This window comes from Vulpes lagopus, chromosome 3 (genome assembly GCF_018345385.1).
Source record: "Vulpes lagopus strain Blue_001 chromosome 3, ASM1834538v1, whole genome shotgun sequence".
Lineage (NCBI taxonomy): Eukaryota > Metazoa > Chordata > Mammalia > Carnivora > Canidae > Vulpes > Vulpes lagopus.
In genome coordinates, this window is record NC_054826.1 from 100,309,618 (window position 1) to 100,381,706 (window position 72,089).

General features: G+C 42.3%; 1 protein-coding gene across 3 annotated transcripts; it reads right to left on the reverse strand.

Moving 5' to 3' along the window:
• Window positions 1-12,819: 12,819 nt before the first annotated feature.
• On the reverse strand, window positions 12,820-57,873 carry LOC121486274 (cytochrome P450 3A12-like). Of its 3 annotated transcripts, XM_041747127.1 has the most exons (13): window positions 57,641-57,873; window positions 53,726-53,819; window positions 45,042-45,094; window positions 43,515-43,614; window positions 36,995-37,108; window positions 36,653-36,741; window positions 34,939-35,087; window positions 33,831-33,958; window positions 32,687-32,753; window positions 25,525-25,685; window positions 17,043-17,269; window positions 14,397-14,559; window positions 12,820-13,213 (listed from the first exon to the last, which is right to left on the reverse strand). In XM_041747127.1, the coding sequence occupies exons 1-13, from the start codon at window positions 57,709-57,711 to the stop codon at window positions 13,109-13,111; spliced, it is 1,521 nt and encodes a 506-aa protein (XP_041603061.1). In that variant the 5' UTR covers window positions 57,712-57,873; the 3' UTR covers window positions 12,820-13,108. The 3 variants fall into 3 exon arrangements, with proteins under 3 accessions (XP_041603061.1, XP_041603062.1, XP_041603063.1); XM_041747128.1 differs by lacking the exons at window positions 43,515-43,614; window positions 45,042-45,094; window positions 53,726-53,819; window positions 57,641-57,873 and adding an exon at window positions 38,048-38,261; XM_041747129.1 differs by lacking the exons at window positions 43,515-43,614; window positions 45,042-45,094; window positions 53,726-53,819; window positions 57,641-57,873 and adding an exon at window positions 37,464-38,013.
• Between the last annotated feature and the right edge of the window lie 14,216 nt (window positions 57,874-72,089).

The window sequence follows — 72,089 nt, forward strand, 5'->3', positions numbered from 1 at the left end:
ATGCCAGATTTCAGGTTGTATTACAAAGCTGTGGTCATCAAGACAGTGTGGTACTGGCACAAAAACAGACACATAGATCAATGGAACAGAATAGAGAACCCAGAAGTGGACCCTGAAATGTACGGCCATCTAATATTCGATAAAGGAGGAAAGACTATCCATTGGAAGAAAGACAGTCTCTTCAATAAATGGTGCTGGGAAAATTGGACATCCACATGCAGAAGAATGAAACTGGACCACTCTCTTTCACCATACACAAAGATAAACTCAAAATGGATGAGAGATCTAAATGTGAGACAAGATTCCATCAAAATCCTAGAGGAGAACACAGGCAACACCCTTTCTGAACTTGGCCACAGTAACTTCTTGCAAGATACATCCACGAAGGCAAAAGAAACAAAAGCAAAAATGAACTATTGGGACTTCATCAAGATAAGAAGCTTTTGCACAGCAAAGGATACAGTCAACAAAACTAAAAGACAACCTACAGAATGGGAGAAGATATTTGCAAATGACATATCAGATAAAGGGCTAGTTTCCAAAATCTATAAAGAACTTATTAAACTCAACACCAAAGAAACAAACAATCCAATCATGAAATGGGCAAAAGACATGAAGAGAAATCTCACAGAGGAAGACATGGACATGGCCAACATGCACATGAGAAAATGCTCTGCATCACTTGCCATCAGGGAAACACAAATCAAAACCACAATGAGATACCACCTCACACCAGTGAGAATGGGGAAAATTAACAAGGCAGGAAACAACAAATGTTGGAGAGGATGCGGAGAAAAGGGAACCCTCTTACACTGTTGGTGGGAATGTGAACTGGTGCAGCCACTCTGGAAAACTGTGTGGAGGTTCCTCAAAGAGTTAAAAATAGACCTGCCCTACGACCCAGCAATTGCACTGTTGGGGATTTACCCCAAAGATTCAGATGCAATGAAACGTCGGGACACCTGCACCCCGATGTTTCTATCAGCAATGGCCACAATAGCCAAACTGTGGAAGGAGCCTCGGTGTCCATCGAAAGATGAATGGATAAAGAAGATGTGGTTTATGTATACAATGGAATATTACTCAGCAATTAGAAACGACAAATACCCACCATTTGCTTCAACGTGGATGGAACTGGAGGGTATTATGCTGAGTGAAATAAGTCAATCGGAGAAGGACAAACAGTGTATGTTCTCATTCATTTGGGGAATATGAATAATAGTGAAAGGGAATATAAAGGAAGGGAAAAGAAATGTTGGGAAATATCAGGAAGGGAGACAGAACATAAAGACTCCTAACTCGGGGAAACGAACTAGGGGTGGTGGAAGGGGAGGAGGGCGGGTGTTGGAGGGGAATGGGTGACGGGCACTGAGGTGGACACTTGACGGGATGAGCACTGGGTGTTTTTCTGTATGTTGGTAAATTAAACACCAATAAAAGTTAATTAAAAAAAATATTTTATTTATTCATTCATGAGAGACACAGAGAGAGACAGAGAGAGGCAGAGACACAAGCAGAGGGAGAAGCAGGCTCCACACAGGGAGCCGGATGTGGGACTCAATCCCAGGTCTCCAGGATCAGGCCCTGGGCCGAAGGCAGCACTAAACCACTGAGCCACCCTGACTGCCCTCTTTTGGATCTTCTATATACAGTACCATGTCATCGGGGAAGAGAGAGAGAGAGTTTGACTCCTTCTTTGCCAATATGAATGCCTTTTATTTCTTTTTGTTGTCTGATTGCTGAGGCTAGGACTTCTAGTACTGTGTTGAATAACAGTGATGAAAGTGGACATCCCTGTTGTGTTCCTGATCTTAGGGGAAAGGCTCTCAGTTTTTCCCCATTGAGAATGATATTCACTGTGGGCTTTTCATATATAGCTTTTATGATATTGAGGAATGTCCCCTGTATCCCTACGCTTTGAAGAGTTTTAATCAGGATGCTGTATTTTGTCAAATGCTTTCTCTGCATCAATTGGAAGGATCATATGGTTCTTGTTTTTTCTCTTGTTGATGTGATCTATCACGTTGATTGTTTTATGAGTGTTGAACCACCCCTGCATCCTGGAGATAAATCCCACTTGGTCATGGTGAATAATCCTCTTAATGTACTGTTGGATTCTAATGGCTAGTATCATGGTGAGTTTTTTTGCATCCCTGTTCATCAGGGATATTGTTCTATAATTCTGCTTTTTTGGTGGAGTCATTGTCTGGTTTTGGGATCAAGGTAATGTTGGCGATATAGAACGAGTTTGGAAGTATTCCCTCCCTTCCTCTCCTTTGAAACAGCTGTAGTAGAATAGGTATTATTTCTTTTTTAAATGTTTGGTAGAATTGCCCTGGGAAGCCATATGCCCCTGGACTTTTGTTTCTTGGGAGATTTTTTTTAAATTGGAGTTCAATTTGCCAACATATAGCATAACACCCAGTGCTCATCCCATCAACTGCCCCCCTCAGTGCCCATCACCCGGTCACCTCCACCCCCCTGCCCACCTCCCTTTCCACCACTCCTTGTTCGTTTCCCAGAGTTAGGAGTCTCTAACAAAGTAAGAAGGCAAAAATAAAAATAATAAAGTGGGGGAGGGGAACCGCGACTAGCAGGGCTAAAGCGGAGCACCAAAAGCCTCCGGGGCAGGAAAGCCCAGCCCTGAAGAAGCAGGAACTTTAAAAATTTGTGCCAGGGTTTTTCCCAATAGAAAAGTGCTCATCAGGGAAATCAGGCAAAATTGCAAGACGGGCAGCTAAGCCTCAAGATTCCTGGAGTCACTATAAGAGGAGGGGTGCCCCGGGGAAAGCTCACTGCAAACCACAGTCTGATATCGGTAAAGGGCTGGAGTGCTGCAGCCTCTGGGGCATTTGGGAGAAGCCAATCGGTTAGGCCGGCCGGCTCCGGAGTTGCCTTTACCCTAGAGGCTGGCAACCGGAGGTGGCTATGTCCCATTCCCTTCAGGAGAGGTGGGCCCTGGGAGTGCAGGTCCAGCAGCACAGGGCCCCAGATCCTGGGCACCCAAGTTGACAAAGCCGGCAATCCTCCGTTCCCCGTGGGACAGGTGGAAGTGGGGAGGGCACAGGAAAGAAAGAATTCTCCTGCTGCTGGGTGCCCCACAAGCTGTGCAGATCAGTGCAGCTGTGCCTGCCCCCAGGAGCATCTAGGCCAGTGCAGACTGGGAGACTGTGGTTAGTTACTCTCCAGGAGCTCAACTCCAGAACTGGAAATCTGGCCACTGCCATTTTGTGTTTCTTCTTTGTTTCACTGTGTGCCTGGGAGAGGTGTGGCCTCAAGGGAACAAAGGCCTCACAGAATAAACAGCTCATACTGAGCCCAGCACCTGGCAAGGGGCAGGGCATCTCCACCCAGCCACAGACACCTGAGAATCATCACAGCAGACCTCCCCCAGAAGAACTCCTGGAAGAACAAGGGAAGAACAAATTTATTGACCAAATAAGCAATACTGGAAAGCGCCAGGACTGAGGAAAAATAGTGTATAGAACTAGAAGGTCCTTTTTTTTCATTCTTTTTCCATTACCACTCGTTTTTATATCAGACTAAAAATTTCCAATATTTTTTCTTTTTCCACCTTAACTACAGTATTTTACTGGCTCTTCATTTTTCAGTTTTTTCCTTTTTGACATATTTCATATTTCTATAATTACATGTCTTAGATATATTTTTCACTTCTGAATTTCCTTCAACGTATTCAATTTAATTTTGCTAGATATACAAGATATGGGTATTTGTTTTTAGTCTTTTATTTTTTTCTGCCTTGTTTTATTTTACAATGGTGGAAATTAGTACCTTATAAAACATGACCAACATACACCCAGAACCAAGTGGAATTCAGTGTTGGTTCATTCTCTGAGATTATATTCTCTCTTCCTTCCCATTCTGCCCTCCTCTTTTATCTTGTTTATGTTTTTGTGGTCAGTGTTGGGGGTTTATATAAGTATTGCTGGTTTATATAAATTTGGGATTGAGCATCTTCTAACATACAGATGGGATTTATTGCTCTGTAGGACATTACTCATTTTTCTATCTGACCTAGAAATCTTATTCTCACATTCTTTTCTTGATGTATTGTCAAAAATGCCTTTACTGATGAACTCTACAAACTTCTGTTTTACAAAAGCCCTTGGAAGCAGTTTTCTCTTATGATCTCCATATTACTTAACAGTTGAATAAAATCTTTGACACATGTTGACTCCACATTTTTGAAAGCCATGTGCTTAACTTTTAAAAACTTATACTCACAGTAAAATGGCAATGATGATAACACCAAACCCCATAGGCTTTTTTTATGGAAAAAAAAAAAGAGTACATGTGTATGTACCTGTAACAGTGTCCTAATAAATGGTATTTGTAGTTAACACTACTTCCTCTTATATAGGTACATTGTATATTATATATGTATATTATATAAGTATATCACACCTAATAGGCACTCAATATATATTTGTTGAATCCACATATTGTTGAATACAAATACAGTTATGTAATTTTTTAAAAGATTTTATTTATTTATTCATGAGAGACACAGAAAAAGAGACAGAGGCAGAGGGAGAAGCAGGCTCCATGCAGGGAGCCCGATGTAGGACTCGATCTCAGTACCATGGGATCATGCCCTGAGCTGAAGGCAGACACTCAACTGCTGAGCCACCCAGGTGTCCCCAAATACAGTTATTTGTTGAATGGATGCCTGGATCACCAACAATGAGATAAGACAAAATAGTGACACATTCATCTTCAGTAAGCACAAGTTTCTAGGTGTTAATTGACACTAAAAATGCTGTTTCCATCTGCCTCCCTAAATCTGAGCTGTGTAGTTTTTAAATTAATTTTCAAATTTTGAGGGGCACCTGGGTGGCTCAATCAGTTAAGTGTCTGCCTTTGGCTCAGGTCATGATCTCAGGGTTCTGGGATCAAGCTCTGCATGGGGCTCCTTGATCAGAGGGGAGCCTGCTTCTCCCTCTCCCCCTGCTCATGCTCTCTCTCTCTCACTATCTGTCTCTCAAATAAATACAGTCTTTAGAAAATAATTTTTAAATTTTGAGATAACTGTAGATTAACATGTAGTTGTGAGAAATAACACAAGGAGATCTTGGGTGCCCTTTAGCTTTCTCCAGTGGTAACACTGAATGAAACTAGAGTACAATATCACAACCAGAATATTAACATTGATATTCATTCATTGCTGAAGCTTTTTATTTCTTTGTTAAAGCTTTCTATTTTTGTTTGTTTTTGTTTGTCTGAAGCATGTTTTAAAAATATTTTAATTATTTATTCATGAGAGACACACAGAGAAAGGCAGAGACACAGTCAGAGGGAGAAGTAGGCTCCCTGCAGGGAGTCCAATGTGGGACTCAATCCCAGGACCTCGGGATCACTGAAGGCAGATGCTCAACCACTGAGCCACCAAGGTGCCCTGATGGAATTTTTCATAAGGAATCTTGATTGAACTTTCAGGCCTCTCTAGGCCAGAAGCCAAGCCAAATAATTGCCATCAGACATGCCTTCAATACCTATAGATTTGGGCAAATTCCTCTTCTTGAGGTCCCAACACATCCTGAGGCTCCTGCACCTGCCAGAAAGTGACATTCTTTTTTTTAAAAAAATATTTTATTTATTTAATCATGAGAGACACACAGAGAGAGGCAGAGACACAGGCAGAGGGAGAAGCAGGTTTCAGGCAGGGAGCCTGATGTGGGACTCGATCCCGGGACTCCAGGATCATGCCCGGGGCCAAAGGTAGGCACTAAACCATTAAGCCACCCAGGGATCCCCCCCAGAAAGTGACATTCTTTACTCACCTGGTAAGGCTGCTGGAAACCCTGGAAGCAAAGTATCAGGCCAACATTTCTAAGGGGCTTTATTGGATCCATAAAGCCAACCTCAGTTCTTTAAAGCTGTCTGTTCATATCTGAGTCTATGTGTGTCTCTCAACTATGACATTCCAGTCAAAGTCTTGCTAAAATAACCAATGTTTCCATTGGTGTCCTGTTACAAGGAGAACAGATGCTTATTGAATTTATGGAAATGATTATGACTGCCATGAAAGAAAGAATACTCTCTGAGACTTTTTGGAGAGAAAAGTTAGATGCTTCCATTTGTTCACATTTCTGTAAGCCATAGATATCTTAGGAGAAAGTTTCCTTAATCTGGAAGAGCAAACATTAGAGAACCAGCTACATTTCAAACAAGAGTCACAGCAGTATAATAATCTTTAGTTCATTTAGTTCCATCTTACTAATTTGAATGGAGCTTTTTAGTCAATTCTGGAAGGCAGCTGGTTAGCTGCAAGAGGTTCTTAGATCAGGGTCCTGGTTTAGGGCTAGGACACTTGAGCAAGGCATGTATAGGACTTGTGACCCCTGGAGGAGTTCCAGCATAGGAGATCAAGCTACAAAACAGAAACTTTTTTTTATTGGTGTTCAATTTGCCAACATATATATATATATATAGAATAACACCCAGTGCTCATCCCATCAAGTGCCTCTCTCTGTGCCTGTCACCTAGTCACCCCCACCCCCCGCCCACCTCCCTTTCCATCACCCCTTGTTCGTTTCCCAGAGTTAGGAGTCTCTCATGTTCTGTCTCCCTTTCTGATATTTCCCACTCATTTTTCCCCTTTCCCCTTTATTCCTTTCACTATTTTTTATTTATTATTTTTTATATTCCCCAAATGAATGAGACTATATAATGTTTGTCCTTCTCCGACTGACTGACTTCTAGAAAACAGATTCTTAAAAGAGAGTTAGTTCTGTGGAAATCCATAGTCTTGATCTGGGAGTTTGTACTGAGGGCAGGAGTCATAAAAAGATGAGATATTTTTCTTCAGTCCCTGGGGGTCAGATTTCTTCCAGCTTAAAAAAAAAAAGTATATACATATGAGAGAGAAGGAGGGAGAGGAGTGGAGGGAGAGAATCTCAAGCAGACTCCCTGCTGAGATTCATTCATTCCCCCCAATGTGGGGCTCAATCTCACACCCTGAGATCAAGACCTGAGCCAAAACCAAGAGTCCAATGCTCAACTGACTGAACCACCCAGGCACCTCAGATTTCTTCCAGCCTTTAAGAACACAGCTCAAAGATTCCCATTGTGGGAGAAACAGGTTGCCGATTCCCACTGGGAACATCACAAAAGGGAATGGAACTCTGGCTTGAGGTCAACATTTCACAGAGTGACCTGCCTGACCTGGAAAAAGACCAGTCCTATACCTGGCAACCGACTTCTGGTGGCATGTCATTGATGAAGGAACAGAAGCCTAGCTGAGGACAAAGCACAAGCTGACACCCCACAAACAACACTCCCCCCCCCCCACCCATTGGAATATGTGTGACATTCCTCAGGCACTCCTGGCTACCCTAAAGCTAAGGGGAAGAAAAAACAAATAGTTAATTTATAGAGATTATAATCCTATACACATGAGTTTCCCTCAGTTTACAAAATGTCTTAGTGATTTATAAGACAAAAAGCATTCTTATCAATAACCTAACTTCCAGAAGGAAACTGCCAACTATCTTAATGCTTTACTAAAGGGAAAGACAATCTTAACTTGACAATGGCAAGGCTTCCAATATTTTTTAGGTCCTCTTTAGCATACAAAAATTCTTTTGAAAACCTTCCTTTTCCTTACCTCCCCCAACTCCCAAGTATATAATCAGCCACCCCTCACAACCGTGGGGCAGCAGCTCCTTCTGCCCACAGGTCCTGTCCCCCTGCTTTAATAAAACCACCATTTTGCATCAAAGACATCTCAAGAATTCTTTCTTGGTTGTGGGCTCCAGATCTCACTCTGCCAAACCTCACCTACACTCCAAAACTACATCATGACCACAGAGAGGGTCACGGGAACCCCACAGCACTCCCTGGGGGACATCCTCTGGCAACAAGGAGAGCCAGACACCAGTGTGGCCAGACCCGCTGGGAAGAGGAGCGCGAAGGCTCACCACTCACACCAGGAACGGCTTTGCCCGCAGATCAGGACTGCAGCTGGACCTCTGGTGGAGGCCAAGGAAACCAGGTGGCTGAGAGTCGCCAGCCTCAGGAAAGGCTCCCAGCTGAGTCTGTAAGGTGCACGGATTTGCCAGGGGCCAGTGGGCAGTTGCTCAGGCCTCTGGGAGTAGAACTGCAGGCAGAGCAGGAAAGCAGAGGGAAGGAGTGCTTCGCCCTGGATGGCGCGCAGTCTCACCTGTTGGCCCTCAGCTCTCAGACCACACCTGAGAGCCATCCGCAGCCAGACACCTTCCCTTGTGTGAGAAGTACTAGAGTTAGACTGAGGAAGGATCCCAAATAGAGAGGAGAGGCAGAAAGGGTCCCTCCGCAGAGCAGGAGGGGAAATCCCTCACCTTTCTGGGCAGCGGCATTGGGGCTCCTTCCCCCTCGGACCCGAGGAGTCACCTCCACAAGAGGTCATCAGCTCCCTGAGGACTAGAGTGTGTCCATGATGAAAAGTGGAGAAATTCCTGAAGAACACGGGGAGAGTCCCAGACTGGCAAAGGCTCCTTGTGTGAGGGTTCCCTCCTCCAAATGGGGGGTGCACAGACTCCCCGTGTGCAGCCCCCAAAGGTGATATATAATCGGGGTATCCGTCCTGGGGGCATGGGGGCCCCCAAATGTGGGTTGAGGATTGTGTGGAAGCCGGGACACAAGCCAGGAAAGAATTCACATGAAGCAGAGCAAAGGACACAAAAGAAGTTTATTGGGTACACCCCCAGGGAGCAGCCGGCAGGACAGCAAACCAGAGGCTGTCTGCAAGGAGGCAGTGGGTGGGGGTTGTTTTAATTAATTAATTAATTATTTTTTATTGGAGTTCAATTTGCCAACATATAGCATATCACCCAGTGCTCATCCTGTCAAGTGCCTGTGGGGGTTGTTTTTAAAGAGGGAAGCTGGGGAAGTATGGGGACTTAGGGCAATTTCCCTTTTTTGGTGACTGTGCCTGCTTGTAAGTAGCCCATGGGTAAGTTAGGGCCTTATGGATATTTGGAGGTACATCCTCTGATGGGTGTGTTGCTATTCAGCCGGGGGTTCACTGTGGGCCCTTCCAACAATCCATTTCCTGAAGCCTGTTTGACAAAAAGTGGACTCCACACTATGTTTCTATCAGGAGAAAAGGGGAAGCTGGGAAGGCTGTTATAAACTGGAGTTCATTGGAGTAACCCCGGAGTTAGAAGTGTGGCAGCTTCTCATTTGCAGAGCTCTTGTGGGGAGGAGTGGGGAGTTGTGGTGAAAAGGAGATCCCTTCTTCCTGCAGTTGGGATAGTAAAATACAGCAAGGACAAGTCCTTGCAAGGTCAAGTCCATCTCTTCCTTTGGGTCTGTGTGGTAGGGGTGAGGGCGCCCCTTGTTGAAACTGCCCCACTCCACCTCAGTGATGCACATTATTCTCTCTTGACAAAGGCTTTTCTAGAATGGGGATGTTTATATTGTTCTTTAGAAATTTCCTGACTATGGGATGCCTGGATAGCTCAATGGTTGAGCGTCTGCCTTTGACTCAGGATGTGATCCCCAAGTCCTGGGATCAAGTCCTGCATCGGGCTCCCAGAAGGGACATGTTTCTCCCTCTGCCTATGTGTCTGCCTTTCTCTCTGTGTCTCTCATGAAAAAATAAATAAAACCTTTTTTTTTTTAAAGAAAATTCCTGAACAACATCAGCTGAGACATAAATAGCTTGTAGTTAAATTAAACCTCTCGAAAGATGTATGCAAATACTTTCCCAAATGGCAGATTTGAAGATGGACTTGACTAGGCTGGAGCCCAAAGATCAAACCAACCTGGCCTCCTGAGGACTGAGGATAATACAGCTATGAAAGTAATAGCTGACACTGATTATGTGCTCACTGCATGCTCTGTGCTGTGTCCTAAATAATTCACTACATCATCTGGTTTCACTGTCATGTCAGATAGGCACTGGCATTATGCCCCTATTTTAGGAATCTGGGGCACTAAATACTGAACAGTAAGGTACTAGGTAATTTGTTCAAGGTCTCGGGTATAAATATCTGTAGTGGAGTGTGGCCCAAGCCCTGTAGGCCCAGCTATGTAAAGCGGGCATCTTTCCTCATTTACCCAAAGCGAGTAGTTTAGGCTCAGTTCTGGACTGAGCTGGGATTTAAGCCCAGGAGCACCAGCCTTAGAGCTCCCCATCTCTCACTGTGTGGTGCTGCCTTGTTTTTATTAAATAATACAAGTCAGACTAAGGCAAGAGCTGAGGAGAGCTGTATTAGGCTCAAAGTGCTTTTGTGACCTACTCCCCAAAACAATCACAACCTTCCAGAAGAATCTATTTTAAGAATTATGTTCCCGACACATCTCAGAGTAAATTATTGACCTGATGTTTCATAATCCCCTGTAATTCCTACAAAGAGATTCTCCATCAGAGTCAGAAAGGGGAGGCTGACACATTACTGCCATGTAACCATCAGAGCCCTCAATTCCCTGCAGATGTCTCCACAATGTCCTTTATAGTAGAAGGACCATGCTCACATGCTGAGGTTACATGTCACCCTCTATAGTCACTTTAGTTCAGTTTGGAACACTTCCTTAGTTTGTCTCTGGCTTTTATTAAAAAACAAAATTCCAGCAAAACAAGTTGAAGATATAATCAGCTTTATTAAGTGATTGGTGAATTGGCACATCCCACCTGGCAAGTAGACAAATTCTCTCAGGAGGTGTACAAAATGCAGGGTTTTCTAGGAAGAAGGGTGGGGCAAGAAGTGCGTAGAAGGAAAAGAAAGGGTTGTTTCAGGCCAGGATCCTTTCTTTCTTTCTTTTTTTTTTTTCCAGGATCCTTTCTTTCTGGGGTTTCTATCCTGAAGATAACTCACTAGTGCCCATTAGGAAACTTAAAAGTTTACCTTCCTGGGATAGGTGGAAACTGTCATTAGTTTGCGATGAGGTAGGGTTGGGGGCCAAGTGTCTCCAATTTGGGCTTGTTTTTTCTCTTTTATCACTTCCATGACCTTGACTTTTTAGACGATTACACACAAGTTACAGATTAGGCATATTTCTTTATTTGGATTTGTCTTATTTTTTTCAGGATTTCTTTCAGGTTTGCATCCCTGGCAAGAATATCTCAGAGGTGATATTGAGATCTTCTTATGCCATCCTATTAGGTGATGCCCCATCAATTCCTCCTGTTCCTGATGACCTTCACTTGTCCGCCAAATCTCTGCTCTGTGAGCTACTCTTTCTTCAGTTACTCATGGGTGTTTGAGTGGTGATACTTTGAAACTGTGTGAGTGTCCTCATCAACTGTAATCTACCTCTGTATTTATCTACATCTGTGTGTATTTTTGTATTCCTATTTTATTAAACAAGTCATATCCTTTCATATTGTCAGTTATCATGAGCCCAAATTGCTTCTGATAGGTGGATGAAGCCCTTCAGGCTGGCTCTGAGTCCTATGGACATGTCCTCGTCACTGTGTAGGCAAAACATGCTCCAGGCTCATCATGTGCTCTGCCAGCCTGGAATCAGCCATTTTTCTGAAAGGTCCTAGTTCTTTTCAGGAAAATGACATTTATAAGGCAAGATCTGGGCAGAAGATGTGCTTATACTCTTACAATGTCACTCTTTCTAAAAACTGTTTGTAGAAGAGGTAGAGAAAATGTGTTTTTTACACAGAGAAAGGTAAATATACACATTTTAATTGCTCTCTATCAGTTTATCATCTATGTATCAAAAAGCCTGACTTTATATTGACGGACTTCCAATCTCTGAATACACAGATTCATTTGGCTCTCTCCTTTTCCAAATAAGTGACACAGTTCTCCAACAGTGAGAAACTCCTGAAACCCTTTAGCTTTAAAGCTTCTAAAAAAAATAAAATAATAAAATCTTTACTTCTCTGATCAATCCCTCTTTATGTAACTAATCCCTACTCCATTCCTTAACACTCATGGATGTCAACTTCATGCTACTTGGGTTCTCTACTCTGTATTTAGACTCTGGGGGCTCTCACCAGGCCACTCTCTGTGTGAGCACCCTTCTCACCTAGCTTGGGCTCCCACACCTATGACAGGCAGCTCCTCCATGTGGACACCATCCCACCCTACTGAGTCTATAACTTGGGAGTCTCTGTGATCTCTTGTCTGCCCCTGGCCCTCAATGTGGGGCTGCCCACCTGCCTGTGCTCCACCTATTGACTTTAGGACTGACTTATCTAGGGAGGGAAAAAAAGGAAGAGGAGAGGAAAAGAGAAAAGAAGAGGCAGGAGTGGAGGGAAAAACAGGAAGACTCCTGTACAGCTTCTGATACCAACTGAAGGGCTAAGAGCTAAAAGCCTTTCAGTTGGTATCATATGGCCAATCACCATCTCTTATTCAATGCTCATTGTGTCAGAACAGTTAGGAGCTGAGGATGGAACACAAAGACAAAGCATGTGCCTGGTATACTAGAACATCAAGGCAGATGAGATGAAAACATGAAATAAAAACTAATGATAGAATAATAAGTACTTCAACCAAGTGCAATAAAAATAACACATGTGCTCCAAAATCTGTAGAATTAAACTGTGAATATACTTGCTGAGCAATGGGCAAAGTCATAGTGGATTAACTCTCATCTACCTTAAGAGATCACGTTGGAGTTCTGAACAAGGCCCAACTACCCAATGACTGTGATGGTCAAATATTCAGCCACTGGCTCTCACTCATCAGTTCTATGGATTCCCCCCTTAATGTGCATGAAGGCATAAGTTAATATTTTGGTAAGAGGATATTGACTGACATCCTCAGTATGATATTTAATATGTAATATAAAATAAGAGATGATATAAATGTCACTATCACAGTGACCATTGTTTCCATTAAATTTTGTTGATAAAACAGTTGAGAAAATTTTATTCTTGATCAGTGCTCAGGGGAGTAGATGGCACAAACTGGGGGTAGTCTGTGTGAACCAGATAGACTGCATCTACATGTCTAGTTTACTCTCCACAATATATAATGCTCCACACAGACACCAGACAAAGCTGAAGGAGTGTACAGAATCTCTAGTCGTCGGTCATGGGCAGTAAACGAAGCCCATCTTCATTTCTGGGTTTTACTCACATAGGAAATTGAGGTCTGTGGTGTTCTGGGATATAGCTTCTCGAAGAACAAAAGGGAAGTCCTTAGGGAAATTCAGGCTCCAGCACACTCCCATCTCTTGGCTCAACGTTGAGAACAATGGGTTCTTCTGGTTGAATTAACCCTTGAGAACTTAATTTCAGGGGAATCTGCAACAGTTAAACCAGCAAATGAGAGCCAGGAATGAAGCCCTGCCAATGACAGATGCAAAGTAAGCAAGATACATGAAGGACACTAATGTGTTATAAATATGTAAGTACTCTCGGTTTAGCATCCTATATCTCTTATTCTTTATCTTACTCTGTAAGCTGTCAAGGCTGGAGCATGGAACATTTATTCATCACTCATTCAACAGAGTATCTATTGAGTACTCACTCTGTACCAGGCTGGAGACAAACTCATGTTGGTTTGTGTTCTTTTTTGATTTAGATTTTAAGTAAAAAAGATGAGCGTTTAAAATTTAGGACAGATTCTTAGCCATTATGGCACACAATTTTGAAAAGTAATACAGAGTTAACTTGTGTATGTTAAAAAAAAAAACTTCTGTATGTTGAAGTTTGGAAGGTCATCCTGAGTGGGTATTATGTATTTTATTCTATGGCCATCCTCCCTGCTAATGATCCTGTCACTTCTCCCAGTGGAAACATCCATTCATGATGGCAGTTTGGGATAGAAAGAGAGAACCTTCTGTCAGTGGGGTTCATGGAAGGTGGGGCCAAGTGGCCAGGATGGCCTAGACCATGGTAGTCTATCACATCTGGCAGAAATGCTTCAAACCAGTGTATCTCAACCTTGCTTACACTTGAGAATCAATGAGGGTACTTTTAAAGCAAGACACTGTGAATTATGTTAGAATTTCTGAGATGACCTGGACACCAGGATTTTTAATGAACCCACTGATTCCAATATAAAACCATAGGTTGAGAACCACGGTCTTGATAGCATCTGTAAGTGTGGTGGGGAAGAGCATCCTTCAAAAGTCATGTCGCAGTAAACACTGCATGTCATGACTGTACACAGCTTGTTCCCTTCCTTTCAGTGGACTTGAAAGAAATTTAAAACATTGCTGAAGTTAAAGGTCTGTGCATAATCATATCTTGTGAACTGCACTGAATAGATAGATGATTCTTATGGTTGGGTGGTCATAAGACACAGACATGCACTCAGGAGCTGAAGGACACTTAAAAGGCCACAAATGACTCCAAATAGATTCTCCAGGAAATAGGACAAATTATTAAGGATAAATGAGCCCCCCCCCACATCCATTCGATATCTGTTAGTTAAAAAAAACAACAATAAAATACTATTTATGCAGAAAGTTCTCTTTCTGACCTGTGTTTCTTTACAAGGTTTGAAGGAGAAGTTCTGCAGGACTTTGATGAGGGCAAGTTTCATGTTCATGATTGCGAATCTCATTCCAAGGCAGTTTCGGGGTCCAGTTCCAAAGGGCAGGTATGTATAAGGATTTATGCTGTCCTTGTTCTTCTTACTGAACCTGGTTCCACAATACAAGTTGGAAAGAAGTTAGTGAAACATAAAAACCACAAGAGGTACATGTTAGGAGTTTTCAACGAGGAGTATATAGGAAACTTTGGACTGGTTACTGAAATCCTGCCGTGTTTATTCTGTAGTGACAATTTTAGCTATAGATAATTGGATACCCCTTCCTTATGGGAGCATTCGGTATTGTTTAGGAGATGAGATGAATGCTGTTGAAAACAAGATTTGTCTTGAACACTGGGATTACATTCAGGGTGGTGAGTTGTTCACACTCTGAAAGGTGAGCAGAAAATATGACTGATTGAAAGAAAGGTAGGATCCTGCCCCCTCTGACTTATGTTAGTCACATATCCATGGACAAAAGAAGCAGGAAAAATGCCTCCCATGATTTGTATTGTTATTTTTTCCTTCACTTCCCCTTCTTCACCAGCAGTACCCCTCTTCCAAATAATAGCATGTTAGATGATATGCATGGGCAAATGTTGCTACTCTATTATGCTCATACTCATGGTTTTGTATAACGAGTGTAATAACTGAAATCTTGCCTATCTGTTCCATGAGGCTATAAATTCCTTGAAGGTTAGACTTATATTTTATTCAAAACTCATTCCTCAATATTTATATTAAGGAAAAATGTGGGTTTGGTGAAGGTAATAATGGCATTCTCAGTAGGTACTTTTTTTAAACTCCATATATTATGAGGAACATACTGGAGTGTGTTTATAGATGATGAGCCTTAATGTAACATGGGAATCAGACAAGGAATTGTGAAGGTTTGTGGATGGGGCAGCTGACATGGTTAGTGGTTGTTGGGCAGGTGATGGGCACATATGATGCATTAAAAGTGTTTCTTATATGTGTGTTTCTAGAATATCCCTTTGTATGTGTCAAAAATTCTCCATAACAGCCATTTTTAATACGTGAATCTTGCACTGCCTGGCATAGTCCCTATTACATATAAGTAAGCACTTCCTCTCATGACTGAATGAATCAGAGAGAAGCACCAGGAGTGGTCTTCTGGTTTCTGTTTGAGAAGTGGCAGGAATGGGGACTGCTGAGTGACCAGGAATGGGAACCACCAGGGTTTCTGATCCAAGGAACAGCTCAACTGGTCAATTCTGACTTCTTTTAGGAAGTATTACATGTAGATGTGATGGTAGCACTAGTGACACCATGCAACAGGACAATGGCTCTGCCATCAGGGAGCTTAGAGTCAGGAGCTAAAAGTCTAGATCCCTAAAAAGTTCACTCCAAATTTTGCTCACCAATTAAATAAACAGGAAAGTACCAACTTTTGCAGAATTTAAGTTGTGCCCAAAGCCAGACTCTGCTCTGAATTCCCAGAAGAGGAAGCTCAAGACCCCTTCAAGAAGGCTCCTCAGACAGCTAGAGAGCATATTTTTTAGATGACTTTGCTTTGGACGAACCACAACAAACAAACATGGGAGCTGCACAGGATTGCAGCCACAGACAGCATAGGACCTGTGTGCCTCTCTGTCCTCATGAGGCTGCTTCTCCTGCTAGGGATGAAAACTCTCAGAGCCACAGACTCTGCTCTCCCATTTAGGCTAGCAGAATGGTGGCCAAGGTTTGCAAACATGGAATGTGGGGACATGGGAGGTGAATTCATAGTAAAGAGGATTAAAAAAATTAAAGGAAAAGAAAAAGACCTATTTCCTTCAATAAGGTTGTAGTTAAGAAAATTACATGCATTTGATCACAAACCAAATATAGATGTTGTTATAGCTTAATGTTACATTAAGTAAGTAATTCAAGAGACACCTGGATGGCTCAGCGGTTGGGCATCTGCCTTTGGCCCGAGGTGTGATCCCGAGATCGAGTTCCCCACCTGGCTCCCTTCATGGAGCCTACTTCTCCGTCTGCCTGTGTCTCTGCCTCTCTCTTTGTGTCTCTCATGAATAAATAAATAAAATCTTTTAAAAAGCAAGTCATTTGGGATCCCTGGGTGGCGCAGCAGTTTGGTGCCTGCCTTTGGACCAGGGCGCGATCCTGGAGACCCAGGATTGAATCCCATGTCGGGCTCCCGGTGCATGGAGCCTGCTTCTCCCTCTGCCTGTGTCTCTGCCTCTTTCTCTCTCTCTCTGTGTGTGACTATCATAAATAAATAAAAATTTTAAAAAATAAAAAAATAAAAAGTAAGTCATTCAAAAATATAATGCCATCCTAATTTTTAATAATCAATATATGCATCTCTATGCATTTCTCTAAATGTCCACAAAGGACATATGTGTCATTATTCATAATCTTGATGTATTGGGACTGACATTGACTTTAATATTCTCTACAGTTTATAAAATTTTGACAACAATCATCATTTCATAACAAGAAAAATATTTATAAGAAAAAAAGATGTACAAATAAATCATTGTACAACCACACAATTGTCATCTATACTAAGAAAATTTCAAAATATACTCCAATATGAGGGTGGGTTCCCCTTTCCAGGATTCCCTGTACCTTTCAGGTTGGAACTTCTCAGGCTCTGGCCAGATATCCGGGTCTTGGTGAAGAGTAAAGGTTGGCACCATCACCACTGTCCCTTTAGGAATGAACACACCACCGATTTCCACATCTTTCTTACAGACCCTTACAAGTCTACCAGTGATTGGGTATAATCTGAGACTTTCATTCAACACCATGTCAAGATACTCCATTTGTACAAGAGTATCATAAGTAGGTGCTGCCTGGAAGGAAAGAAACAGATGTAGATAAATTGATTTGGGGGATCAATTTCAACTCCTTATCAGCACTACTGCTGACCTGTTAGAAAGAAAGCTCTAAGAAACATTTGTTTTGATAAAGGGCATTTATAATCATTTGACTGTCTACCATGTCCTTTGATCTGCTCAGTGGCCCACTGAAACGTGTACAATAGTAACAATTAGGGGAGACATCTGGGACAATCCCATAAACAGGGCCTGAAATCCTTCCCACTACTAGGTAGTGGTGTTTCTTCCTCATGAATAAAGTGACTAATATACCATGACCCTTATTCTAACTGAAATATGCTGAAGTCACCTTCCTTTCAAAAGAGGGGCCTTACTTACATCTGTACCATGGAAGGAGAATGTACAACAGAAAATATACTATATCCACATAAACTCTTTTAGTTGAAATATCCTGCTTCCTAGCCCTTCAATTATCTTTACAATATTTGAATATAAATGTTATCTTATACAAAAATAGAAATATTTCAGGGCGCCACAGTTTCCTTTCAACCCAAACAGGGCATAAAATGGTAGGGTTGGATGCTACCAATTGTGGGAACACAATTTCAGTTCTAATGGAACACTGTTAAGGGGATCAGAATCCTATTCTCAGCCCCACCCTCTGTGGTTGGAAAAGTCTCCTAGTTGTTGCCTTAGGGTTTCACTGTTTGCCAAATAAGCCCCTCCAGCCTCAGAAGCTGGTTCCCTTCATAAGTAGGGAACTCCAGATTGGGCAGGGATCTGAAAACAGTGTATGCAATATGTCTCTATCACTTGGTGTTATATTTAAGAGCCAACATTGCAGAAGTTAGAGGTAGATCAGGATCCAGGCAACCTGTCTCCTACCTTGGCTTCTTCACCATTAGTTATATGATAGTTTAAGAATGTTATGTTGTCTCTCTGTAGCCCAGTTTCCTGACTTGTTATATGAAGATAATTAGAACTGATACTTCAAAAAAAAAAAACCTGATACTTCATAGGGTGTGTGTCAGAACACTCTGTTCACCCATACCCATGTAGACCACCATATTTCCCAGCCCATGTGAACCTAGGGGAAATCACTTGCAAATGAGCTGTGAACTGAGGAGATGTATGTCAGTTCATGCCAAACACTTGAAAAGCAAGTGAGCAACACTCTAGTACTTGTTAGCCAGTCAACATGAAGTCCCCAATTTGCAGATAATGCAGATGTAAGAAAGCAGAACCTTGGGAGAGGAGACAAGATGGTGGAAGAGTGAGAGTCCTTGATTCATCTGGTCCCCCAAACTTACCCCAATAACTTTCAAAAAAACCTGAACACCTATGAATCCAACCTGAGATATAAAGAGAGAACAGCTGAAATGCTACAGAGAGAAAATTGATCACTTCTATCAAGCCACTCTGCACTGGAAAAAATGACTAGAAGGAAGAATTCATCACAAAAGAAGGAACTGGAAGAAATACTCTCTGCCATAGATCTAGTACATATGGATTTAAGTAACATGTCAGAGAGATAATTCAGAAGTCCAATTACAAAATTCCTGGTGGCTTTGGAAAAAATCACTAAGGACTCTAGAGATTCTATTACTGCAGAATTAAGATAGAATCAGGTCAAAATTAAAAATACTTTAACTATCACTTGCCATCAGGGAAATACAAATCAAAACCACAATGAGATACCACCTCACACCAGTGAGAATGGGGAAAATTAACAAGGCAGGAAACAACAAATGTTGGAGAGGATGCGGAGAAAAGGGAACCCTCTTACACTGTTGGTGGGAATGTGAACTGGTGCAGCCACTCTGGAAAACTGTGTGGAGGTTCCTCAAAGAGTTAAAAATAGACCTGCCCTATGACCCAGCAATTGCACTGTTGGGGATTTACCCCAAAGAGTCAGATGCAATGAAACGTCGGGACACCTGCACCCCGATGTTTCTATCAGCAATGGCCACAATAGCCAAACTGTGGAAGGAGCCTCGGTGTCCATCGAAAGATGAATGGATAAAGAAGATGTGGTTTATGTATACAATGGAATATTACTCAGCAATTAGAAACGACAAATACCCACCATTTGCTTCAACGTGGATGGAACTGGAGGGTATTATGCTGAGTGAAATAAGTCAATCGGAGAAGGACAAACAGTGTATGTTCTCATTCATTTGGGGAATATGAATAATAGTGAAAGGGAATATAAAGGAAGGGAAAAGAAATGTTGGGAAATATCAGGAAGGGAGACAGAACATAAAGACTCCTAACTCGGGGAAACGAACTAGGGGTGGTGGAAGGGGAGGAGGGCGGGTGTTGGAGGGGAATGGGTGACGGGCACTGAGGTGGACACTTGACGGGATGAGCACTGGGTGTTTTTCTGTATGTTGGTAAATTAAACACCAATAAAAGTTAATTAAAAAAAAAAAAAAAAAAAAAAAAATAAAAATAAAAATACTTTAACTGACATGCATTCTAAACAGGATGCTCTAATGGCTAGGATGAGTGAAAGTGAGTGACATAGAAGACAAGTAGATGGAAAGGAAGGAAGCTGAGGAAAAGAAAAACACAGTCAAGAACTTATGAGTAAAGGCTTTGGGAAATAAATGATAGCTTGAGAAGGAAGAGTATTCGTCTTATTGGAATTCCAGAAGAGGCTGAGAGAAAGAGGACCACAAAGTATATTTGAACATATCATAGCTGAGAAGTTCCCAAATCTGGGGAAGGAAACAAGCATTTAGATCCAAGAGATAGAGAGGACCCCCTAAGATCCACAAAAACTGATCAACACCCTGACACAAAATAGTGAAAATTGAAAATTTTAAAGATAAAGAGATAAAAGAGATAAAAATCCTAAGTAGCAAGAGACAAGAGATTCTTAACTTATATGGGGAGAAATATCATATTAACAACACATCTATCCACAGAGATATGGCAGGCCAGAAAGGGCTGGCATGAAATATTCAGGGTACTAAATGAGAAAAACATGCAGCCAAGAATACTTTATCCAGCAAGGCTGTCTTTCAGAATTGAAAGAGAGATAAAGAGCTTCCAGAATACTGAAAGAATATGTGACCACCAAACTGGCTCTGCAAGAAATATTAAGGGGCACCCTTTAAGAGAAGGAGGGAGCCCAAAGAAACAATCCACAAAACAGGGACTGTATAGGTATTACTATGACACTAAATTCATATCTTTCAATAGTTACCCTGAATGTGAATGGCTAAAAAATTCCATCAAAAGACACAGGATATCAGACTGGATAAAAAAAGCAAGACCCACCTATATGCTGTCTACAAGAGACTCATTTTAGACCTAAGGACGCCTCCAGCCTGAAAATGAGGGGGCAGAGAACCATTTACCATTCAAATGGTCCTCAAAAGAAAGCTGGGGTAGCAATCCTCATATCAGATAAATTACAGTTTTTACCAGAGACTCTACTAAGAGATAAAGAAGGACACTATATCATACTTAAAGGGTCTATCCAATAAGAAGACCTAACAATTATGAATATTTATGCCTCTAATGTGGGAGCAACGAAGTATATCAATCAATTAATAATGAAAGTGAAGAGATACATAGATAATAATACAAAAATAGTAAGAGATTCAACACAGCACTCTCAGCAAAAGAGATCTTCTAAGAAGAACATCACCAAAGAAACAAGGGTCTTGAATGATACACTTGACCAAATGGATTTCACAGATATATACAGAACATTCCATCCTAATGCAACTGAATACACATTCTTCTCGAGTGCACATGGAACTTTCTCCAAAATAGACCACATACTGGGTAACAAATCAGGTCTTAATCAATACCAAAAGATTGGGATTATTGCCTGCATATTTTCAGGTCAAAATGCTTTGAAACTAGAATTCAATCAGAAGAAGAAATTTGGAAGACACTCAAACACTTGGGGTTAAAGAGCATCCTACTAAAAGATGAATGGGTCAACCAGGAAATTAGAGAAGGATTAAAAAGATACATGGATGAGTAATATTCCATGGTGTGGGTGTATATATATGTATATATATACACACACACATACATATATATGTATATATATACACCACATATATATACCATATATATATATACATCATATATATATATATACCACATCATCTTTATCCATTCATCCATTTATTACTCAGCCATCAGAAGAGACAAATACCCACCATTTGCTTCGACATGGATGGAACTGGAGGGTATTATGCTGAGTGAAATAACTCAATCAGAGAAGGACAATCATCATATGGTTTCACTCCTACATGGAATATAAGAAATAGTGAGAGGGATTATAAGGGAAAGGAAGGGATCTGAGTGGGAAAAATTAGAAAGGGAGACAAACGATGAGAGACTTCTAACTCTGGGAAACAAAAGATAACAGATGGGGAGGTGGGTGAGGGATGGGGTGACTGCGTGATGGGCACTGAGGAGGGCACTTGATGGGATGAGCACTGAGTGTTACACTATATGTTGGCAAACTGAATTTAAATTTTATTTTATTTTAAAGATTTTATTTATTTATTCATCAGAGAGAGAGAGAGAGAGAGAGGTAGAGACACAGGCATAAGGAGAAACAGGCTCCATGCCAGGAGCCCGACGTGGGACTCGATCCCAGGTCTCCAGGATCACACCCTGGGCTGAAGGCAGCGCTAAACCACGAAGCCAGGGCTGTCCTGAATTTAAATTTTAAAAAGTAAAAAAATATATCATTGACTATAAACAAATTCATGTAAACTAATGAAATGAAGATAAAACCGTTCAAAATCTTTGGGATACAGCAAAAGCAGTCCTAAGAGGTAACAAACTTCCCTCAAAAAATTGGAAAAACTCAAATACACAGCTAACCATGCACCTAAGGGAATTGGAGAAAGAATAGTAAATAAAGCCTACACCATGCAGAAGAAGAGAGATTATAAAGGTTAAAGCAGAACTCAATGAAATAGAGATCAGAAGAACTGTAGAACAGATAAACAAAACCAGGAGTTGGTACTTTGAAATAATTAATAAGATAGATAAACCCCTAGCCAGCCTCATTAAAAAGAAAAAAAGACTCAAATAAAATCACGAATGAAAGAGGAGAGATCACAACCAATACCAAGGAAATACAAATGATTTTAAAAATGTATTATGAGCAGCTATATGCCAACAAATTGGGCAATTTAGAAGAAACGGATGCATTTCTGGAAACCTGCAAATTACTAAAACTGGAACAGGAAGAAATAGGAAACCGGAACAGGCTAATAACCAGTGAGGAAATTGAAGTAGTCATCAAAAATCTCCCAAGAAACAAAAGTCCAGGGGCATATGGCTTCCCAGGGCAATTCTACCAAACATTTAAAGAAATAATTCCTATTCTACTACAGCTGTTTCAAAGGAGAGGAAGGGAGGGAATACTTCCAAACTCGTTCTATATCGCCAACATTACCTTGATCCCAAAACCAGACAATGACTCCACCAAAAAAGCAGAATTATAGATCAATATCCCTGATGAACAGGGATGCAAAAAACTCACCAAGATAGTAGCCAATGGGACCCAACAGTACATTAAGAGGATTATTCACCATGACCAAGTGGGATTTATCTCCAGGATGCAGGGGTGGTTCAACACTCGTAAAACAATCAACGTGATAGATCACATCAACAAGAGAAAAAACAAGAACCATATGATCCTCTCAATAGATGCAGAGAAAGCATTTGACAAAATACAGCATCCTGATTAAAACTCTTCAAAGCGTAGGGATACAGGGAACATTCCTCAATATCATAAAAGCTATATATGAAAAGCCCACAGAGAATATCATTCTCAATGGGGAAAAACTGAGAGCCTTTCCCCAAAGATCAGGAACACAACAGGGATGTCCACTTTCATCACTGTTATTCAACACAGTACTAGAAGTCCTAGCCTCAGCAATCAGATAACAAAAAGAAATAAAAGGCATTCATATAGGCAAAGAAGAAGTCAAACTCTCCCTCTTCCCAGATGACATGGTACTGTATATAGAAGACCCAAAAGAGGGCAGTCAGGGTGGCTCAGCGGTTTAGTGCCGCCTTCGGCCCAGGGCCTGATCCCGGAGACCTGGGATCGAGTCCCACCTCGGGCTCCCTGCATGGAGCCTGCTTCTCCCTCTGCCTGTTTCTCTGTCTCTCTCTGTGTCTCTCATGAATGAATACATAAAATGTTTTTTTTTTAAAGAAAGAAAGCCCAAAAGACTCCACCCCAAGATTGCTAGAATTCACACAGCAGTTCAGCAATGTGGCAGGATATAAAATCAATGCACAGAAATCAGTTGCATTTCTATACACTAACAATGAGACCAAAGAAAGAGAAATTAAGGAATCAATTCCATTTACAATTGCACCCAAAAGCATAAGATACCTAGGAATAAACCTAACCAAAGGGGTAAAGGATCTTACCCTAAAAACTACAGAACACCTCTGAAAGAAGTTGAGGAAGATGTAAAGAGATGGAAAAAAATTCCATGCTCATCGATTGGAAAAATAAATACTGTGAAAAAGTCTATGCTACCCAGAGCAATTTACACGTTCAATGCAATCTCTTCAAAATACCATGGAATTTCTTCAGAGAGTTGGAACAAATAATCTTAAGATTTGTATGGAACCAGAAAAGACCTCAAATAGGCATAAGAATGTTGAAAAAGAAAATCAAAGCTGGCAGCATGACAGTGCTTGAGTTTGAGGTGTATTAAAAGCTGTGATCATCAAGACAGTGTGGTACTGGCACAAAAACAGAATCATAGTTAAATGGAACAGAATAGAGAACTCGGAAATGGACTGTCAACTCTATGGTCTACTCATCTTCAACAAAGCAGAAAATAATATCCACTGGAAAAAGGACAGACAGTCTCTTCAATAAATGGTGTTGGGAAAATTGGAAAGCCACATGCAGAAGAATGAAAGTAGACCATTCTCTTACACCATACACAAAGATAAACTCAAAATGGGGGAAAGATCTAAATATGAGACAGGAATCCATCAAAATCCTAGGGGAGAACATGAGCAACACCCTTTTTGACTTGGCCACAGTAACTTCTTGCAAGATACATCTATGAAGGCAAAGGAAACAAAAGCAAAAATGAACTATTGGGACTTCATCAAGATAAAAAGCTTCTGCACAGCAAAAGAAATGGTCAACAAAACTAAAAGACAACCTACAGAATGGGAGAAGATATTTGCAAATGGCATATCAGATAAAGGGCTAGTATCCAAGATCTATAAAGAACTTATTAAACTCAACACCCAAGAAACAAACAATCCAATCATGAAATGGGCAAAAGACATGAACAGAAAATTCACCAAAGAAGACATAGACATGGCCAACAAGCACATGAGAAAATGCTCTGCATCACTTGCCGTCAGGGAAATACAAATCAAAACCACAATGAGATACCACCTCACACCAGTGAGAATGGTAAAAAATAACAAGACAGGAAAGAACAAATGTTGGAGAGGATGTGGGGAAGTGGGAACCCTCTTGCACTGTTGGTGGGAATGCAAAGTGGTACTGCCACTCTGGAAAACAATGTTGAGGGTCCTCGAAGAGTTAAAAATAGAGCTACCCTATGACCCGGCAATTGCACTACTGGGGATTTATCCCAAAGATACAGATGTAGTGAAATGCCGGGACACCTGCACCCCAATGCTCACAGCAGCAATGTCCACAATAGCCAAACTGTGGGAGGAGCCTGGATGTACTTTGACAGATGAATGGATAAAGAAGATGTGGTATATATGTTACGGTGGAATACTATTCAGCCATTAGAAAGGACGAATACCTACCATTTGCTTTGACATGGATGGAACTGGAGGTTATTATGCTGAGTGAAGTAAATCACTCAGAGAAGGAAAATCATCATATGGTTTCACTCATACAGGGAATATATGAAATAGTGAAAGGGACTCTAAGGGCAATGAGGGGAAAAGATTTGGAAGAATTAGAGAGGGAGACAAACATGAGGGAGACAAAACATATATGCAACATGAGAGACTCCTAACTCTGGGAAACAAACAAGGGGTAGTGGAAAGGGAGCCAGGCGGGGGGATGGGGTAACTGGGTGATGTGTTGAAGAGGGCACTTGATGGGATGAACACTGGGTGTTAGGCTATATATTAGCAAATCGAACTTCAAATAAAAAAACAAACCTTTGCTATGAAAACCCACTAGATTTGAGGGCTAATCTGTTACTGAGGCATAATCAAGCCTATTCTGACTCCCTCTTCAGGTATGACCTGCTCACCTTATTGGGGAAAGTCGCATCAATCTCCTTCTGCAGTTTCTGCTGGACATCAGGGTGAGTGGCCAATTCATACAGAAGGAGGCAGAGAGAAGTACTAGTGGTCTCATAGCCACCAAAAATAAAGATAATAGATTGAGCCACAAGCTCCAGATCAGACAGAGCTAAAAGGAGAGAAAAGGCATTTTAGCTAGAGCAGGCGAATGTAAAACATGGCAGCTTCAATGATGACAAATCCATTTGAAACTCCCATATCCCTGGTGAGAAATGTAAAAGCAATTCAGAGTCAAACTGGTAGCAGTTTTACTCTGATGTTTATCTTACAGAGCTGGAAAGAGGCACAAGTTGTCTTGATGTGATTATTCCTATAGTCTCTACTCTTCTTGGACACCTGTTACTGCTTATGCCACACACATACACACCACCAACAAGGGAGGTAATCTCAAGGGATGGTATTTTTAAAAAGACTTTATTTATTTATTTATTTATTTATTTATTTATTTATTTATGAGAGAGAGAGAGAGAGAGAGAGAGAGAGAGAGAGAGGCAGAGACACAGGTGGAGACAGACAGGCTCCATGCAGGGAGCCTGACATGCAACTCAATCCCAGGACTCCAGGATCTCGCCCTGGACCGAAGGTGGCGCTAAACCGCTGAGCCACCCGGGCTGCCCCAAGGGACGGTTTTTCTGTCTAATATATACAGTTATCAGTAAATCCTTAGGAGAATCATAAAAGTACTTCTGCCCTAAGTAACATGGGCTAGCACACTCCCCGAGGAAAAATATAAATTCATCCAACTTAAATATTTTAATAAATTTATATTTATTGGTGTTCAATTTGCCAACATATAGAATAACACCCTTTGCTCATCCCATCAAGTGCCCCCCTCAGTGCCCGTCACCCAGTCACCTCCACCCCCCGCCCACCTCCCCTTCCACCACCCCTAGTTCATTTCCCAGAGTAGGAGTCTCTTATGTTCTGTCTCCCTTTCTGATATTTCCCACATTTTTTCTCCTTTCCCCTTTATTCCCTTTCACTGGAACTGGAAGGTATTATGCTGAGTGAAATAAGTCAATCGGAGAAGGACAAACATTATATGGTCTCATTCATTTGGGGAATATAAAAAATAGTGAAAGAATGAAAGGGAAGGGAGAAATAGTGAATGGGAAATATCAGCTTAAATTTTTTAAAGAGTTTCTAATGCTAAGGCTTAACTGTCAGGAAAATTGAATTATCTTTTACGTAAACATATTCGTGGGAACTTAACTGTACAATGTTGGGCTACAGATAAAGTCTTGCTACTCAAAGTGTAGTCCATGGACCAGCAGCAGCAGCAGCAGCACCTGGGATCTTATTAGAAATGCAGAATCTCGACTGGGGACAAGACGGCGGGGGAGTAGGGTCCCCAAATCACCTGTCCCCACCAAATTACCTCGATAACCTTCAAATCATCCTGAAAATCTACGAATTCCGCCTGAGATTTAAAGAGAGAACAGCTGGAATGCTACAGTGAGAAGAGTTCGTGCTTCTATCAAAGTAGGAAGACGGGGGGGAAAAAGAAATAAAGAAACAAAAGGCCTCCAAGGGGGAGGGGACCCAGGAGAAGCAGGGCTAAGGCCAGGGCGAGTGTCCCCAGGACAGGAGAGCCCCGTCCTGGAGAAGCAGGAGCTTCACCAACCTTTCCAGGCGGAAAGGGGCTCACAGGGAGTTGGAGCAGGACCCAGGAGGGCGGGGATGCCCTCGGGCTCCCTGGGACACTAACAGACACCTGCGCCCCGGGGAGAGTGCGCCGAGCTCCCTAAGGGCTGCAGCGCGCATGGTGGGACCCGGAGCAGCTGGGCGGGCGGGGGCGGGGTGGGGGGGCGGCGGGGCCGGCGGCTCCGCGGAGGGGGCTGGCGAGGGGGAGGCGGCTCCGCAGCACAGGGCGCCAGGACACAGCCCAGGATGCGGCCTCCCCCCGGGACAGGCAGAGACCGGGAGGGCCCAGGACAGCGAGGACGCTCCTGCCCGGAGCTGAGCAGATCAGCGGCCCCGCCCCGGAGCCTCCAGACCCTGCAGACTGAGAGCTCCGGAGTTCCTGCGGGGGCTGAATCCAGGTTGCCAGAGCTGGCCCCTCTGGGGTTGTTCCTCCTGGGGCCTCACGGGGTAAACAACCCCCACTGAGCCCTGCATCAGGCAGGGGGCAGAGCACCTCCCCCAAGTGCTAACACCTGAATATCAGCACAGCAGGCCCCTCCCCCAGACCAGCTAGACGGACAAGTTCCAGGGGAAGTCAAGGTACTTAAAGTATACAGAATCAGAAGATACAAGGCTGGTTCAACACTCGTAAAACAATCAATGTGATTCATCATATCAGCAAGAGAAAAACCAAGAACCATATGATCCTCTCATTAGATGCAGAGAAAGCATTTGACAAAATACAGCATCCATTCCTGATCAAAACACTTCAGAGTGTTGGGATAGAGGGAACTTTCCTCGACATCTTAAAAGCCATCTACCAAAAGCCCACAGCAAATATCATTCTCAATGGGGAAGCACTGGGAGCCTTTCCCCTAAGATCAGGAACAAGACAGGGATGTCCACTCTCACCACTGCTATTCAACATAGTACTGGAAGTCCTCGCCTCAGCAATCAGACAACAAAAAGACATTAAAGGCATTCAAACTGGCAAAGAAGAGGTCAAACTCTCCCTCTTCACCGACGACATGATACTCTACATAGAAAACCCAAAAGCCTCCACCCCAAGATGGCTAGAACTCATACAGCAATTTGGTAACGTGGCAGGATACAAAATCAATGCCCAGAAATCAATGGCATTTCTATACACTAACAATGAGACTGAAGAAAGATAAAGTAAGGAGTCAATCCCATTTACAATTGAACCCAAAAGCATAAGATACCTAGGAATAAACCTAACCAAAGAGGTAAAGGATCTATACCCTAAAAACTATAGAACACTTCTGAAAGAAATTGAGGAAGACACAAAGAGATGGAAAAATATTCCATGCTCATGGATTGGCAGAATTAATATTGTGAAAATGTCAATGTTACCCAGGGCAATGTACACGTTTAATGCAATCCCTATCAAAATACCATGGACTTTCTTCAGAGAGTTAGAACAAATTATTTTAAGATTTGTGTGGAATCAGAAAAGACCCCGAATAGCCAGGGGAATTTTAAAAAAGAAAATCATATCTGGGGCATCACAATGCCAGATTTCAGGTTGTACTACAAAGCTGTGGTCATCAAGACAGTGTGGTACTGGCACAAAAACAGACACATAGATCAATGGAACAGAATAGAGAACCCAGAAGTGGACCCTGAACTTTATGGTCAACTAATATTCGATAAAGGAGGAAAGACTATCCATTGGAAGAAAGACAGTCTCTTCAATAAATGGTGCTGGGAAAATTGGACATCCACATGCAGAAGAATGAAACTAGACCAGTCTCTTTCACCATACACAAAGATGAACTCAAAATGGATGAAAGATCTAAACGTGAGACAAGATTCCATCAAAATCCTAGAGGAGAACACAGGCAACACCCTTTTTGAACTTGGCCACAGTAACTTCTTTCAAGATACATCCACGAAGGCAAAAGAAACACAAGCAAAAATGAACTATTGGGACTTCATCAAGATAAGAAGCTTTTGCACAGCAAAGGATACAGTCAACAAAACTAAAAGACAACCTACAGAATGGGAGAAGATATTTGCAAATGACATATCAGATAAAGGGCTAGTTTCCAAGATCTATAAAGAACTTATTAAACTCGACAGCAAAGAAACAAACAACCCAATCATGAAATGGGCAAAAGACATGAATAGAAATCTCACAGAGGAAGACATAGACATGGCCAACATGCACATGAGAAAATGCTCTGCAGCACTTGCCATCAGGGAAATACAAGTCAAAACCATAATGAGATACCACCTCACACCAGTGAGAATGGGGAAAATTAACAAGGCAGGAAACCACAAATGTTGGAAAGGATGCGGAGAAAAGGGAACCCTCTTGCACTGTTGGTGGGAATGTGAACTGGTGCAGCCACTCTGGAAAACTGTGTGGAGATTCCTCAAAGAGTTAAAAATAGACCTGCCCTACAACCCAGCAATTGCACTGCTGGGGATTTACCCCAAAGATTCAGATGCAATGAAACGCCGGGACACTTGCACCCCGATGTTTCTAGCAGCAATGTCCACAATAGCCGAACGGTGGAAGGAGCCTCGGTATCCATCGAAAGATGAATGGATAAAGAAGATGTGGTTTATGTACACAATGGAATATTACTCAGCCATTACAAACGACAAATACCCACCATTTGCTTCAACGGTCGATGGAACTGGAGGGTATTATGCTGAGTGAAGTAAGTCAATCGGAGGAGGACAAACAGTGTATGTTCTCATTCATTTGGGGAATATAAATAATAGTGAAAGGGAATATAAAGGAAGGGAGAAGAAATGTGTGGGAAATATCAGGAAGGGAGACAGAACATAAAGATTCCTAACTCTGGGAAACGAACTAGGGGTGGTGGAAGGGGAGGAGGGCGGGGGGTGTGGGTGAGTTGGTGGCGGGCACTGACGGGGACACTTGACGAGATGAACACTGGGTGTTATTCTGTATGTTGGTAAATTGAACACCAATAAAAAATTAATTTATTAAAAAAAAAGAAATGCAGAATGTCAAACCTCACCCTAGAACTATGAAATCAAAATCTGAGCTTTCAGGAGATGTGGTGAGTTGCATGCACAACCAAGCTTGAGAAGCATGGATTATACCTTTGTGAGGTTTCGGTTAAGTGAAGACCTGGGGTATATTCTTTACATGGATGATCTCAGATACATATAAAACCGTGACAGAGACAAAATGCTAGAAGAGTGATGAATGACGTTAGTCTAATCAACTGCATTGAAACAGCAAAAGAAACAATGATCAATAAAAAGTCATTGACCAGCATGAATTATACACAAACAGAATCCACTGAGTGGAATTAGCAATGTTTATTTAATCACGGCCTGAATGTCACCTTCCTCAGCAATGGATGCACCCTGAATATATATTGGCCTCCTTTTTGATTTTCTTGTAGTAGAAACTAAACACAGTCATGCTCTAATCTATTTGACTGAAATTAACATGGTACTTGCCACAGACAAAAAATTCAAAACTAAAAATAATGCAAAGTGAGTGTAAGAAAGGTCTACAGAATTCTGATTTCCTGGTCATAATTTCTGTGAATCTGGTGTGGATAAATTCAACTATCAAATTCTTTCCCCCAATTGCTATGAAGCCCATGATAAAATCAAATTTCACAACTCTGCTGTCCAGTATGGTAGTCACTCTCCAGATGTGCCTATTTATATTTAAATGTCACTTAAATTTAAACCAATATAAGATTTAGTTCTTCAGTGACACTAGCCACATGTCAAGTGTTCAATTAACCATATGTGTGTAGTGGTTCTGTATTGAGCCGGACATATAGAGATTATTTTCTTCAACCTAGAAAATAGAAGAGCTAGCTAGCTAGCTAGAAAGAAAGAAAGAAAGAAAGAAAGAAAGAAAGAAAGAAAGAAAGAAAGAAAGAAATGTATATATAGGTATACATATATTTTAGCGGTGTGATGGAGTAAGTCCATCTTTAGTCCCTAGAATAAATTGTTAAATATTCAAGAATTTTGGGAGATGGTTGTGAAACCATAGATAGCCTGAACTTAACCATGATGGGACTGTTTCTGTCATAGGAACAAACTATAAATCAAGGCTCTTTTTCTTCTTTCAGACACAGAGACCATAATTACATCACTGGATGGGTAGACATACAAATGTTTATGTTCATCAGTCTTGTGTAAATGTATTTGAATTACATAACTCGGCCCACGGAGAGGAAATACAAGCAAAGAAGCTTTATAGTAGTGATCTCTCCTTGATCCCAGATTTTGGTTTCTAAATATCATTGCTCACTAAAAGGAAACACAGCATCTGAAGAAATGGCTGATTCCAGGCCTCATCAGGGGAAAAAGAAGAGAAACCCGGAATGTCTCACACTAGAATGCAAGCAAATGCTCAGAAAATAATATGGGAAAAGGTACAGAATACTCTATGTACTGTAATGGTGGATAAACATCATTATACCTTTGTCAACATCCATGGAATGTATAACACCAAGAGTGAACTGTAATGTAAGCTATGGATTTGGAGTGGTAGTGATGTGTCATTGAGGGACAATGTAACAAATACAGCAAATGGTATTTTGATAGTGGGGGATGCTGTGTGGAGGTGGGCATGGGGGGGAATATGGGAAATCTCTGTGTCACTAACCATTGCAGTGAACCTAATACTTACTTATATAAAACATAAAGTCTGTTGAAAACATAAAAATAGAAAAGAAAGAAAAAATAACACAAAACATAACATAGGAACCCACTTGAAATGGCTTCCAGAGGACAAATTGGAGACAACTGAGGATCTAAATAAAGAAGGAGCTAGGAGACTAACTTAGTAATATATGAAATCCTACTGACATAAATAAATTAAATGTTATAGAGAGAGAATGAAAAGCTCCCTAACAGTGGACGATTACTCATCAACATAGAAGAAATGATGGAATTAGAAAGCCAACATTTTGGAGCCATCTTAGTAATAATGGTCTCAGTCAAATAGCATCCATGGATGATAGAAGTAGTAGGTGAAAGTAGTAGGTGAAAGTGGCCAGCATTTACACTGTCACAAAGGCATCTTTCACCAGTCACTTCTTAATTACAAAATGAAAAATAAAACTTTACAGTCCATCAAACCAATGAACACAACTTTAACCAAGTGTTCCAGGTCACCAATACCGGGGACATATGCCTTCTGATATGGTGAAGTGTTGATGTGAACTTCCAGGTATAGGCTCAGAGAACTGACACGGGAAACAAGCTGCCCAGAGGCTACGAAATAGGTGATCCATGAACCACTGACTGCCTTGTCCATGGTTGCCCTTCAAGCTTTGAACCAACTTGTGTCTGTGTGCTTCTGGAACATGCTTCCATTACCATTTGTATCTGAACACTTGTCTCTCTTTGATTTGTATAATTACATCTGCTAACAATCGTCCTCCACACCTCAGAACCACCCCCTGCATCAGAGACTTCCCATCACTGGCCCTCTAAGCTGTCCTTACTTGCCTTTGTGGGTATTCATTTCTTTAGAATTCTGGGAGTTAATCATCAGTTGCAGAAAATCAACTCGGTGCTGCAAGCAGAAAGAGAACTTTCAACAGCAGAACATCACTTGTGAAGTCAGAAATAAATAAGGGATGCAGGATTTAATTTCTTTCCTGAGAATATGGCCCCTTTAAGTCCAGAAGTCTGGCTTGTGTTACCCAGGTCATCAGTGAACAAAAACATCCAGCTCCAAAATCTTGGAGAGCAGTATGCTTCCCTGACAGGAATCCAGCTATTCTATCCCACTGTTTCTTGCTTCTTGCTCCCTTGATCCTGAGCTTCTCTGGATTTTGAACGCAGCTTCCTGGCCAAAGAGTAGCATTCTCTCTCTCTTGTCATGCTTGCTAACTCAGGAGAAAGTTCCTGACTTCAGTCCTTTTTTCCCCCAGACTCATTTCTTAACAAATGGCCACATAGACCAATCGCCTGACTTCTGCAGAGTCCACGGACAGCTTCTGTGTCATCATCTTCTAATGACCCACTGAGATGGAACTCATCTTCAGTGACATTCTGGGGTACCCAGCCCTGCCTCTCCCTCCTACACACATTCTAGCGCTGGTCATCAGGCCTCAGGAAGGCAAATCTGGCTTGGCCAGCTTGCAGCCTCAGTGCCCAGAGAGACTCCTGCCCACTCCAAACTATGGCAGGCTCAAATTTAACACACACTCTACTCTACCAGGGGCCTGATGGGACCTTCCCCTGGAGAAGGTGTGAGATAAGAAGCTTGGAATTGAAGGAATTCTTTGCCACTCTGACATCTGGGGAAATTTTAATATCAAAAAATTATTTTTACACAGGAAGTTGTACCCTTTGACAATTTTTTGAAGAGAAGAGGTAGTTTTTTTCTCTCATCAAATTTTATTGCCTGGCATAGTAGGTACCATGCTTATTATTAAATGTTAAACGTTGACTCTCTGACTCATTGTCTTTCCTCCTTCCCTGATCTCCATCTTCTTCATTCTCCTTAAAATGTTAGAGGTCTCCTGCTCTAAACCCTCCAGTTCTCTACCTACCTAAAAACATACTTAAATGACCACGCTTAGGATGTACACACTTCCATAAAACATCAAAAGTGAACACTCACATGTAACTACCACTGGATTACCTTTTGTTTATCTTTGAGGCGACTTTCCTTCATCCTTTTTACAGACTTTGTGAAAAAATCAGTAATTTTCTTTGGAAATAGCCAGATATTTAACATTTCATAAAGTGGAGTAAGGAATGGAAACAATACTGTAACGAAAAAGAACAATGGAAAGCACAGTGAAAATGCAAATTTTACCTGGAGCAATTATAACTTGGTCTACCAATCAGAGGATTAAAAGACACTGGGATTCTTTGAAACCCGGAGTCAGTCCCTCTAGATCTGTACTTGAATTTCAAGTCAGTGGCTGAGCAATGAGCCCATATTGGGGCTCCATCCCAGGTCTCCAGGATCATGACCTGAAACCAAAGGCAGATGCTTAACCAACTGAACCACCCAGAAACCCCTGGAATTGAATTAAGTGTCCAAAATTATACCCTCTGTTCATGGGTAACTGATCTTTTTTTATATAAATTTATTTTTTATTGTTGTTCAATTTGCCAACATATAGAATAACACCCAGTGCTCATCCTCTCAAGTGCCCCCTTCAGCGTGGGCAACTGATCTTGACAAGGTTTCTAAGACCATTCAAGTAAAAAAATAGTATTTTCCATGAATGTGCTCAACAAGAGATCAGTCCCATGCAAACAAGCCAATAAACAAAACCCAAAACAAACAAACAAAAGGAAGAAAAAGAAGTTTAATTCTTACTTCCTACAACAAATAAAAATAAAATAAATTTAAAATGGATCAAAGGCCCAAATATAAAAGTTAAAACTGTATAATAATCCTTAGGAGAAAACCAAGGGATAAATCTTCATGATCTCATTTTTTTCTGTGAATTTAAGATCTGACACCAAAAGCACAGAAATGAAGGAAAAACATATACATTATACATTATCAACATTAACAATTTTGTTGATGAACACTGGGACCATAAATTGAATTATACATTGTAAAAGGGGGCCTCAATGTATGTGACATTTGATAGTAATAAAAAACCATAAAAAGTTTATAGTGATATAAAATATAACATTGTTGTAGAAAAGTGGGAGGTAAGTAACAAGGGAGAAAGGAAGGAAGGGAAGGAAAAAGGAAGAGAGGAAAAAAAGAAAATACGTGTACATACCTATGGAGAGTAAAAATGGATCGGGGAAATCAAATTTTAAGAGCTTCTTGGCATTTTCCACAAACGGATCTTGTGGGTTGTTGAGGGAATCAATGTTCACTCCAAACGACGTGCTGGTGATCACATCCATGCTGTAGGCTCCAAAGATGCTGGGAGAGAAACAAAGACACGAATACTTAAAATCAGCACCTCTTTACTATCCTTATCCAATGCTTGCAGCAAGAAGTGCCTGTAGATCCCAATGTCCAGGCAAGACAAGAACCACACTTTGAGAACCACCTGATGGAGCATCTAGAGTCTGTATGCCATCACACTCACTGATGAGGTGCTCGTGAGGTGCCAGTGACCCAGCTGGCCTTGTGCTATGGGTGATGGGGATACCAGGGCAAGTTAGAGAGACCTCTGAGCTCAAGGAGCTTAATCTTGGAGGGATAGAGACCCCAAATCAGGCAAATTACACAAGTGTGTTTTGAGTAAGGGCAGTAGAAGGTGGATAATCACTGTGTCTGAGCAGGACAAATGGTGGAATAACTGACGCTTCCTCAGGGAGTCAGGAAAGGTGAAACTGATCTGGATCTTCTCTCACCACAGTCTCTGTGCTCTCGGAGCTGAGTCCTCTTTAGCACATTACAGAACACCAACACCCTGTTCTGTGACGCCAGGAATACCGTCCCTTTTTTTTACACCTTGCCAAGTCTCCTGAAAGACCCACTTTGTCTCACCTCCATTGATCTGAGATTGCCCTGAGGACTCACCCATTTCTGGAAACAGTAAGAACTGAGAATGTTCCTAGTTAAAAAATATATATTAAATCACACCAAAACTGACTTAGGGGATGCCATAGCTAAGTGATCATATGCTACTAGTTTTGCCAGGACAGTCCTAATATGCATCCATTCATCTTGCAATATTAAAATACATCCCGTGGCACCCAGGTGGCTCAGTCAATTGAATGGCGACCTTCCGCCTTCTTCCCAGTCATGATCTCTTGGTCCTGGGATCAAGCCCCACTTTGGGCTTCCTGCTCAGGGTGGCAGTCTGCTACTCCCTCTGCTCCTGCCCCCTGCATGGGCTTGCTCTCTCTCTCTCTCTCTCTCTCTCTCTCTCTTTCTCTCAAATAAATAAGTGAAACTTTTTGTAAAAATAAAATATATCTCAATTTAGGCTAATATCTCAATTTAGGCTACTTTTTCACCCTACCCATCCCATGTGCAAGGCCTTCTCCCTTTTGAGTTTGAAAGATGGACAAGTGGTCATAAAAGTTAATATTTAGTATTTTGCTTATATCCTCAACAAAATCAGGAAGGGATTTAAGTTGTCCCAAGTTCCACATGAAAACTTTCTTGCCCCATCCAGTGCCCAGCAATATGTACCAAGTGGTCCCCACCATCTCCATTCATTACTCTCTACACTCAAAGATTTGGAAGAATTGTGTTTCCTTTTTTTCAAGCACATATTTTTGTCTTCCACAATATCCAAGGTGACAATCAAGCAGATGAATTAATCCTGACCCGTGTACACAAAAGAAGACCCTCTCCCTCCTGGCTTCTCTGCCTTTTTAGGCGAGCTACCTCTCCTTGGCTGGCCCATTGGGGTTGTAACACTACACGTCTACTTCAGCTGTGGTAACTAAACAGTGGGAATTGGGCTCTGTGGCAGCAGTTGGGAAGTGTCGTGACAGAGTTGGAATCCCAGCAGCCCCACTCCTACTTACTCTTTCAAGCTGATGGCTTTGTCTTTCTCTGCCTCCTTCCTCAGGTTCCTCACCAACATATCTCCATACTGGCCAATGATGGGAAACATCTACACACAAAATACAACACCACCTGAAGTTTAAATCCGAGAATGAAGTCCATGGCTTTCACAAACATGGAGCAAGAAAGGACATTTAATAACAAGTTTTATCATGCCTCCTCTAGGACATGAGGATAAAAGACCATGTTTAGGAAGCCCAAATACAGCAGAGTACCACTTACAGGTGGACTACAATCTTAGTTTCTACTTACCCCCAGGTGCATTCATTACTTCCTAATGAAAAGACCTCTTCTTTTCTTACCTCCTTGAGCTTTCCGCTGGTGAAAGTTGGAGACAGCAATGTTCGTATTCTCTTCCATTCTTCATCCTCAGACACAGTGATGGCACTTTTCATAAATCCCACTGGACCAAAGGACTAGAGTCAAAGCAAAACACATTTTGCCATACCTAAGTTTTGGAGGTCTTCACAGTTTGCAAAATTTGTTAAAGAGCATCTGTTACTCACCAAATATTTAGTGTCTCCTTTGGCAGTCCCTATGCTACATACTCAATAGATAGTTATCCCAAATGCTTAGCTTCCTGTGAAGCTGAAAGAGGCAGCACTACAGGTAGTAGCTGTATCCAGCTTTATATTCCAATTTCCTTTTCAATGTAAATGTGGCATGGAAAATTTGGCAGGGAAACTATTCCAGGAGAAGAAACTGGATTCATGCCTAATACATTCCTACATAATACCTACATAATAATACCAACATAGTAATAATACCTACATTCTCCTATGGTGTGCAGAGTAGAATTGCATTGGAAGATAGCCAGATGGCCTGGAAAAATGTATGTTGCTTCAGAGCAGTTCTGCCATCACATATATCCGCAGCATGAGAAACTCAAAAAACAGATGTGTTAATATGGTGGGTTTTTTCAAAAATAGCAGTGTACCCTAAAAAGATAGGAATCTGTTTGCTATTCTCAATAAATGATACAGTTACATGGAAATCTTTTCCCTGTGTTACCCCAAAGGGAACTAAGGAAAAGAGAAAGAGATAATTCTGTTTCTCATATTGGGACTGGCCTATCAAGCCAACAACCTTGAATCTAGGTACCATTTTCCAAAAGTATATTTTGTATTCATGTGGATATCTCCAAAACCATTTCATGATAAAAATACACAGAAGAACTAGAAACAGAGGAACTACTTCAACCTAATACAGATAATCAAAAAACCTTATATCACACAACAACTCAGTGAGGAAGGATTGGTGTGATATCACCAAGATGATGAGACAGGACACATCAGCCTCTGTTAACCCTCAAAGGACAACAGGTAGACAGCTATCCACAAACAAAATAGACCTACGAGCTTAGGAGTCCATTTAAGAAGCTTCAACAACACAGTGGAGCAAAACTCCTGAGAATGAGTGCATTAGAAAAGTAAGGAGAAGAGCTTCGTTTTGTCTGCATCATACCAGGAGCCAGGCCAGCACTACTCAGCACCAAGAGGACACTCGCCAGCCTCAGAGAATTCCTCTTGCTGGGAAAAGGACTAAAGGTCATTAGCCCCAGCCCTTCAGGGCACAGCACAAATGACCTGTTTGGCTTCAAACCTCCAGATACTGGCATAGCTGACACACCTAGACAGAGCAAGGAAAAAAGAAAGGCAGGACTATCAGTATCAGCAAAGTGGCAGGAGTAACCATGGTTCCCTGTGTCCTGCTCTGCTGAGGACCCTAGCAGCCTTAGCAGCTGCTGAATCAACAGCTGACACAGCACAGTGCACCCTGTAAGATTTTGCTGCTGATAGTCCCACAGGCTTTCATATTTGCTGACTCCAGCTGCCTGAGTCCTGCTCTGCTCCATCTGCCCTCTCATGAGTTGCCTCAGCCAGTGCCACCACCTACACCCTGAGCCTCAGAATCTGCTCCCACAACCAGCCATGGCCCCTGTGACTGGACATACATACCACACCAGCCCAGGCCCCAGCAGCTTTCAGGTCCCTGAGGCCAGGCTGGACTCCAGTCACTGGACTGCACTGCCACATGAGACCACAGCTAATCCCTGAAACTTCACATCTACACACTGCCAGCCTGAACTCCAGTCAAAAGCCCCCACTGCCATGCATGCAGTAGTGACTATTCCTGCAGCCACGTGAGTGTACACAGACAGCCCAGACATTCAAAGTACCCATGTGCCCATCACTGAGCCCAGCCCTGTTGGGAGCATGTGCCTGGTTTCAGCCCCCACAGATGAGTGTGTGTGTAGCACCAACTCTGGCCACCATTCTGCTTGCCCTAGTCCCCTGGCACTGGATCTGGTGATGCTACTGAGGACCCCAATAGCCACTGCATCCACAAGAACCCTCCACTGTGCTTCCTGTCAAGGATCATGCAATTGCTGATGTGGCTCTCAAGTACCGGAACCAACGATCCCCTCCTGGATTATTTCAGATTATCCAGTCAGAGTGAGGTAAAGGAAAATAGAAAAAAAAAAAAAAACGTAGGGAAAAAATCCTACAAGATTTATAGGACACCATCAAGTAAAAGAATATGTACATTATAGAATCCCGGGAGAGGAAGAGAGAAGTGGACAAAATGCTTACCTAAAGAAACAATGGCCGAAAACTTCCCAAACTAGGGAAATGCACAGAAATCTTGGGATATGTAGTCCTCAATCCGACTGAATTCAAAAAAAGATTCCACCAAGACACATGATAATAAAATTGTCAAAAATTGAAGACAAAAAAATTAGAGACAAAGAAAAAATCTTGACAGGAGCAAGAAACAAGGGGCACACCACATAAAAGGCAGAAACCTCTTTCACCTCAGCCTTAGCAACTTTTACTAGACACATCACTGGAGGCAAGGGAAACAAAAACAGAAACATACTATTGGGACTTCATCAAGATGAAAAGCTCCTGCATAGTGAAGGAAACAATCAACAAAACTAAAAGACAACCTTTAGAATGGGAGAAGACATTTGCAAATTATATATCTGATAAATGATTGGGATCCAAAACCTATAAAGAATTTATGAAATTCAACACCCAAAAAACAAATAATCTGGTTAAGAAAAGGGAAGAAGGCATGAAAAGACACTATTCGGAAGAAGACATCCAGAAGGCTCACAGACACATGAAAAAATGCTCAACATCACTCATCATCAGAGAAACACAAATCAAATCCACAGTGAGATACCAGCTCACACCTGCCAGAATGGCTACAGTTAACAACTCTGGGAACAACAGATGTTGGTTAGGATGTGGAGAAAGGGAAACCCTCTTGCACTGTTGATGGGAACACACATTTGTGCAGCCACTCTGGAAAAGAGTATGGAATTTCCTCAAAAAGTTGAAAATAGAACTATGCTACAATCCAGCAATTGCACTACAATGCATGCAAAAATAGAGATTCAAAGGCATGCATGCTCCATATTTATGCAGCATTATCAACAATAGGCAAACTATGGAGAGAGCTCAAATGTCCATCAACTTTGGAATGGATAAAGATGTGGTGTATACACACACACAGACACACAATGGAATATCACTCTGCCATCAAATAAATGAAATCTTGCCAATTGCAGCAACGTGGATGGAACAAGAGAGTATTACGCTACGTGAAATAAGTCAGGGAAAGACAAATGTGATATGGTTTCACTCATAAGTCAAATTTAAGAAACTAAACAGATGAACATATGCTAAGGGAGGGGAAAAAGGAGAGAGGGAAACAAATCACAAGAGACATTTAATGATAGAGAACAAACTGAGGGTCGATAGAGGGAGGTGAATGGTGGATGGGCTAGATGAGTGATGAGCATTAAGGAGGGCACCCGTGATGAGCACTGGGTATTGTGTATAAGTGATGAATCACTGAATTCCACTTCTGAAACCAATATTGCATTGTATGTTAACTAACTAGATTTTAAATACAAATACATACATGTATACATACATAAATTTAAATAGAAGGATGAATGGATAAAGAAAATTGAATATTGCTCAACCTTAAAAAAAAGGAAATCCTGCCATTTCCTTTTTTTTTTTTTTTTAAAGATTTACTTATTTATTTATTCAGAGAGAGGCAGAGACACAGGCTGAGGGAGAAGCAGGCTCCATGCAGGGAGCCAGACATGGGACTCGATCCCGGGTCTCCAGGGTCACACCCCGGGCTGCAGGCAGCACTTAACCACTACACCACCAGGGCTGCCCGATCCTGCCATTTCCAACAGCATGGTTGAACGTGGACAACATGACCACATGCTAAGGGAATTAACCATACACTGAAGGACAGGTAACACATGATCTCACTTATTAGTGGAATCTAGAAAAATAAAGTCAAGCTCAATAACAGAGTAGAATGGTAGCTATCAGAGGCTGGGAGGAGGGAGAAGGGCAAATAGTAAACACAGGGTGCAAACTTTCAGTGTTGAGAAAAATAAGTTCTGGAGACCGAATATACTGCAAGGTGATTATAATCAAAATACACTACCATATATTTGATATTTGTTTAAAAAGTAGATCTTACATGGTCTTACCACACACACACACACACACACACACACACACACACACAAAGTAACTCTGGGTGGTGATAGATAGGTTAATACATTTCATTTGTGATGATCACTTTATAAATCAAAACATCACATTTAAATATGTAGTTTTCATTGTAAAAATACATGTATAAATAGTTAAATGGTGAAAAGCTGAATGTTTACCCCTAACATCAGGAACAAGGCAAAAATATTCACTCTCACCACTCTTATCCAAAACCATACTAGAAATCCTAGCTAGTGCAAGAAGACAAGACAACGAAATAAAAGGCATGCAGATTAGAAAGATAAAAGTGGGAGTGTCCCTCACCTGCATCCCAATGATTATCGCAGCAATGTCCACAATAGCGAAACTGTGGAAGGAGCCTCGGTGTCCATCGAAAGATGAATGGATAAAGATGTGGTGTATGTATACAATGGAACATTACTCAGCTATTAGAAAGGACAAATACCCACCATTTGCTTCGACGTGGATGGAATGGGAGGGTTTTATGCTGAGTGAAGTAAGTCAATCGGAGAAGGACAAACATTATATGGTTTCATTCATTTGGGGAATATAAAAAATAGTGAAAGGGAATAAAGGGGAAAGGAGAGAAAATGAGTGGAGAAATATCAGTGAAGGTGACAGAACATGAGAGACTCCTAACTCTGGGAAATGAACAAGGGGTGGTGGAAAGGAAGGAGGGCAGGGGGTTGGGGTGACTGGGTGACGGGCACGGGGGGGGGGCACTTGATGGGATGAGCACTCTGTGTTATGCTATATGTTGCCAAATTGAACTCAAATAAAATAAAATAAAATAAAACAAAATAAAATAAAATAAAGTAAAATAAAATAAAATAAAATAAAGTATTTTTCTAAAATAAAAAAATAGGAGTGTCCCTATATCGGTGAAATAATTGGCGATGTAGGATATCTTGAGGGATATAAAAAAGAACATCTCTGCATCTAATAAATGAGCTAAGCTAGGATGTAGGAAATAAGATCAACACCAAAAATCAACCACATTTCTAGATAATGAATATGTGAAAACACATTAAGAACACAATAACAACTATAATCACACAAAGAAGGTACTTGAGATGTGTATTGAACAAAGCATGCATGGTTTCCCTGTTGAGAATGAAATGCTGGTGAAAAGACTCAAAGAAAGCCTAAATAAACACATATTGTGTTCATGCTTTGAAAGACATGACATAATAAAGATATAGATTTTGCACAAATGATTGGTAGGTCTAAATCATGTCTTACAAAATCCTGGCAAATATTATGCAAACATAGATAAGCTAATTCTAAATTTGTATGGAAAGGCAAAGGAGCTAGAATACCTAAAACAATTCCAACAAAAATAAAATGGGAGGAATCACTGTTCATGATATTGAGACTTACTGTATAGTTACAGTAATCAAGACACGGTGGCACCGGTAGAGGGATAGATACAGAGATCAATGAACAGAACAGAGATTGAAAAATAGATACAAACACATAGGCCCGACTCAGTTTTGATACTGGTACAAAAGCCATTCAATGCAGGAAGTACAGCCTTTCCACAAGTGATGCTGGAGTGCTTACACATCCATTGACCAGAAATACGGATTTTTGACCTAAATGTCACAGCTCACAATTAACACTAAAAATTAACACAAAATGGATCACAGAATTAAATGTGAAACACAAAACTATGCATGATTCATATTACAAATATAAAACATAAAAGTATATACTTAAATGTAAACCATAAAATGAACTACTTTGAGAAAATCCTTGGGACTTAGGGCTAGATAAAGAGTTTTCAAACTTGATGCCAAAGTCACAGCCCATAAAAGGAAAAGAATGTTAAATTGGCCTTATCAATATAAGAAATGCTTGCTCTGCAGAAGACTCTCATACAACAAAAAGACAAGCTACATACCATGCCTACAGAAGAAAGTAAGCAGGAGGCTGATGATGGAACAGCTCTATAAGATGAATGGGGTGGAGGATACACAAGTCTAAATGTAAGATCAGTGTTCAGGAGCAATACACACGTGCACATTTGAGTGTGCCTAAAATCACTGAAATCTGAATAAGTCAATGTTTAGAACCAGTGGCTATTTCTGCTTCCATATTGTACTATTATTATGCAGGATATTACCTTAGGAGAAAGGGCTTGAAGACCATACAACATGGGACCTCCTATGACAAATTCCTATGAGTCTGTCATTGTGTCAAAATGAAAGTTTTATGAATGAATAAATAAGTAAGTAAGTAAGTAAAATTAAAATAACTCTATGCCTACCTGTCGGTTTGTGAAGACAGAATAACATTCTTTCACTAGCACTGCTTTGATCATGTCTGGATCCATGATAGCCAACACGGGCTGTCGCCCATCATAAAACCTGTGTCAGGAAAACAGAGCTGATTATATAAACATGACAGTTTCTGCAGCTGCAGCCACACCTGGAAGTCTCAACTTTTATCCTGACATTATATAATCTAAACTCTGACATCATGATTAGAAATAACAGTAGAACATTTGTTAACTCTAGGTGATGTGTACATGGATAGTTCCATTCTCTACAGTTTTTTGCATGTTTAGAACGTTTCAAATATTTTTGATGTATTTTAGACATTTCAAATAATGTTTATATATATCATCCAGAAGAAACTTAAGTTAGTAAGTTTGACATGGGGCCCAAGAATCTGCCTTTTGAACAAGCTCTCCCAGGTGGTTCTTGTCCATAGCCAGGCTCGAGAGCCACACAGTAAAGACAGAACCGGGGCACATGATGTAATTCTGACTCCATTCAGAGTTGAGCAGTGCTGAAGGTGGACAGGGACAGTGGGGCTAAACCAGTGTCCATCCAGAGATCTGTCTTCTTTCTATTCCATCATGCTGCTTATGGGCCTTGCCACTCAGAGCCCCACGGTCTCTGAGGATGTGACTAGAGGAGATAAAGAGGTAAGAGGAGGTACACTCCTAGCTGTGAGCATCCCAGAACCACATCATATCTCTCCCTCAGCTTCACCAAACCTCTGGCAGCTCTGCACAGGAGCATCCAGGGCAAGAAGCCAAGATCATACTACAAAATCACCAAGTCCATCAGTCCACAGGAAACACTGTGGCTTGAAATTCTCTTACATCTCAAGTCCACAGAATAAAGAAATACTTCCACATTGAATACTTCTGTTGAAAGAAAAATCTGGGCCTAATAGAAAAACACAAAACAAACTCCACACTTACAAAAAAGTAAGAAAAAGGTGAGTAGTAAGTCAATCGGAGGACAATCATTATGTAAATTCACTCATACAGGGAATATAAAAAATAGTGAAAGGGATTACAGGGGAAAGCAGAGAAAATGAGTTAGAGAGGGTGACAAAACATGAGAGACTCCTAACATTGGGGAACAAACAAGGGATAGTGGAAGGGGAGGTGGGCGGGGGCATGGGGTGACTGGGTGACAGGCACTGAGGAGGGGCACTTGACAGGATGAGCATTGGGTGTTATAAGTTGGCAAATCGAATTCCAATAAAAAATATACATAAAAAAAGAAAAGGTGAGTAGAAATGGTTTTCCATTCTGTTTATCCAAACCCTTCTTTCAAAGGATATATTTAATCCAGACTATAAATAAAGGATACACTCCAGGTCCGATTTACACTTAGAGCTGCACACGTGGTGACATATGGGATCTTGGGAAGGAGAGCCTCCAGAAGCTTTACTACAGCAGGCTTCATCACAAGGGGCTCTCGACTAAGACTGTCCACACCACAGGGTCCTCCTCATCACAACAGGCCTAGCCAATGGAAATGTCCAGAATACTCACCCCCACACTCTTCCATACTTTCTAAAACATTTCTCATCAAAATCACAAAAACCCTGCAAGAAAAAGCAAAACATATTATTAGTCTAAATGTACTGAGCCCTATGGGTAATGGGGAACAAAATGACTTAGATCGCATGAAATGTGCCTTACAGCCTCTCACTAGCAGATAGAGGGAAGCTGTTAATCACAGGGGGCTATCAGAAATGAGAGAAAACAGAGGATATATGGAAATGGAGAATTTCATGTCCCTCTTGCACTATTTCCAAGTGTTGGAGATACTGAACATCTTACCCTGTCTGGAGGGCTGGGTAGTCTCTGTGTCTGATGTGTTTGGCTTGTGCATTATATCTAAATCTCAGAACCCTCTGAATCATTACCTCAGGGCCATGTAGAAAACTGGAGCTGAGGGAAAGGCAGCATGGCTGCATATTCTGAATGTCAGATAGCATTCTGCTTGTTGATCTCATGAGCCCTACTAGATTCCAGTGGATTTAGGATATTTGTTTTATTTTACGTTAATTTTTAACTCTTTATTTTTTAATTTTTTAAAAAAGATTTTTATTTATTTATTCGTGAGAGACACACAGAGATAGGCAGAGACATAGGCAGAGGGAGAAGCAGGCTCCCTGTGGGGTGCGTTATGTAGGACTCGATCCCAGGACCCCGGGATCATGACTGAGCCAAGGCAGATGCCCAACTACTGAGCCACCCCGGTGCCCTAGTGGATTTAAGATATTAGGGCACCAGTGACCTCTTTTAATCTAGCAGTTTTACATGAGTCTAAACATGCTTGTTGGGGGGGAGGGGCAAGATGGCGGAAGAGTAGGGTCTCCAAGTCACCTGTCCTCAACAAATTACCTAGAAAACCATTCAATCATCCTGAAAATCTACGAATTCGGCCTGAGATTTAAAGAGAGACCAGCTGGAACGCTACAGAGAGAAGAGTTCGCGCTTCTATCAAGGTAGGAAGACGGGGAAAAAGAAATAAAGACACAGAAGGCCTCCAAGGGGGAGGGGCCCCCGAGGAGCCGGGCTGAGGCCGGGGCGAGTGTCCCCAGGACAGGAGAGCCCCGTCCCGGAGGAGCAGGAGCTGCACCGACCTTCCCGGGCGGAAAGGGGCTCGCAGGGAGTTAGAGCAGGACCCAGGAGGGCGGGGATGCCCTCGGGCTCCCGGGGACACTAACAGGCACCTGCGCCCCGGGAAGAGTGCGCCGAGCTCCCTAAGGGCTGCAGCGCGCGGCGGGACCCGGAGCAGCTCGGAGGGGCTCGGGCGGCGGCTCCGCGGAGGGGGCTGCGGGGCTCCGGGAACAGCTGGGAGGGGCTCGGGCGGAGGAAGAAGCTCCGCGCGGAGGGGGCGGCGCGGCTCCGGGAACAGCTCGGAGGGGCTCGGGCGGCGGCTCCGCGGAGGGGGCTGTGGGGCGGGAGCGAATCCAACAGCGCAGGTTCCGGAGCACAGGGCGCTGGGACACAGCCCAGGATCCGGCCTCCCCCCGGGACAGGCAGAGGCCGGGAGGGCCCAGGACAGCGAGGACTCTCCTGCCTGGAACTGAGCAGATCAGAGGCCCCGCCCCGGAGCCCCCAGGCCCTGCAGACAGAGAGCCCCGGAGCTACTGCGGGAGCTGACTCCAGGGTCCCAGAGCTGCCCCCGCCACTGTGGCTTCCTCCCGGGGCCTCACTGGGTGAACAACTCCCTCTGAGGCCTGCACCAGGCAGGGGCAGAGCAGCTCCCCCAAGTGCTAACACCTGAGAATCAGCACAGCAGGCCCCTCCCCCAGAAGACCAGCGACACGGACCAGTTCCAAGGGAAGTCAAGTGACTTAAAGTATACAGAATCGGAAGATACTCCCCCGTGTTTTTGTTTTTGTTTTGTGCTTTTTTTTCTCTCTCTTTCTTCTTGATTTCTGATTGCTTCCCCCACCCCACCCCCCTTTTTTTCTTTTTTCTCCTTTCTTTCTTTTTCTTTCTTTTTCTTATCTTTTTCCCCTTTTTTCTCTTCTTTCTCTTTTTTCTTTTTCTCTTTTCTTTCCTTCTCTCAATTTTTCTCCTTTTCCCAATACAACTTGTTTTTGGCCACTCTGCACTGAGCAAAATGACTAGAAGGAAAACCTCACCTCAAAAAAAAGAATCAGAAACAGCCCTCTCTCCCACAGAGTTACAAAATCTGGATTACAATTCAATGTCAGAAAGCCAATTCAGAAGCACTATTTTACAGCTACTGGTGGCTCTAGAAAAAACCATAAAGGACTCAAGAGACTTCATGACTGCAGAATTTAGATCCAATCAGGCAGAAATTAAAAATCAATTAAATGAGATGCAATCCAAACTGAAGTGCTAACGACGAGGGTTAACGAGGTGGAAGAACGAGTGAGTGACATAGAAGACAAGTTGATGGCAAAGAGGGAAACTGAGGAAAAAAGAGACAAGCAATTAAAAGATCATGAGGATAGATTAAGGGGAATATATGACAGCCTGAGGAAGAAAAACCTACGTTTAATTGGGGTTCCTGAGGGCGCGGAAAGGGCCAGAGGGCCAGAATATGTATTCGAACAAATCCTAGCTGAAAACTTTCCTAATCTGGGAAGGGAAACAGGCATTCAGATCCAGGAAATAGAGAGATCCCCCCCTAAAATCAACAAAAACCGTTCAACACTTCGATATTTAATAGTGAAGCTTGCAAATTCCAAAGATAAGGAGAAGATCCTTAAAGCAGCAAGAGAAAAAAAGTCCCTGACTTTTATGGGGAGGAATATTAGGGTAACAGCAGACCTCTCCACAGAGACCTGGCGGGCCAGAAAGGGCTGGCAGGATATATTTAGGGTCCTAAATGAAAAGAACATGCAACCAAGAATACTTTATCCAGCAAGGCTTTCATTCAAAATGGAAGGAGAGATAAAGAGCTTCCAAGACAGGCAGGAACTGAAAGAATATGTAACCGCCAAACCAGCTCTGCAAGAAATTTTAAGGGGGACTCTTAAAATTCCCCTTTAAGAAGAAGTTCAGTGGAATAATCCACAAAAACAAGGACTGAATAGATATGATGACACTAAACTCATATCTATCAATAGTAACTCTGAACGTGAACGGGCTTAATGACCCCATCAAAAGGCGCAGGGTTTCAGACTGGATAAAACAGCAGGACCCATCTATTTGCTGTCTACAAGAGACTCATTTTAGACAGAAGGACACCTACAACCTGAAAATAAAAGGTTGGAGAACCATTTACCATTCAAATGGTCCTCAAAAGAAAGCAGGGGTTGCCATCCTTATATCAGATAAATTAAAATTTACCCCGAAGACTATAGTGAGAGATGAAGAGGGACACTATCTCATACTCAAAGGATCTATCCAACAAGAGGACTTAACAATCCTCAATATATATGCCCCGAATGTGGGAGCTGCCAAATATTTAAACCAATTAATAACCAAACTGAAGAAATACTTTGATAATAATACACTTAAACTTGGTGACTTCAATCTAGCTCTCTCTATACTAGATAGGTCTTCTAAGCACAACATATCCAAAGAAACGAGAGCTTTAAATGATACACTGGACCAGATGGATTTCACAGATATCTACAGAACTTTACATCCAAACTCAACTGAATACACATTCTTCTCAAGTGCACATGGAACTTTCTCCAGAATAGACCACATACTGGGTCACAAATCGGGTCTGAACCGATACCAAAAGATCGGAATAGTCCCCTGTATACTCTCAGACCATAATGCCTTGAAATTAGAACTTAATCACAACAAGAAGTTTCGAAGGACCACAAACACGTGGAGGTTAAGGACCATCCTGCTAAAAGATGAAAAGGTCAACCAGGAAATTAAGGAAGACTTAAAAAGATTCATGGAAACTAATGAGAATGAAGATACAACCGTTCAAAATCTTTGGGATGCAGCAAAAGCAGTCCTGAGGGGGAAATACATCGCAATACAAGCATCCATTCAAAAACTGGAAAGATCTCAAATTCAAAAGCCCACCTTACACATAAAGGAACTAGAGAAAAAGCAACAAATAGACCCCACCCCCAGCAGAAGAAGACAGTTAATTAAAATTCGAGCAGAACTCAATGACATCGAGACCAAAAGAACTGTGGAACAGATCAACAGAACCAGGAGTTGGTTCTTTGAAAGAATTAATAAGATAGATAAACCATTAGCCAACCTTATTAAAAAGAAGAGAGAGAAGACTCAAATTAATAAAATCATGAATGAGAAAGGAGAGATCACCACCAACACCAAGGAAATACAAACGATTTTAAAAACATATTATGAACAGCTGTACGCCAATAAATTAGGAAATCTAGAAGAAATGGACGCATTCCTGGAAAGCCACAAACTACCAAAACTGGAGCAGGAAGAAATAGAAAACCTGAACAGGCCAATAACCAGGGAGGAAATTGAAGCAGTCATCAAAAACCTCCCAAGACACAAGAGTCCAGGGCCAGATGGCTTCCCAGGGGAATTCTATCAAACATTTAAAGAAGAAATCATACCTATTCTACTAAAGCTGTCTGGAAAGATAGAAAGAGATGGAGTACTTCCAAATTCGTTCTATGAGGCCAGCATCACCTTAATTCCGAAACCAGACAAAGACCCCACCAAAAAGGAGAATTACAGACCAATATCCCTGATGAACATGGATGCAAAAATTCTCAACAAGATACTAGCCAATAGGATCCAACAACACATTAAGAAAATTATTCACCATGACCAAGTAGGATTTATCCCCGGGACACAAGGCTGGTTCAACACTCGTAAAACCATCAATGTGATTCATCATATCAGCAAGAGAAAAACCAAGAACCATATGATCCTCTCATTAGATGCAGAGAAAGCATTTGACAAAATACAGCATCCATTCCTGATCAAAACCCTTCAGAGTGTAGGGATAGAGGGAACTTTCCTCAGCATCTTAAAAGACAACTACAAAAAGCCCACAGCAAATATCATTCTCAATGGGGAAGCACTGGGAGCCTTTCCCCTAAGATCAGGAACAAGACAGGGATGTCCACTCTCACCACTGCTGTTCAACATAGTTCTGGAAGTCCTCGCCTCAGCAATCAGACAACAAAAAGACATTAAAGGCATTCAAATTGGCAAAGAAGAAGTCAAACTCTCCGTCTTCCCTGATGACATGATGCTCTACATAGAAAACCCAAAAGCCTCCACCCCAAGATTGCTAGAACTCATACAGCAATTTGGTAGCGTGGCAGGATACAAAATCAATACCCAGAAATCAATGGCATTTCTATACACTAACAATGAGACTGAAGAAAGAGAAATTAAGGAGTCAAACCCATTTACAATTGCACCCAAAAGCATAAGATACCTAGGAATAAACCTAACCAAAGAGGTGAAGGATCTATACCCTAAAAACTATAGCACACTTCTGAAAGAAATTGAGGAAGACACAAAGAGATGGAAAAATATTCCATGCTCATGGATTGGCAGAATTAATATTGTGAAAATGTCAATGTTACCCAGGGCAATTTACACGTTTAATGCAATCCCTATCAAAATACCATGGACTTTCTTCAGAGAGTTAGAACAAATTATTTTAAGATTTGTGTGGAATCAGAAAAGACCCCGAATAGCCAGGAGAATTTTAAAAAAGAAAACCATAGCTGGGGGCATCACAATGCCAGATTTCAGGTTGTACTACAAAGCTGTGGTCATCAAGACAGTGTGGTACTGGCACAAAAAACAGACACATAGATCAATGGAACAGAATAGAGAACCCAGAAGTGGACCCTGAAAAGTATGGTCATCTAATATTCGATAAAGGAGGAAAGACTATCCATTGGCAGAAAGACAGTCTCTTCAATAAATGGTGCTGGGAAAATTGGACATCCACATGCAGAAGAATGAAACTGGACCACTCTCTTTCACCATACACAAAGATAAACTCAAAATGGATGAGAGATCTAAATGTGAGACAAGATTCCATCAAAATCATAGAAGAGAACACAGGCAACACCCTCTTTGAACTCGGCCACAGTAACTTCTTGCAAGATACATCCACAAAGGCAAAAGAAACAAAAGCAAAAATGAACTATTGGGACTTCATCAAGATAAGAAGCTTTTGCACAGCAAAGGATACAGTCAACAAAACTAAAAGACAACCTACAGAATGGGAGAAGATATTTGCAAATGACATATCAGATAAAGGGCTAGTTTCCAAGATCTATAAAGAACTTCTTAAACTCAACACCAAAGAAACAAACAATCCAATCATGAAATGGGCAAAAGACATGAAGAGAAATCTCACAGAGAAGACATGGACATGGCCAACATGCACATGAGAAAATGCTCTGCATCACTTGCCATCAGGGAAATACAAATCAAAACCACAATGAGATACCACCTCACACCAGTGAGAATGGGGAAAATTAACAAGGCAGGAAACCACAAATATTGGAGAGGATGCGGAGAGAAGGGAACCCTCTTACACTGTTGGTGGGAATGTGAACTGGTGCAGCCGCTCTGGAAAACTGTGTGGAGGTTCCTCAAAGAGTTAAAAATAGACCTGCCCTACGACCCAGAAACTGCACTGTTGGGGATTTACCCCAAAGATTCAGATGCAATGAAACGTCGGGACACCTGCACCCCGATGTTTCTATCAGCAATGGCCACAATAGCCAAACTGTGGAAGGAGCCTCAGTGTCCATCGAAAGATGAATGGATAAAGAAGATGTGGTTTATGTATACAATGGAATATTCCTCAGCAATTAGAAACGACAAATACCCAACATTTGCTTCAACGTGGATGGAACTGGAGGGTATTATGCTGAGTGAAATAAGTCAATCGGAGAAGGACAAACAGTGTATGTTCTCATTCATTTGGGGAATATGAATAATAGTGAAAGGGAATATAAAGGAAGGGAAAAGAAATGTTGGGAAATATCAGGATGGGAGACAGAACATAAAGACTCCTAACTTGGGGAAACGAACTAGGGGTGGTGGAAGGGGAGGAGGGCGAGTGTTGGAGGGGAATGGGTGACAGGCACTGAGGTAGACACTTGACGGGATGAGCACTGGGTGTTTGTCTGTATATTGGTAAATTGAACACCAATCAAAATTAATTAAAAAAAAACATGCTTGTTTAGTGAGACAGTGAGGAATGAATGAATGACAGAGTGGACTCCCCTTCCAGTTCTCCATCACAACACAGAGAGGAGATAATGCCCCCATCCCACTAATATCAGAGCCAAATAAGGCACTTGATAAGATTTTTCACTTCTATCACTAAAAGAACAACAACAAGACTTCTAGTGCCTTCATTTCATCTGTGATTTTGATGTTTTAACAATACAAATCAGGATCCCAGAAATGTGGTCTTGGGTGTATGTACTAAGAAATTGATCTGGGAAAAGTGGGAAGAAAATTATTGTTTCTTCAGAGGGAAAGTCCAGAAGTTCTTAGACGATAATTGAGCACTGAGAGTCTCAGTAGGGAAAAGCAGAATCAGAGAAACAAGCCTCAGATCTGTGGGAAAGGAACTCCACAGCAGAGAGCAGCTTGCAGGTGAGACTGCTGACTTCCTCTATGTGATCTTCTAACCCCTGTCCAGAGGCTAGGCTTCAGACAAGGCATCAAAGCTGGATTACCCACAACCACTCTACCAACATCCGTCTGTGTGTCACTAGTATATTCCATTCAATTACATTAATTTCTTTTTTCTTAAAGATTTTATTGACTTATTTCAAAAAAGAAAGAGAGAGAGCACAAGCAGGGTGGGGGGTTCAGGGAAGAAGCAAAGGGAGAGGAAGAGAGAGAATCTGAAGCAGACTCAATGCTGCATGTGGAACAGATGCTGGGCTCCATCCCATGACCCTGAGATCATGATCTGAGCTGAACTCTAAGGTCTCATGCTTAACCAACTGAGCTACCCACCCAGGTCCAACCAGTTACATTAATTTCTTAATAATTTTGTCAAAGTATCTCTTTTCTAGGGATATATGGGTAGTTCTTGCTTTGTAGGAAAACCAAAACCAACACAAGTCCTTTAAAGGTTAAAACCTGAAGTCAATAGAGAAACAGCATCTCACCTCAGTTAAACTCCCTCCCTGCTGAACTCACACATAGGGTGTCTCTTTTGAAGGCAGAGAAGTAAAGCTGAGATTTCACTGTTAGCAAAGGGAGAATTAGATGCATGGAAATAACTGCAGGGGATTGGTCAGTTCGTGAGAGAATTCAAGTATGTGCAAATTCCCCAGTGGTGAATCTTGGGCTGCCCAATAATCTGAAGTTCGAGAACCATCCGGGAAATGGAAAGGGCTATCCAGGGCTTGTGCAAGAACAAAAAAGTCTGATTCTAGCATACATAGCTCACTGGACCACTAGCACGGACACCCTTGGTTCTCTTCTCCTAATACCAATATGATGATGCCTTCCTGGGAATCCACACCTTCCAAAAACAAAACAAAAGCCTCTTCATAATGCTCATGACCTAAAGCATCAAGTTCCATGCGGAATTAGTCAGAGAGCTGGGCTGCCCACTGAGGCAAACCCGGAGGCTCGTAATAACAGACAATAGAGCTCTGGGGTAGACTTGACACCATTTCTGGAAAGTCAGAAATCGAAGATTTCCTCATGAGAAGGAGCACTTTTATTATGGAATTAAAGTGGGACTTGCAACTGACAGAAGCAAAAGTCATAGCTCAAACAATACTCACATTACGGTAGCCAAGAACAGTTCCCAAAAAAGGCAGAGGTGTTGGCCCAGGAATTCCCAGCTTCTTAAAAAGTCCATGCGTGTAGGTCCCATAGCTATAAAGCAAAAGAGAAAGCCAGGTCACAGGGATGGTGGAGTAGGTGCTGGGGCTGGTCAGTCAATGACACAGAAGTGGAATAGTCAAGGGAGGGAGGAGGTAACAATCGGCAAGAAATGATAACAACAATTCCAACAGCAAAAATTGCATTCGCTCATCATCATCTGATGATGATGTTGATCATCTCCTTTCCAGTCTCCACTGTGAGACTGTCAAAACGTAATAATGATTAGCTAAGAGTAGCTGAAAATGTCGTGGTCTCAATCCTAGAATGAATATTTGATAAATATTCCACCCTTGAGTGCTCCTGAAAGATTCATGCTGATTTCTTCCAGGAAATTCAGTTATGCCTATTTAGTAAATGACTCTTCCATGATTTTGGAGATTCTCATTCTAGGTGGAAAGAGGAAATGTGATTCTCTACTCTAGTGATGAGATTTTGCTTAATTGCATCTACTCAAGAGCTGAGAGGTTACTGAGAGCCGACCATGAAAATACTCATACAGTTTGCTCAGAGATCTTTGTGCTTTTCTTTCAGTATAGGCTCTGTGATGGTTCTGAATATGGGTCTTCTTAAATCTATCTTCAGAGAGAGACGCCTTGAGCAACTACAGTGCCCTTATGTTTGTATAATAAAAATTATGCCCAAACTTCACTGTCCCATAGAAAAGTGAAATTCAGCTCCACCCGAGTCTCTGTTGTCAGGAAGTCTGGTTCTCTTGAGCTGCAGAGAAGACAGACTGGCCCATATGTGCCCCAAATGACTCCATATAAAAGAATCAGTAAGGAAACAATCCCCTTCCAGACGATTCTTCCCGTCGTGGCATCTGGTCCTTCAACCTGTGATACTCACCGGCTCAGCACACTGCCAGGTACACTCATTTTCTCTTCAAGATGGTTACTCACAAAGCAGTTAGTTTACTGGCTCTGTGCTTCCACTGTCTGAGAAACCCATTACGGTTGATGTTCCCTATGACAGGCTTGCCTACAATCATCTTTCTTTCATGTGTCATGTGTAGAATCCCACAACTGGGGGATACTTAGAACCCTTCTACTTAGGTTTGCTGAGGGATGGCAGGGTGGAGGAAGAAGAGAGGCTGAGGCCAGGAGCTGCCAGAAACCATTTTACCCACAAACCTGCTAAGCCTACAAGGCTTACCCCATAGAGGAAAATAAGGAAAGTACAGTTGGAAACGGTGTTGGGTAGAGATGGTACATGCCCTGCAGGTGCTATCTGATATGAGACCTTCCAAAGTCCAGACACCTCCAGTTGACAGCAGAATACATGTTATGCAACAAAAATGAGTAATGATAAAATGTTCCATAGATTGGAATGAAGACCTTGTCTCCTCATCTCGGGGGACTAGCCTGAAGACAGTAAATGTTCAAAATAGTCCCTACAAATCCAGCAAATCATATAAAATGTAAACAAACTCACAAAATTGCACAAAATGACCAGTATTTGAGGGACCAGTGGATGTACCTCAGCTGTGCCCGACTGAGTGTTTGGATCCTTCCTCTAGTACAGCTGGACTCATCAGCACCAATTGTAGAAGCCAGGGTAGTCTTAGGTGGTCCCACTTCCATTCTCTTCTTGCCCTCACCACCACTCTAAATCAAGACCTGTTTCTGAACATTCACTGTGCTCCATGAACTCCCAAGTGAGGCCAAGCAAGTGAGGGATAGTCAGGAACACTGGTCCCAAGGAAAGATCTTGTGTACTGTCTAAAGCCACATGGCTCCATAAGATGACAGGGAGTGGGCTGAGTGATTTTTTCTGATTCTTTCCAGCCTCCTCTTCTTGGTAGAGTCACGCAGCTGCTGGTACAAATGAAGGGCCTAACAATGAAGCCATTTTTTAAAATTGTTTTTGATGAGAGACTGCTAACTCTCGGAAAGGAACTAGGGGTGGTGGAAGGGGAGGAGGGCGGGTGGTGGGGGTGACTGTGTAACGGGCACTGAGTGGGGCACTTGATGGGATGAGCACTGGGTGTTATTCTATATGTTGGCAAATTGAACACCAATAAAAAATAAATTTACCAAAAAAAAAAAAAATGTTTTTGCATTCCATCCTGCAGAGGGCACTGTCTACAGCTACTGAGTCTTGGTTACACCAGTGTCTTAGTCTATAGTGCTTTTTGCCTGGTGGTGACAGTATCCAGTGACAGCCCCACTGCCAGATGACACACTGGAACTTACATGGTGTGTTCTTGTTCCCTCGCTTCAAGCAGACAAGATGCTAACCTTATGGTCCCATGATGATCTCCTGTGGGACCAGGACAGAGGAGTATTTCTGGGAGGTCTGTTCTGAGGGAGGAATATTCTCCCGCTCCATCCCCAATTCTACCTGGATGCCTCTCACATCAGTTCAGGCTCTGTCTCACTACTCATCTGTGGTGAGTAGTGAGATCCTTAAAAACAAGTGGACACTTGCATTTGAGACACATACAGCCTATATCATGGATGTATGCATGTGTACACTAAATTCATATTACTCTAGAAGACGTAAGCTATTTATGCACCTTTATAGTCACATAGGCTGAACCAACAGCCCTCTTTTATTGGTAGGAAAAAGCATACAGGAAAGACTTTTATCTCAGAAAAAAGAAAAAAAACAAAACCCAACCCTATTTTAAGTAGAGTGAAATTAAACACTACCTATTCATTTTAAATGTCATCATACAGAAAATGTCTTGCCACACTACCTAGCATTCTAACCTTTCTCTTAGAAAATGAAAATGTTCTATGTTCCATGTTCTATGTTCACATCTCATGATTTCCTCCTCTTAAAGAGAGTGAAATTGAGACAGAGGTCAAATATGACATGGAGGGTCTGTCCCTACCCATGTTGTAAAACTCAATCCTTTCCCAAACTGCTCCACGATGGTGGGAATCCCATCACTGAAAGGAATTCCTCTGCCAGATGTTTCAATTCCTCCTCCAATACTGTAATATAAAGGCAAAAGCATAGTTAAAATCCAAATTGGCTTTCAGAGCTCTGCCTCTTGGCTGCTGGCAGGTTCATATTGAGGGATAGGGGAAAGAAATCTTTATCCTGATGCTAACCATTCCAGAGACTGGAAGGAAAAGGTGAAATGAATAAATTTTGAAGGTTTCCACCAAGTCTCCTCAGCTCTAAAGATGTTGATTTAGGGGTAAGGAGTTCTGCACAGTACAGGGTGAGGGATGGCCAGTAGAGGGGTGCAGGAAAGAGGGAAGAGCTCAGTCAGAAGAGGGGAAAAAGCATCTCTAGCACCCCCTCGGTTGTCAGGGTGCATCAGGTGCCTTGTATTCATAATGCCTGGCGGTAGAGGGGGAGGGGAGCAGGAGCCACCTAGTGATACAGGCCCAATCCAATACATATCCTGTGGAAGGCACAGACCAGAAGGTGAAGGTAATGTGCCAATGACTCAAGCCACTCCCTCGGCCTCCAGAATCCCCATAGATTAGAAAAGGGATGAGGACCCCAGGGTATTGCGGCCTGTTGATTTTATTCTGCCTCTCTTGAATTCTGCTTAATTAGTCTAGGTCCCAACTGGTGGTCCATCAGAAGATCACCCCCAGAAGCAACTACTGTCACTCAAACCCTCCTAGCTACAGGAATTGGAGTTGCGGTGTGGTAGGTATACTTCAGTAGATCTGGTGAGGTCAATAATAATCTTTTAGGTGTTCACAGCATGTTTGAAGTACTCAACACTTAAGCAACTTCTCCTTTCTTAATTCCTTTGACTCTCAAAACAGACAAGGAAAAGGGAGTGGATGCTGATTAGCAACACAAATTGAAGGTTCCGGGGATGATGAACCTGGGTAGTTACTTACAGGTAGAACAGCACCAGGCTGGTGGCCAGAAGAAGCCAGGTTTCTGTGGAAAAGCTTGGGATCAGGTCCATGGCCACTTTCTCTCTGTGAGTCTCCTCTACTTTTGTTCAGCAGTGTGGGCTAGTCTTTGATGACCTGCGTGTGTGCAGCTTCCCTTCCCATCGCAATGATTCTGTGAGGCTGGAATGTGTATACTGAAAATGGGGCAGGACTGGAACTGGAGCCAGTAGCAGGGCCCTTTCCCCCAGCCATGAGTGTTGGCAAAGCATCATGGACACACTCCCAGATTGACCTTTGAGATCATATTCTGTCCAGAATCAATAAACAACTCAATCAGTGTTATCGGTAATCTCAAAGGTTACAGAAACTCAGGTAAAGTCACCGTACTTAATTAAATCCCTCACTTGCCCTTGTCACCATGGCTTCCTTTATTTTTAAATACATGAAATCCTTCGAGCAAGCTAAGTGTGCACATCTCTTCCCATGTGGGTTCCTCTGACTACAATTGCCACTGGGCTCCCCAGAAAGCTCTTACCCATCCTTCAAATCCAGCTCTAACATATTCCCCTCTGTTGGAGTCTTTCTTCAGCAACCTCCTTGAACACATATATCCGCTTTGTCCTCTGGGATATTTCTATCCCCTATGCCCCAGTTCTACTATTGTGAAGGTTGGTGGGGTTGAGTTGGTAGAGGTGCAATGATTGGGCTTCCTCTAGGTCCTTTCTGGGTGAATTTTTGGTGACCATCTCACATACCTGATGGGAGAGATCTGAGAACATAGCATCTGGAAATTACACCTGCTCATTATCATCACTCAGACCCATGTTCTGTGTCTGTATGTCCTGAGAAACTGTGGATTATGTGGCATACCTCTGGAATCTCTGGGACAATGGAGGTGTCCCAGAGAAGTGCCTCCAATCCTTAGTACCAACAATGCATAGACATCGGAAGCTGGAAGACAATCCTAGGAAAAGTAGGGGAACAAATCCCAGGAATTCTGAAATACTTCTGCCCCGTTTTGGGGTCTTCACTGGCCACCATTCAGTAGGGTCATGCTATTCCGTGTTACAGATGTAAAGACTGAGACTTAATGACTGCAATGGGCTTTCCATCAGCCATTGATCACAGGAACCTATGGCAAATAAATGAACATAAAGTGAGACTGAAGAGTCCTCTGCGCTCTGCAACAGCAGAGCCCTTCCATGATAAGTGTCACTATAGAAAATTGAGACCGAAGACTACAAAAGCAAACTGGTTAAGTTTCTGTTCAAGACCTTCATGGTGACCTGAACAGGGGTTTCCTTGTGGGTCTCCCACAGCAAAGAACTCTGCCTCATCTCAGCAGGGAAGGCAGATTGCCAATAGAGGCGATAGTAAGAATATGGTTGGATGGGATCTGCCTCCCTAAGTTCCCCAGCAGAGAGGTACACAGAATACATGAAAACAAGGAAAGATTCCTGTCATTGGATAACAGGAACCACTTACATCTCTCACGTAAACACAAAGCCTTTCTTATTTTACTTGGAAATCAAATCTCTGTGGAAACTAACACGCCTTCATCCTCCTCCAAAACCCATGCTCCACTATGACAATTTCCTAACTAAGCGTAATATGAGTATCCACCTGCCCTATTCACCTCAGGCCCTGCTCTAGCTGCTTGGAATCTGTCCCAACAGTGATATCCTAGCCATTGCTGGGGACCAAAATGCAGCCAGCACCGGACCAATGCAGATGGTCTTGTCTGTGGGGGAAAATAACAGAAGCATGAGCTTTGTGCCCCATCCTTCCCCGGCAGGGGACACCTGACATGACAAGATTCCCATTCTCAGAGCTGTGCAGAATGTGTTAAGGAAGACAGTGAGCATCGGGGACTACCCCGCATGCTCTGTGGCTCTGATCTACTCCTTCCTGTACAAATATGCTCATCGTGTACTTTCCAAACTCTAATTTTGTGGGGGTAAAAATACAGTTAAGACTCAGACATCATTCAGGTTGAAGATAGAGGAATCTAACAGATAATTATAGTATAGCCAAGGAAAAGTAACTATGCATCTGCCTGCACAGGGAAGGATTTATATGCTTTTCAGTTTCCTTCGCTATTGTATATTGAAGCTCAGATATGCTCAGGGAAGTCTTAGGCTCGGATACTAGTGTTGGTGGACAGGCTGTCAGAAACTCAGGGAGGAAAGGAGTCTGGGCCATCTAATATTCCCATCCCTTTTTATCCTGAGCCCTTGTGGCACCTCTTCTCAGAAGCTGGGCCTGATTTTTTACTGGCCAAGAGAGAACTGCTCACAGCTGGGGAGTCAGTGTCGCTCTGGAATGGAAATATTTGTGCATTATATCCAAATTTCACAGGTCCCAATCTCAGGTTGTGAAAATGAAACCAAGATTCCCTGTCTGTTCCTAAGCTGTCAAGCCCTCATTCTTCTCAGTAAGGCCATACTTGAGTTTGTCAATTTTGGATTGCCTGGTGGTATCTAGGTTTTGGTGATCAGGTCCTGTGGTTGGTGTGGGAGTGGTGAAGTAACTGACTGATTCATGGACATTCCAAAAACTTGAGGAGTCGGGTCCTTCTCCCATTTCCCTACATATTGGTTGGGCCCTACACCTGCTGCATTTTGTCCATGGGCCTAGCACTAATATTAAAAGGTCAAAATATCTGCATAATGAACCTGATGCTCTGAAGGGATGAGAGACACTAAACAAATAACCACACTACTCTTCGGTTATAAATCAACACCTGCTATAAGGTAAGGGTATCTGGTCTATCTGGTGACTTTGCCCAACCAGATACGTGACCCTCACGGGCCCTTTAGAATTGTTCATTCAATATGAACTCATAAACAGTTCAACTCATGGCTAAGAGAGGACAAGAGTTATAGAGTAACTCCAAATTATGCAATGTAGTCTCTTTCAGCAGAAGGAGGAGACGTGAGTCCAAGTTTTAACTGATACATAATCAAAAAGTTGAGAGTTTGCTGAATGTGGACTACTGACCTTTTTCTTTTTATGGATTATGTGTAAATGGCTCTTTTTACCACATGCTCTGTGAGGAGACACTGAGCTCATAAATGTTTAGAGACTTCATTTCCTGGATTATATTTTTTTAAAGAATTTATTTATTTACTTATTTTATTTATTTATCGAGAGAGATAGATAGATAGATAGAGAGAGAGAGAGAGAGGCAGAGACATAGGTAGAGGGAGATGCAGGCTCCATGCAGGAAGCCTGATGGGGGACTCATTCCAGGACCTCAGTATCACACTCTGAGCCACAGGCAGACTCTCAACCACTGAGTCACCCGGATCTCCCCATTTCCTGGATTCTAATTGAAGTCTGAAGTGTCTATCCAGCTGTGTAAACACAAGGTAGAGAGAAGGACCACCACACCTCAGTTTTCCCCAGCCCTGTAGGATCTAAAGAAACACCAGGATGAGAACCCACTTGTCTTCCTTCCCCTAGTGGGCAAAATACGTCTCAAAACAGTTCCCAAGTAGAAAGATATCTTGTAAGTCAAGAAAAGTTAAATCCCAAAATGAAACAAACAGTAGGAGTAAGGAGAGCACATTTTCTCTTGCCAACACAATGTTTTAAAAAATTTAGTTGGGACTTCCAAGCAGGCCTGCTGATACCACAGAGGCGAGTGAGGCATTCCACTTATGGGCAAATTGCCAAGTCTCAGTAATCATATAAATTATACACTTTATTTGCATACAATATTTTATTTTGTTTTGTTTTGCATACTATATTTTAAAAACTCAATATTATGCAAGAAATCAATGAGGGAAAATACATACAAATTTAAATAAAGACATGTTCACAGGATTAATTTTATGTATTCAGTCAAAAAAAAAAAGAGAAAAAGGTAGGGAAAATATAGGAAAGCTAGAGAATAATTCAAGGAGTTCCATCCTATGGTCAGTTCATCTGACTATAGGCGTCTGAACAAAGAAGAGACAAAATGATAGAAATAATTCAAGAAAATTTCCCAGGACTGAAGAGCAACAGTCTCTAGAATGATAGGCGAATACACTGCCAATACACTGTCCAATACACATTTCATGATTGGGTTGTTTGTTTCTTTGGTGTTGAGTTTAATAAGTTCTTTATAGATCTTGGAAACTAGCCCTTTATCTGATATGTCATTTGCAAATATCTTCTCCCATTCTGTAGGTTGTCTTTTAGTTTTGTTGACTGTATCCTTTGCTGTGCAAAAGCTTCTTATCTTGATGAAGTCCCAATAGTTCATTTTTGCTTTTGTTTCTTTTGCCTTTGTGGATGTATCTTGCAAGAAGTTACTGTGGCCAAGTTCAAAAAGGGTGTTGCCTGTGTTCTCTTCTATGATTTTGATGGAATCTTGTCTCACATTTAGATCTCTCATCCATTTTGAGTTTATCTTTGTGTATGGTGAAAGAGAGTGGTCCAGTTTCATTCTTCTGCATGTGGATGTCCAATTTTCCCAGCACCATTTATTGAAGAGACTGTCTTTCTTCCAATGGATAGTCTTTCCTCCTTTATCGAATATTAGATGACCATACATTTCAGGGTCCACTTCTGGGTTCTCTATTCTGTTCCATTGATCTATGTGTCTGTTTTTGTGCCAGTACCACACTGTCTTGATGACCACAGCTTTGTAGTACAACCTGAAATCTGGCATTGTGATGCCCCCAGCTATGGTTTTCTTTTTTAAAATTCCCCTGGCTATTCGGGGTCTTTTCTGATTCCACACAAATCTTAAAATAATTTGTTCTATCTCTCTGAAGAAAGTCCATGGTATTTTGATAGGGATTGCATTAAACGTGTAAATTGCCCTGGGTAACATTGACATTTTCACAATATTAATTCTGCCAATCCATGAGCATGGAATATTTTTCTATCTCTTTGTGTCTTCCTCAATTTCTTTCAGAAGTGTGCTATAGTTTTTAGGGTATAGATCCTTCACCTCTTTGGTTAGGTTTATTCCTAGGTATCTTATGCTTTTGGGTGCAATTGTAAATGGGTTTGACTCCTTAATTTCTCTTTCTTCAGTCTCATTGTTAGTGTATAGAAATGCCATTGATTTCTGGGCATTGATTTTGTATCCTGCCACGCTACCAAATTGCTGTATAAGTTCTAGCAATCTTGGGGTGGAGGCTTTTGGGTTTTCTATGTAGAGTATCATGTCATTGGCGAAGAGGGGGAGTTTGGCTTCTTCTTTGCCAATTTGAATGCCTTTAATGTCTTTTTGTTGTCTGATTGCTGAGGCGAGGACTTCCAGAACTATGTTGAACAGCAGTGGTGAGAGTGGACATCCCTGTCTTGTTCCTGATCTTAGGGGAAGGCTCCCAGTGCTTCCCCATTGAGAATGATATTTGCTGTGGGCTTTTCGTAAATGGCTTTTAAGATATCAAGGAAAGTTCCCTCTATCCCAACACTCTGAAGTGCTTTGATCAGAATGGATGCTGTATTTTGTCAAATGCTTTCTCTGCATCTAATGAGAGGATCATATGGTTCTTGGTTTTTCTCTTGCTGATATGATGAATCACACTGATTGTTTTATGAGCGTTGAACCAGCCTTGTGTCCCGGGGATAAATCCTACTTGGTCATGGTGAATAATTTTCTTAATGTGTTGTTGGATCCTATTGGCTAGTTTCTTGTTGAGAATTTTTTCATCCATGTTCATCAGGGATGTTGGTCTGTAATTCTCCTTTTTGGTGGGGTCTTTGTGTGGTTTTCGAATTAAGGTGATGCTGGCCTCATAGAACGAATTTGGAAGTACTCCATCTCTTTCTATCTTTCCAGACAGCTTTAGTAGAATAGGTATGATTTCTTCTTTAAACATTTGATAGAATTCCCCTGGGAAGCCATCTGGCCCTGGACTCTTGTGTCTTGGGAGGTTTTTGATGACTGCTTCAATTTCCTCCCTGGTTATTGGCCTGTTCAGGTTTTCTATTTCTTCCTGTTCCAGAGTGGTAGTTTGTGGCTTTCCAGGAATGCGTCCATTTCTTCTAGATTTCCTAATTTATTGGCGTATAGCTGTTCATAATATGTTTTTAAAATCGTTTGTATTTCCTTGGTGTTGGTAGTGATCTCTCCTTTCTCATTCATGATTTTATTAATTTGAGTCTTCTCTCTCTTCTTTTTAATAAGGCTGGTAAATGGTTTATCTATCTTATTAATTCTTTCAAAGAACCAACTCCTGGTTTTGTAGGTCTGTTCCACAGTTCTTCTGGTCTCAATTTCGTTGAGTTCTGCTCGAATGTTAATAACTCTTTCTTCTACTGGGTGTATGATCTATCTGCTGTTTTTTTCTCTAGCTCCTTTATGTGTAAGGTTAGCTTTTGTATTTGAGTTCTTTCCAGTTTTTGAATGGATGCTTGTATTGCAATGTATTTCCCCCTTAGGACTGCTTTTGCTGCATCCCAAAGATTTTGAACGGTTGTATCTTCGTTCTCATTAGTTTCCATGAATCTTTTTAATTCTTCCTTAATTTCCTGGTTGACCTTTTCATCTTTTAGCAGGATGGTCCTTAACCTCCACGTGTTTGAAGTCCTTCCAAACTTCTTGTTGTGATTTAGTTCTAATTTCAAGGCATTATGGTCTGAGAATATGCAGGGGACGATCCCAATCTTTTGGTATCAGTTCAGACTCGATTTGTGACCCAGTATGTGGTCTATTCTGGAGAAAGTTCCATGTGCACTTGAGAAGAATGTGTATTCAGTTGCATTTGGATGTAAAGTTCTGTAGATATCTGTGAAATCCATCTGGTCCAGTGTATCATTTAAAGCTCTCGTTTCATTGGAGATGTTGTGCTTAGAAGACCTATCGAGGGTAGAAAGAGCTAGATTGAAGTCACCAAGCATAAGTGTAGTATTATCTAAGTACTTCTTCACTTTGGTTATTAATTGATTTAAATATTTGGGAGATCCCACATTCAGGGCATATATATTGAGGATTGTTAAGTCCTCTCATTGGATAGATCCTTTAAGTATGAGATAGTGTCCCTCTTCATCTCTCACTACAGTCTTCAGGGTAAATTTTAGTTTATCTGATATAAGCATGGCTACCTCTGCTTTCTTTTGAGAACCATTTGAATGGTGAATGTTTCTCCAACCTTTTATTTTCAGGTTGTAGGTGTCCTTCTGTCTAAAATGAGTCTCTTGTAGACAGCAAATAGATGGGTCCTGCTTTTTTATCCAGTCTGAAACCCTGCGCCTTTTGATGGGATCATTAAGCCCATTCACGTTCAGAGTTATAATTGAGAGATACGAGTTTAGTGTCATCATGATATCTATTCAGTCCTTGTTTTTGTGGATTGTTCCACTGAACTTCTTCTTAAAGGGGAATTTTAAGAGTCCCCCTTAAAATTTCTTGCAGAGCTGGTTTGGAGGTGACATATTCTTTCAGTTCCTGCCTGTCTTGGAAGCTCTTTATCTCTCCTTCCATTTTGAATGAGAGCCTTGCTGGATAAAGTATTCTTGGTTGCATGTTCTTCTCATTTAGGACCCTGAATATATCCTGCCAGCCCTTTCTGGCCTGCCAGGTCTCTGTGGAGAGGTCTGCTGTTACCCTAATACTCCTCCCCATAAAGTTCAGGGATTTCTTGTCTCTTGCTGCTTTAAGGATCTTCTCTTTATCTTTGGAATTCGCAAGCTTCACTATTAGATGTCGAGGTGTTGAACGGTTTTTATTGATTTTAGGGGGGGATCTCTCTATTTCCTGGATCTGAATGCCTGTTTCCCTTCCCAGATTAGGAAAGTTTTCAGCTAGGATTTTTTCAAATACATATTCTGGCCCTCTGTCCCTTTTGGCGCCCTCGGGAACCCCAATTAAACGTAGGTTTTTCTTCCTCAGGCTGTCGTTTATTTCCCTTAAATCTGTCTTCATGGTCTTTTAATTGTCTGTCTCTTTTTTCCTGATTTTCCCCTCTTTGCCATCAACTTGTCTTCTATGTCACTCACTCGTTCTTCCACCTCATTAACCCTCGTCGTTAGGACTTCTAGTTTGGATTGCATCTCATCAATTGATTTTTAATTTCTGCCTGATTGGATCTAAATTCTGCAGTCATGAAGTCTCTTGAGTCCTTTATGCTTTCTTCTAGAGCCACCAGTAGCTGTATAATAGTACTTCTGAATTGGCTTTCTGACATTGAATTGTAATCCAGATTTTGTAACTCTGTGGGAGAGAGGACTGTTTCTGACTCTTTCTTTTGAGGTGAGGTTTTCCTTCTAGTCATTTTGCTCAGTGCAGAGTGGCCAAAAACAAGTTGTATTGGGAAAAGGAGAAAAAGAGAGAGAGAAAGAAGGAAAGAAAAGAGAAAAAGAAAAAAGAAAAAAGGAGAAGAAAAAGAGAAAGAGAAAGAAAGGAAGAAAGAAAGAAAGAAAGAAAGAAAGAAAGAAAGAAAAAGAAAGAAAGAAAAAGGGGGGGTGGGGAAGCAAACAGAAATAAAAAAAAAAAAAACACGGGGGAGTATCCTCTGATTCTGTATATAAGTCACTTGACTTCCCCTGGAACTGGTCCGTCTAGCTGGTCTTCTGGGGAAGGGCCTGTTCTGCTGATTTTCAGGTGTTAGCACTTGGGGGAGCTGCTCTGCCCCCTGCCTGGTGTAGGGCTCAGTGGGGGTTGTTTACCCCGTGAGGCCCCAGGAGGAACAACCCCAGTGGCGGGGCCATCTCTGGAGCCCTGGCTTCAGCCCCGCAGGAACTCCGGGGCTCTCCGTCTGCAGGGCCTGGAGGCTCCGGGGCGGGGCAGCTGATCTGCTCCGCTGGGGCAGGAGCATCCTCGCTGTCCTGGGCCCTCCCGGTCTCTGCCTGTCGCGGGGGGAGGCCGGATCCTGGGCTGTGTCCCGGCGCCCTGTGCTCCAGGGCCTGCGCTGTTGGATTCGCGCTCCCGCCCCGCAGCCCCCTCCGCGGAGCCGCAGCCCGAGCCCCTCCGAGCTGCTCTGGGTCCCGCCGTGCACGCTGCAGCCCTTAGGGAGCTCGGCACACTCTTCCCGGGGCGCAGGTGCCTGTTAGTGTCCCCGGGAGCCCGAGGGCATCCCCGCCCTCCTGGGTCCTGCTCTAACTCCCTACGGGCCCCTTTCCGCCTGGGAAGGTTGTTGCAGCTCCTGCTGCTCCGGGGCGGGGCTCTCCTGTCCTGGGGACACTCGCCCTGGCCGGGCTGAGGCTCCTCGCGGGGCCCCTCCCCCTTGGAGGCCTTTTGTTTCTTTATTTCTTTTTCCCCGTCTTCCTACCTTGATAGAAGCGAGAACTCTTCTCACTGTAGCATTCCAGCTGGTCTCTCTTTAAATCTCAGGCCGAATTCGTAGAAGGTTATCTAGGTAATTTGGTGGGGACAGGTGATTTGGAGACCCCACCTCTTCCGCCATCTTCTGCATTCCGCATACATTTATTTTAAATGTTTTTTTTAATTTTTTTATTTATGATAGTCACACACAGAGAGAGAGAGACAGGCAGAGACACAGGCAGAGGGAGAAGCAGGCTCCATGCACCGAAAGCCCGACGTGGGATCCCGGGTCTCCAGGATCGCGCCCTGCACCAAAGGCAGGCGCCAAACCGCTGCGCCACCCAGGGATCCCGCCGCATACATTTATTTTAAATAGATAAAATCAGAAATGCAGTTCCTCAGCTACACCGGCCACATTTAATGTGCACAATAGCCTCATGTGGCTGGAAGCAACCATATTGGACAACACAGAGAATATTTGCATCATTGCAGAAAGTCTTTTGGACAGCTCTGCCTAGCATAATGAATGACAGCATGTCCATGAAGGCTCATCGTCTTGAACTTTCAGAACACCAAGGACAAAAACAAGATCACAAATGCTTGCAGAGAGAGTGAGGAGAGCAAGACACAGGTCCATGCAAGGAATCAGAGGGCACTGATCTTCTCAGCAGTGATACTAGATACAAGTCTCTATGTCTTCAAGTTTACAGAGAAAATTCCACCCCACCTAGAAATCTGTGCTCAAATCATCCATCAAGTAAGAAGGCAGAGCAAAGATATATTCAGACATGCACATTCTCAGGAAAAATTTATTCCTCTGCATCATTCTTCTGAAAACAACAGGAAGAAGATCTTTACCAAAATGAGGGAGAACATCAGAAAGAAATCAGGAAGAGTGAGGCACCACTAGGTTGTTTTTTTTTTAAACCACTGTAGTTAGTACTGTACAACACTCTAAAGCATGTACATCTATACATTTGATTTTTAAAAATAAATTTTTGGAAGCCTCAGACCAGGTATCAGCTCCTCTCAACCCTCTTTGGTGACAAGTGTTCCTTCTCTGTGCTCTCAAAGCAGCATGCCTGACCTTCCACTATATTGAAACTGTCTATTCATGGGTCTGAATTTTCCCCACCAATGGGGCCCATTTGGACCTGATCTGGAGCACTAAGTAGGAAATGTTTGTGGATCTAGATAAAAGTCAGACTAAGAACCTTCCTGTTGACCTCTAGGGTGGTTGAGGTTCAAATGAATCTTAGATAGCGGGTGTTGAGAAATGCCCAAGTGACAAGATCATAGACCTACTAGTGGAGTCCGTGTACTGTTTCCAATCTTTGTTTCACAAACAGCCACCAAATAATTTACTAAAGGCCTAATGTGTGCTCAGCTCTGTGTAGGCTCTGAGAGGACAGCTGTGAGGCCAACATTAGTCACAAAGCCATTCCTTTCCTTTGGGGGCCTATGGGCTCCAGCCTAGCAGCGGGACTAATGAGCTTGTCTGAAAGCAGCTCAGGATAGTGAGTGAGTGCTGGAGAGGGCTCCATCTCTTCTGCTCTCTCACCTTGAGCCAATCACTAACCACTCTGTGCCTCAGGTTCTTCAGAGGCCAGTATGGTAAGTGAGAAACCTATAAAATTAAAACCTTTGACCTGAACAGTGAGATCTTTCCAGCTTTCTGATTCCACCATTTCATCTTTGTTAATCAACTCTGTTGTAGTTCCAACTGCAGCATGAGAGACACACTGCTTTTGAAAACAGATGCCCAAAGAAAATGTAACTTCTAAGCTTTTCTTTTCTTTTCTTTTGTTCAGTTAAAAATTTTTTGTTTATAAAGATTATTTTATTTATTATTTATTGAAGTTCAATTTGCCAACGTATAGTATAACACCCAGTGCTCATCCATCAAGTGCCCTCCTCAGTGCTTGTCACCCAGTTACCCCAGCCCCCCCTCCCACCTCCCCTTCCACAACTCTTTGTTCATTTCCCAGAGTTAGGAGTGTCTCACAGAGACTAATGGGGATGATGTCTCTCTCTCTCTCTAAGTTTTCCCACTCAGTTCCCCTCCTTTCCCTTCTAATCCCTTTCACTATTTCTTATATTCCCTGTATAAGTGAAACCATATAATTGTCCTTCTTCTACTGACTTACCTCACTCAGCATAATACCCTCCACTACCACCCATGTCAAAGCAAATAGTGGGTATCTGTCCTTTCTCATGCATATATAGACCAGGTCTTCTTTATCCATTCATCTGTCGAAGGACATCATGGCTCTTTCCACAGTTTGGCTATTGTGGACATTGCTGCTATCTGTATCTTTGGGGTAAATACCGTAGTGCAATTGTTGGATTGTAGGGCAGGTCTATTTTTAACTCTTTGAGGAATCTCCACACTGTTTTCCAGAGTGGCTGTACCAGTTTGCATTCCCACCAACAGTGCATGAGGGTTCCTCCTTCCCCACATCCTCTGCAACATTTGTTGTTTTCTGTCTTGTTAATTTTCCCCATTCTCACTGGTGTGAGGTGGTATCTCATTGTGGTTCTTATTTGTATTTCTCTAATGGCAAGCGATGCAGAGCATTTTTTCATGTGCTTGTTGGCCATGTGTATGTCCTCCTCGGTGAAATTTCTGTTCATGTCTTCTGCCCATTTCATGATTGGATTGTTTCTTGGGTGTTGAGTTTAATAAGTTCTTTATAGATCTTGCATACTAGCCCTTTATCTGATATACAGCTTTAGCTTTTCATCTTTCACATCATCATCCCCATTAGAGCTTTCTTGGGGTGACACCTGGGAGGGAGATTTTCTTGTTACCACTTACAACTTCTTGGTCTGACTTATGTAGAGCTTTTCTGAGTTCAGTTTTTCTGATCCTATCCCCATTTATCTTTCCCTGTGCCAGCCAGAATGAGCTTAGGATGTTTGTGGGTGAGATTTCTGGGCTGGGAAAGTGGGCCTCAGATCCTGTCTCTGTCCTGGACCTTACAAGTGACACCTGTGGCCTGCCCTGGTTCAACACAGGGTCCTTGATGGTCTGTGGCTGTGTCCATGATTCTATCAATCCTGGGAGTTGACTCTGTTGATATGGGCCCTTCTCAATGGTACCTTCCACCCAGTCTCACTCTCCACCCAGCTTTGAAGACAGTGCATGTTCACTGCTGTGGGTCCTTTAGCCCTATGCGGCATGTGCAGGCCCATTGTTATCCTCCCTGCATCACAGATGGGGAAACTGAGGTCCTTAGGGTTAAATAACTAGGTCCCCTGGCTCTTTTTGGCGCAGGTGGCTAAAACGAATCCAGGGAGAGTTTGCCCTTGATCCAGCACAGCCTAGTGGCTGCAGTAATCTTCAGCCTCCCAACAGAACAACTGCTGGGACTTTACTCCTTTGCTTATGTGCACACATATCCCACACATACGCACACACACATTCCAGTATACAACTCCTGAGTATACATGCCCCTGTGTATACACATTCTATACACAGAAGCATATACCTAAAAACACATACCCCTGTGTAGCCACCAGAACACACACACACAGACACACACACACACACACACACACCTGTACAGTCACTTGAACACACATACACCACACTCACACACCACCACCACCTCCCTCCCTGCCCAGGAAGTCTAGCCAACAGTCAAGCTCCGGACAATCTGCTGAGTTCTCTGCTGTGGCATCCAAGATGACCCAATTCCTCTATCTCTGTATTAATTATTGCCTTGCAACAAATTACTCTAGAACACAGTAGCATAAAACAATGATTTTATCATCTCAGAATCTTTGGGTAAGGAATTCAGAAGTGACTTGGCTGAGTGGTTCTAACCAGAGTCTCTCATGAGGCTGCAGCCAAGCTATTGCCTGGGGCTGCATTATCTGTATACTGGACAGAACTGGAAATGTATCAGAAGTGGTACACTTGTGGGCCTGGCAGGTTAATATTAACTGTGGCAGGAGGTCTCAGATGTGTAGCATGTGGCCAATTGACTACCTTCACAACACGGCAGCTGGCTTTCTCCAGTCTAGTGACCAAGAGGGGCAAGGTGGAAGAATCTTTGTCTCTTATGAATTGGCCACAGAGTCACATGCTGACATGACCTCAATATCCTCCTGGTTTCCCAGGTCAGCTCTGTCCATGGGATGGAAAATACATACCAGGAGACAGTAGGGTGCTCTTCAAAGCTAGCTATCCCTACAATCACAATGTTGCTCTACTGAGAGGCATGCTGAGGGCACAAAGCTTTGGTGTCAAGGAGACCCAACACTTTCAGGTTCTCAATATTCAATCCTTTCACTTCTTCCTTTGGCCCTGATCCATGGGACTCTAAGGGTCACCCCTGCTTAGACACCAACATTCCTTTCTCTTACCTCACCCACACCCCCACTGCTGCCTCCAGGATTCACAGGAAATGAAAGGTGATAGTTTCCAGTTTCCCACAACTGGCACCTCTCTTCTGGGTCCTATAAATCTGACTCTCCCGAAGTGAAAGAGGGATATTCAAATGATTTAATGTGGCATAACAACCACCCCAAAGGATTGGACAATCTTTTATTTTACCCATGAATCTGGGGTGGACTGGACTCAGCTGGTCAGCCCTTGTTTGGAGTCTCATGTGTTTGCAGACAGATTAGGGCTGAGGTCATCCTGAAGACTCTCTTCACAAGTCTCAGTTGGAGACACTTGAACAGCTGGGCCAGGAAACCCGTGGCTCCTCAGAAATTTCTGTGTTTCAAGATACATACAACAAAGAGGTATAGAGATAGAAAAGACAGATAAGTAGTAGGTAAATATGGATAGATGATAAAGAGATAGAGGCAGGTAAATAGATGATAGACAGAATCCTATATAATGACATGAGACTTACACTACCACACTTATAAAAACGGTTTGCATCTTCAAACAAGATTCTATGGTGAGGAAAATTCTTGGCCTACAGAAGTGAATATGGAAGTTTACACATGGATGTGAACTTCCAGCCCAATGAACAGTCACCTACTCTGCAGAAGCAGGTTTGTAACGGGAGGGAAGGGAAAACCCTGAATTAGCTAATTTTGACTTGACGTTTCCCTGGCCCTGCTTATCTTTGACCCCCAAAGATTGAAGCAGCTCTCATGCTAGCTTTTCATGCATCCTCAGCGCTGCACAGCCTGAACATGGCCAGATACACTGGGCAGAACTCTGTCACCAGAAAAGCAATTCTAAGAGAGGGCCGAGAGAGCCCACATGAATACAGTAGG

What these genes read in the sequence shown, in the direction of transcription:
- LOC121486274 (XM_041747127.1), bottom strand. Translation starts at nt 57,711, where the DNA reads ATGGACCTGATCCCAAGCTTTTCCACAGAAACCTGGCTTCTTCTGGCC. An exon ending in CTGTCTTCACAAACCGACAG is followed by an intron (nt 37,109 to 43,514) that starts GTAGGCATAGAG and finishes CTTTGACTCTAG; the next exon opens with TCCTTTGGTCCAGTGGGATT. An exon ending in AAAGCCATCAGCTTGAAAGA is followed by an intron (nt 35,088 to 36,652) that starts GTAAGTAGGAGT and finishes TTTCTCTCCCAG; the next exon opens with CATCTTTGGAGCCTACAGCA.